This window comes from Camellia sinensis, chromosome 10, assembly GCF_055761805.1.
Source record: "Camellia sinensis isolate YWXY chromosome 10, ASM5576180v1, whole genome shotgun sequence".
In the NCBI taxonomy this organism is placed as follows: domain Eukaryota; kingdom Viridiplantae; phylum Streptophyta; class Magnoliopsida; order Ericales; family Theaceae; genus Camellia; species Camellia sinensis.
Genome location: NC_138970.1, coordinates 134,705,686 through 134,777,774, shown reverse-complemented (window position 1 = coordinate 134,777,774; position 72,089 = coordinate 134,705,686). Strand labels below are relative to the sequence as shown.

At 38.1% G+C, this 72,089-nt stretch overlaps 1 protein-coding gene and 1 long non-coding RNA gene across 5 annotated transcripts; both read left to right on the top strand.

The window, feature by feature from the left end:
- Positions 1-33,497: 33,497 nt before the first annotated feature.
- Positions 33,498-45,112, top strand: LOC114290895 (uncharacterized). 4 transcript variants are annotated; one of them, XR_014342640.1, is made up of 4 exons: positions 33,515-34,415; positions 34,976-35,930; positions 37,325-37,433; positions 44,771-45,112. XR_014342640.1 is itself a non-coding variant. In XM_028234904.2 (3 exons), exons 1-2 carry the CDS (start codon positions 33,829-33,831, stop codon positions 35,907-35,909), a joined length of 1,521 nt encoding a protein of 506 aa, XP_028090705.2. In that variant the 5' UTR covers positions 33,515-33,828; the 3' UTR covers positions 35,910-35,930; positions 37,325-37,629. The 4 variants fall into 4 exon arrangements, 2 of the variants coding, with proteins under 2 accessions (XP_028090697.2, XP_028090705.2); XR_014342641.1 differs by lacking the exon at positions 44,771-45,112 and adding an exon at positions 39,002-39,137; XM_028234904.2 differs by lacking the exon at positions 44,771-45,112 and having other exon boundaries at positions 37,325-37,629.
- Positions 45,113-61,733: 16,621 nt separating this feature from the next.
- Positions 61,734-62,422, top strand: LOC145801725 (uncharacterized). Its single transcript, XR_014343380.1, has 2 exons — positions 61,734-61,880; positions 61,998-62,422. It is a non-coding gene; the product is annotated as an uncharacterized LOC145801725 (long non-coding RNA).
- The last annotated feature ends 9,667 nt before the right edge of the window (positions 62,423-72,089 follow it).

Below are 72,089 nucleotides of genomic sequence, written 5' to 3'. Positions count from 1 at the left end.
AGTGCCAAACATGGACTGCTTTGCCAGATACAGAGTCGCCACCTAAATATTTTATTTTGGAAAATTCAGGAAACCCTGACTCGTTGTCTAAGGCCACGTGTCCGTCATCACCAAAGTTGCCTCGGTTCGGGAACTTGGGTACGATTGGGGAAGGTCACTTCGTGAGCACCCCCGCTCGCCCAATCAAAGATCGGCCTCTACTAACCATGATATCTAGTTTTGAAAACATTATACGTTCTTATTCCAGTTATTAGCCTAGATTTACTATGTGATGCGCACAGCATACAAGTATAGGCTGGATCGCCTGAATTGGAACAAAACATCTCATGTTTGTTTTGAAAATGGTTTGCTACTCGCAAGTAGGCTAAAACGTGGATTTGCCACTCTCGGGTGGGCTTGAAACAAGGTGATTTGCCACTCTCAAGTGGGCTTAAAACTCACAATTGATGAATTGTTCCAATCCAAATAATCCAACCTTCACCCACAGGCATTCAAGCAGTTATATCACGAAAGCAGATAGTCTCATGGTAAGCATGCTATCATGGTAGTCACTCACACGCATGCAAGGATGCTAAAGCATAAACGCTTACCAAGTACTCCAAGCCAAAACAAAAGCTATGTTAGAAATCCATGCATGATCCTAACTATATAGAAATGCCTAATGCAACACATGCAGGAATGCAACTACAATAGGCTCGGCTATTCTAAAGATGGCATGTGAAATGCTACAACTAACAAGTATTCAACTCGGAATTGAAATACAATGCAGTTAGTATGATGCGCCGAGCCCGGTGCAAGCAAAACAGATGAATGGATGCAAACATGCGAGCATAAGTATGCTAATTGAAACATGCCCTAATCTAACCATCATAAGGTGGTAAATAAAAAGGAGAAAGAAGTGGGTTAGAAGATATACATCGCACTCACGAACACTTATTACAACATTGCCCTCGCTCGGAGGGTCTGAATAAATAATACAGTCTGAATAAATAATTACAGTCCGAATAAATGATTAAATATTACAAAACCCTAATTAATTAACAAATTAACTAGGAAAACAAATAAACTAGCATGCAAATTCACGGACCGCCTCAGCTCTGTTCCGAATGATGAAAGATGAATGCTCGAGTCGCCTCATCGGGAAATTCCATCGCGATGCCTTGACTCGCCTTTGTTTGCAATTGAATCCAGAAACTTGCACAAAGCTCCGAGAGGCTGAAACTCCACTCTGGGAAGCTCTGGGAGGGCCACCGACCAGCTATTGCGCTTGGAGACCACCCACCGACCAGTTTATGTGGGAAAAACCAAAAGGGGTGGTCGGCTTGCCAGAAAAGCTGGTCGGCCGACCAGTTCCTGCCTCCAGTTTCTAGTTTTTCTGCAACAAAGGCAAGAGAAAGAGAAAGCAAGGTATTTGCAACACATGTGTGCACGACCACTCTTCCCATCATTGCACAAGCTCTAGGGAGTGTAGTCCTCGATCCTCGTGCCACCAATCACGTATCTCGATACATGATGGCCGAGGAATCGAATTACATGACTCGATGTGAAATGAATGCACATATGAACGCAACAAGGCCTAAACTCCATCATGGATAATCCGGAGTGTCGGCGACCAGGAATTGAGACACGTTTCGTCACTCGGAGTACGAAATGTCCCTTGTTTCCCGTGCTTGGGCTAACTCCTATCCCAAACACAATGCGAATGAGATGGCATACATAATGCGACTAACATACAACCTAGCATACGCAATGCTATGAAAAAGGATACACAATGCTCGATGTAACATGGCATACACAATGCTCTAACATGCAACCTAGCATACGTAAAGGCTATGGACTAAAATGGCATACACAATGCATGATGGACTTACACCAACATGAGTGGACCTCAGCCACACTCACATCAGTGGCCATTAGATGAAAATGAGACACCCGAAATGTGTGCACCCATGCACGAATACCAAGGACCGAACCTAAGGCATGGAATGCCACTATACCAAAGCATGGCAAGGATGAAACATGACATGGAATAGCATAAATTACAGCTCTAAAACAGCATGAAATATGGTCCCGAAACATGCAAATATGGCACACAATGCAAGCTAGGGGGCCCGGGTACCGAAACTAGTGAAGTGCGTTACATTAGAGGTACCCAAAGCAATGCACCAAAGGTAAAACCAACCCCAAAAAAACCCTAGGCAGGTCTAAAACAGTGGGAAATTGACCTAAAATGATGACTCGGAATACAACGAAATAGAGCTCATTCAATGGTCAGTAAATGATGTATACAAGCTCGACTCTCAAACGCATTTAAAGAGATGAAAACATGGCAACATGGCATTCAAACAAGCTCTGAAATGTGATGAATAATAGGCTCAAAACATGAACACACCTCAGTATATGCATGGAATGGATCTCAAAACTCAAAGCTAAGCATGGACCTTGAACTACAAGCATGCAAAACTAACATCATTCGACCACAAGACCCAAAAATAGAGCTAGGGAAGTTCAAAATAAGAACATTATCAGTTCAAGGCATAGCCAAAATATGCTAGAATCAATGGCCTATAAAGCATGCAAAGAAAGCTAGTGAATCATGAGTTGTTCTACAACTATATGAAGCATATGAGGGCTCACCCAACCAGCCAAAAACAGAAGTATGCCATGCCAAAATATGCCCAAATACTCACTGAAACTTAGTCCATGCATGCAAGAATGATGGGCTCCTTTGGAAAGCCATACAAGGGGTTGTTCTACACATACATGATGGACACACCAAATGGAAAAACTACCTCTGGAAAGAGGTTTTGAGGGTCCTAAAACCCACTAAAAAGATCCCGAAATGGGTCTAGGAAACATTCAAATAAAGGTCCCTTTGAAAGGCCTTGAATGGGGTTGTTCTACACATGCATCATAGACACAAAATATGGCCAAAGGGGCTCCGGAAAGAGTCAAGGAAGGCCTTAAAACTCATAAATAATGGTCTGAAACAAGACTTCAAAGCATGTAAAATGGAGCTCCTTTGGAAGGCCAATAAAGCTAGTAAACAGAACAAGGGGTGAGAGGGTCACCTCTCTCTGATTTTGAAGCTCAAAAATACATATTGGCCATTGGAAATCCATTAGATTTCAGTGGCCAAAAGGCCAAACCAAGGCCAATGCAAATGCTCTAATGCATAGCCCTAAACATGAGGAAATGAAGCATACAAGGGGGAAGATGACCCCAAAAGTTCTGAAACAAACATGTTTAGAAGATCAAAACAAGACTTTTTTCAGTTTATATTGAAGTCCAAAAATGCTTGCAAATAGGGCTAAAGAATGGAGCAAAATAATGTCAAAATGGGGGAAATGGAGACTTACCCTTGTAGCACAGCAATGTAGCAACTTCTGGACCAAGAAAGTGAGCTCTTAACCTCTAAAAATCAGTCCCAAGGTGGTTGAATGGATGGTGGACGCGATAGGCTAGGAGGTGTAGTGTAAATGGTGCAAGAACAAAAGGGTTTTGGAGCTTAGAAGAGAGAGATATGGAGGGGAGTGTATGTATGCTCTAACCAAAGGGTTCAACCCTAGCAATGGAAGAGGAGGTCTCCCTTTATAAAAAAGAGAGGCCAAAAATTCTCTAAGAAGCTTCAAACCAAGCTCAAAGATCCTCCATACACGTGTATGGAGGATCACTTTTGAGGCTTCCAGCTGACACAGCTGGCTTACACTCAAAGAGACCAAAAAGCAAGAAGCAGGCTGACAAATTAAGGTGGTCGACCGACCACTCCCTCTGGTCGGCCGACCAAGGGTCAAAAAGGTCAAGTTGAAAAGGTGGTCAGCCATACCAGATTGGTGGCCTCCCAAGTGAGTAGAATACAGCTGTATGGTGGGAGACCAGAAAATGTGACTCAACAGAGAGAAAAACTAGCTTTTTAGCAAGGTTCAAAAGGGTCAAGAAGAATTACTGGTCGGCCTACCCATATTGGTGGCCTCCCAGATGAGCACAATACAATGGTGGTATGAAAAACCAGAAATTGTGGCTCAAAAGTGAGAAAAATCAACTTTTTGTCAGAAAAACTGACTGGGGGAGAGAGAAAAAGAGAAAGCTAGTTTCCAAGGGAAAAAGGTGGCCTCCCACAATACTACCACCTCCCTAGCAATGAAAATAGGGTCCCTACCAAAAATGGACCAAGACGGATGCAAAACGAAGGTTCGGGGGCCAAAACACGCAGTTCGGGGCCCCAAAAACAAGCTGTTAGGTACCGGAAGTGGCGTACGACCACGAAGGTGGTCACTCGGGCCACAGTGTCCTTAAAAGAGAGAAAACAAGGTATGTGCCAAAAATCGGAGCAAACGGAGGTAGTTAAGCGGTCCCAAATCGAGGCGCACGGCCGACGTATCCGAAAACCAGAAACTGGTCTCCAAACGGGAAAAATGGCCTACGGCCACGAAACATAGCCTACGGCCACTGAGAGATGGTCTACGAGACCTCTCCCTCCCTTTGGGAAGAGAAAACAGAGAAAACAGAACCTGGTTTGCAAACCGAGGCAAAGCACAAAAGAGCCCCGAAGTCCGGAGGCAAGGCTTGCAGCCGAGACTCTGAAACCTCAGAACGAGCACAATATGCATCATCACCAAGCGCCCAATCGGTGACGTCTGAGCCTTAAGGTCGGTCAAAAATGGGGTGTCTACAGCAAGTACAGCCAGTGGTTCAATTTGACTCATTTTCTCCAGTGTTAGTGAATATGGTGCATATACTTTCACAGGAGTTTCAGGCTTAAGATTCAAACCAAGAAGGATAGGAGATTGACTCTATTCCATTTTCTAGTGAAGATTCAAAGGTTAGTATGGTTCGAGATGAATCCGAAGTGGCCACACCAATGGAAACTGAGGACGATAGTGAAGAAAAGGTGAGTATTAATCTCTCATATCCTTTTGAGTATCCTACAACATCCCTAACACAACATTTCAAGCCCTTGTATATCAAGGCTTTTTCGATGGGATACAGATGAATAGGGTATTGGTGGATAATGGAGTAGCGGTAAACCTGCTTCTGAAATCTTCTTTAAAGAAATTAGGGAAAATGAACCCCAGATTAATCCCAACCAGCACAACCATTGCTGGTTTGCTGGAGATAAACAGATGGCTCAGGGTATTTTGCCCATTAACCTGAGTGTAGGAACTAGAGATTGCATGATGACATTCTTTATTATTAACAGCAATGCTAAGTATAATGCTCTACTTGGTAGGGATTGGATTCACACCAACAAATGTGTGTTTTCCTCTCTACATCAGAAGATAATGATGGCCTTGTGCAATGGAGAGACAGAGGAGAGGAGATCAATGCAGACCCTCAACGCTTTGTCGCTTGTGCTAATTTTGCGGAGGCCAAGTTGTATATTGAAGGAGTAACACCACTCAGTATATTGAGAAAACCTGATGGTTCAGCCGAAATGACGACTGATGAGGAAGTAGCACACCTGAAGCACTTGGTACGTGAGAGTGCTAATGAAGAATTCGTCGTTAAAGATGATAATGATGCCTGGTTGTAGGCAAGAAGATGAAACCCAAGAAGCCAGACCTTTGGCTTTACTCAAATTCATAGCATTGGACTTAAAAACAATAGTCTAAAAGGTTCAGGAACAAGAGAAGGAAGCTATGGTAGTTGGCTGTAAGCATAAACAACAACAGGTTAGACCTTTGACCTTTGATAAATATTGTGCATTGGACATCGAAACAAAAGTCTAGGAAATATAGGAGGAAGAAGCCTTATGGACAGACTTTATCAATGAGGAGGAGGGCAAACATGTTGAATCAGAAAAAGTGGAAGCAAAACAAAGCAAAGAAATTGCTTCGAAGACAGAAGAAATCAAAAAAGAAGCATTAGTGAGTTCTCAGATACAAGACCCCTTGGAAGAGGTTAATTTAGGGGAAGGTTCTACACAGCAACCCATCTACATCAGTGCTTGGTTAAGTGCTCTTGTCAGGGACCAGTTGTTGATGGTCTTAAAGAGATATAAAGATTGTTTTGCATGGTCTTATAATGAACTGCCAGAATTGGCTAGATCATTAGTGGAACATAGGCTTCCTATGAAGCCTAATTTCAAGCCATACAAGCAAAAACCAAGAAGGATGAGTCCTGAAGTGATTCAGAATGTCAAAGAGGAAATTTTTAGGCTCCTTAAGGCAAACTTTATTAGAACAGACAGATATGTTGAATGGTTATCCAATATTGTGCCTGTAGTTAAGAAGAATGGTAAAATGAGGGTATGCATCGATCTTAGAAACCTGAATTTAGCAACTCCAAAAGATGAGCACCCGATACCCATAGTAGATTTATTGGTGGATAGTTCAACAGGGCACAAGATTTTATCAATGTTGGATGGGAACTCTGGTTATAACCAAATTTGCATTGTAGAAGAGGATATCCATAAAACAACATTCAGATGTCCTGGGAACATTGGCACATTCGAATGGGTTAAAATGCCATTTGGCTTAAAGAATGTTGGGGCTACATATCAAAGGGCTATGAACACTATCTTTCATGATTTCATTGGAGGATATTTAGAGTATTACATTGATGACATTGTAGTGAAGTCCTAATCCATGAAGGAACACTTGTTTCACTTGGAAGCAACTTTCGAAAGAATGAGAAAGTTCAAGTTGAAGCTTAATCTTCTCAAATGTGCTTTCGGTGTATCAGCTGGAAACTTCTTGGGCTATGTAGTATACAAGAAGGGAATACAGATTGATCAAAATAAAGTCAAAGCCATCATTGAAGCCAAGCCTCCATCAAGTAAGAAAGAAGTACAAAAATTCCTTGGACAAGTTAATTTTCTTCGAAGATTTATTTCTAATACTGCAGGGAAAACTAAAGTATTTTTTTCCTTATTAAGGTTGAAAGATGAAGAGGAGTTTGTGTGGACAGCAGAGCATCAAACTGCTTTTGAAGGAATCAAAGCCTACTTGGCCAAGCCTCTAGTGTTGATGCCACCAAAAAGTGATAAGCCCTTGAAGTTGTGCATTGCTGCAGTAGAAGATTCACTAGGAGTTTTCTTAGCCTAGAACAATGACGAAGGCAAAGAGCAAGCAGTTTATTACCTTAGTAGGTTTTTAAATTCTTGTGAATGTAAATATTCAGCTGTAGAAAAGTTGTGCCTTGCATTGTATTTTGTTGTTATGAAATTAAGATACTATCTTTTGCCTACAACTATCTTGGTAATTGCAACCACAGATTTGGTTAAGTATATGTTGTCTAGACCTATGTTAAGAGGAAGAATTGGCAAATGGATACTAGCATTATTAGAATTTCATCTAGAATATGTCCCCCAAAAAGCAATAAAAGGACAAGTTTTAGCTAATTTCTTGGCAGATCATCCATGTTAGACAGAAAGCCAAGAGATAATGAATCTTGGTATGGTTAATATTGAACCATGGCCAATGTGGTTTGATGGATCAAAATCCAACGGTCTAACTGGAATTGGTGTGGTGATTAAGTCACCACAACGGGTAGAAACCACACATGGTTTTAGAGTGGATGAAATTACTTGTTCTAATAATCAAGCTGAATATGAAGCTTTAATAATGGGACCGAAAATACTTATTGGATTATGTTAAAATTTATGTATTATTGATTGATATCTTATTGTTGTGTTATATTGATATATTTAGTACAAATGTGAGAGGCTCCTTATATAGGAGATATAGGTGTAGTAGGTGAAGTGGAGGTGGTAGTGGTGTAGGTGAAGTGGAGGTGGTAGTGGTGTAGTGGGTTAGGTTTAGTGGAGTAGGTGAGGTGGTAGTGGTAGTAGGTGAGGTGGTAGTGGTGTAGGTGAAGGTAAATTCTAACAGCCCCCCGCAAACTCAAGGAGGATAGAAACTAACCAACTTGAGTTTGAAGAGAGGAACAAAACAAGAAAATACATAAAAATAAAAAAGGATAGGAGACACTGTATGGTCGTGTCAGACCGTTGGTGAAGACACTGTATGGTAGTGTCATAACGTTGTAGAGGACACTGGATGGTGGTGTCATAACGTTGTAGAGGACACTGTATGAGGGTGTCATAACGGTGTAGAAGACAGTTTATGGGGTCATGTCGGACCGTTGTAGAAGACAGTTTATGGGGTCATGTCGGACCGTTGTAGCAGACAATGTTGTGACAGTTGTTGTGACAGTTTACGGAGTCTTGCTGGACCCTTGTAGAAACTAACCGGAATCAATGTCGGGACAGTTTACAGAGTCTTGTCGGACCCATAAAGGAGCTAACCGAAATTAATGTCGGGACAGTTTACAGAGTCTTGTCGGACCCATAAAGGAGCTAACCGGAATCAATGTCGGGACAGTTTACAAAGTCTTGTCGGACCCTTAAAAAGTCGCACCCTCAAAAGGTGTGCCCAATCTTTCAAAAGGCGTGCCATCAAAAAGCGTGCCAAATCCATAAAAAGGCGTGCCATAAAAAGGCGTGCCCAATTCATCAAAAGGCGTGCCGGGCATGATGGCGAGACACGTGGGCGCCTTGGCTTGCGTGCCCGTTTTGTCGGCTAGTGGCAAGAGGCGCGCGATGCGCGTGGCTGCCTCGGCTATTTAACGGAGGCTGAGGCCGAGGCATACCATTCTGAAACCTCTGAAACCAACCCTTCTCTGAAAAACTCTGCCTCTTCGGAGAGAGAAACTGTGGAACACTTTGTAGCCCAGAAAAATGGCTTCGTCTTCCCGCGGGCTGCTCACCCTCTTTCCCGACCTCAACGAGTCAACGAGAGAGAGAACTGGTGCGGTGGCACTGGAAACTCAACCAAGCGCCCCGGAGTTTGCTCCGTTGAACTTTCCGATGCGGTCTGTGGAGCAAAGAATGGCAGTGCAGTCGGATGTGGAGGCCAATCAGTATACTCTGAAGGCATGTGTGGAAAGCATGACGGCGGTCACAAACTTGTCGAACCGGCTGCAGAGTAGGACAAATGAGGTGCAGCATTTAAACGCCCAACTGGCTCTGCTCCAACGCATGTATAAGGATGCGCGAGCAGAGATAAGTGTGCTGAAAGCAGAAAATAAGGAACTGAAGCGGAAGGCCACCGTGATGTTCCGATTTGGAGGGCCGCCATATGCTGCAGTGGAAGAGTATGGGGGAGTGAACGTGCTCGGCGGCGTGGAAAACACGGAGGCAGCACCGTCAAGGACTGCCCAGGACGGAGGCAAAAAGAAGAGACCTGCAGTAGAGTAGAGGAGAAAAATTCTGCCTGTGGATGAGGTTGTTTGTTTTTTTGTTTTGTTTTTTTTTTTTTTTGTGTAAAATGGTGATCGGGGTGAGCCCCGATATAAATAAAATGAGTTTGGTGTGCAGTTCGTCTTCTGCCTTTTTTTTTTTTTTTTTTTTTTTTGGTGCAAAAAAAAAAAATAAATAAAAATAAATAAATAAATAAAAATATGAATGTTTCAAAATAAAGTTGGAAGTAGTGCCCCTGCAAAAGATATATTAGTTTAGAGTGGATATTTGAAAGTTTGGAAAAAATAAATTAAAAAAAAAAGGAATTAAAATTGTCAGTGCACGTAGAAGAGCATATGGGTTCCCATGGTTGTCTGCCATTTCTCTGATCATAAATATTGAGTCATGGGTGGTGTGCTAGTGCTCTTAATCATAATTTTTTTTTTTTTTTTTTTTTTAATGTATAAAATAAAATAAAAATAAAATAAAATAAATGATAGAAAGGGTTTGGTATAAAATAAAATAAAAATGGATAGTGAATGTGTGAAACCGTGTGAATGGTTCACATGGGGCTGTCTCCTTGTGTGATAAAATAAGAAAAAGAAAGTTGGGTGGTGTGGTGTGTAAAGCGTGAATTGAAAGATGAAATAAAATAATAAAAAGAAAGGTGGGTGGTGTGGGTTAGCAGCACACATGTTCTGCAATTGCTGAAGGATGTGTCGTGCAATGGCTCCACTCCTTTGAAAAGCACCAACACCAAGACCGCCTCTAAGGTGAATTTTGCACAGATTCTTCCCTCTTTGAAATGTGTCGCTGCTTTTGAGAAATGCTGGGGCTCGCTTGAACTTCATTCACAATTCGTTCAGTCCAACCAAAATGAGAAGTGAATGCAACTAACAACAAGAAGAAAACCAGCACAAACTGCCTTGGCATCCTTACAGATAGCTCTCACAGAACCAACTGAGGAACAAGAAATGAAAAAGTGAGGATAGAAATCAGATCGGAGCTCGCTGAGAGTGGCGAACACGAATCTTCTTCCGAAGATGAGAGGGAGATAGAGCGAGAGCTTGCGGATGTTACATTTGAGGATCTGCAGAAGGCACGCTCTAATGGGTCGCATACAGTGTACAAGAAGCCGAATTCTGAGAAAAAGGGAGGCCGGGCTAACAAGAACAGGCCAATGGAGGTCAGTGCCAAGAAGCCAGTTGGCAGATTTAGAGAGGTCATTCAAGTTCCTAAGAAGGTGGTACGTGATCCCCCCTTTGAATCATTATGCGACAATTTTGATGAGGATGGGTTCAAGAAGAGATATAATTTTCTGTAGGAGAATGAACTTCCTGCTGAACGAGAGGAACTGAAGAAATCGATGAATTAAAGAATCGCATTTCTTGGATAGACAAACAAATCAAGTCTACAGCAACAAAGCGTACCGATAAGGACATTCTGTCCGAGCACAAGAAAAAAGAAAGAGAGGCTACAAAAAAAAAAAAGGAGAGGGAGGTTTGAATTGGTTGAGATCCGGCGGGCGGTCAAGGCAAGGTTGCCGCCCGCCGGAAGGCGAAGAACACCAAGATCTTTAACCTATAGCTTTGATACCATGTTAAAATTTATGTATTATTGATTGATATCTTATTGTTGTGTTATATTGATATATTTAGTACAAATGTGAGAGGCTCCTTATATAGGAGATATAGGTGTAGTAGGTGAAGTGGAGGTGGTAGTGGTGTAGGTGAAGTGGAGGTGGTAGTGGTGTAGTGGGTTAGGTTTAGTGGAGTAGGTGAGGTGGTAGTGGTAGTAGGTGAGGTGGTAGTGGTGTAGGTGAAGGTAAATTCTAACAGATTACAAGCTTATGCAGTTGATATATTTGGAGATTCTCAATTGGTGGTTAACCAAGTGAAAGGAATTTTCAAATATCAAAGTACAAGCATGTTGCCATACTATGTTGTTGTATTACATTTGCTTTCTCAATTCCAGTTAGCAAATGTGACTTATGTCCCAAAATTCATGAATAACAAAGCCAATGATGTGGCTTAGAAAGATTTGAATTTTAGGAGAAGGGATAACACTCAAACGAACATAAGCCAAGCAACATATCAAAAAGTAATACCACCCTTAACTAAAAAAAATGTAGTGTTAGAAGTCAATCATAATGACTTACAAGAACAAGATTGAAGGTATCCAATAATACGGTACCTAACTGGTCCATCTTCGAAAGCCAGCAGAAAAATCAAATTACAATCTATGCAATACATAGTATATGGTAATGCTCTTTACAAAAGGGGAGCAGATGGGTTATTATTGGAATGTTTAGGGGCAAATAAGGCATTGACGGCCATGGCTGAGGTTCATGAAGGCATTTGTGGTGCTCATCAGCCTGGTATGAAGATGAGATGGCTGCTTCGAAAACATTCCTACTATTGGCCAACCATCCTTAAAGATTGTATAGAGTATGCTAGAGGTTTCCAGGCATGCCAAAAGCATAGCACGATAGGACATGTACCAATAACTGATTTGCATGCGGTTGTGAAGCCTTGGCCGTTTAGAGGATGGGCTATGGATATGATAGGAAAAATACATCCACCCTCTTCGAAACATCATTGTTTCATCTTAGTGGCCACAGATTACTTCACTAAGTGGGTCGAAGCTAAATCATATAAGGCTGTAGACCAGACTGAAGTTATTGGATTCATTAAAGATTTGATCCACAGATTTGGCATCCCACAGACCATAACTGTTGATAATGGGACTGTATTTGATAGGAAGATAGTAAAGCCTTTTGTAGTAGAGTTTGGAATTAGGCTTGTTAATTATCCAATAAATCTTTGAAAAAAGGAATACAGAGATTGGAAGACAATCCCAGGGATTGGCATAACTTACTGTTGGATGTATTATGGGCTTATAGGACTTCTCCAAGATCAAGTACAGGAGTTACTCCTTATACCTTAGTATATGGGCATGATGCAGTGTTACCTGTAGAAATTAACATCAAGACCTTGAGGGTGAGATGCCAGGATCAGTTAGTTCCTGAGCAGTACCATCAGAGTATGTGCTTGGAATTAGAGAATGTGGATGAAGCTAGAATTTTGACATCAAATAGCATTCTTTTCCAAAAGAAGAAAGCAGCTAAAAACTATAATAAGAAAGTCAAGCACATTAGCTTTGATGAAGGTGATTTAGTATGGAAGACAATACTTCCAATAGGGATTAAAAGCCATAAGTTTGGCTAATGGTTACCTAATTGGGAAGGACCATATCAAGTTCATAGAGTCTTGCCTTGGGGAGCATATCATTTGAGAAATTTGAATGGATATGTACACCCTAAGAAAATTAATGGCAAGTATTTGAAGCCTTATTATCCAACTGTGTGGGAAACAAAATGAGTATAGTAAGGGCTAAACAAAAGAAGCATGAAAACACTCAAATAATAAATAAAGATTTTATTTCATAAGGAGTTGAATACATGCAGCCATAGATTGGCCCAAAAGTCTGTACAATGTTTCAGTTGTTCCTTCACAATTGACTCTCTACTCTTAAGAGATGGGAACAACTAAATGGCTGTAGACACCCCATTTTTGACTGACCTTAAGACTCAGACGTCACTGATTGAGCGCTTGGTGATATTGCATATTGTGCTCGTTCAGAAGTTTCAGAGTCCCGACTGCAAGCCTTGCCTCCAGACTTCCAGACTCTTTTGTGCCTTGCCTCGATTTGCGAACTAGGCTCTGTTTTCTCTGTCTTCTTTTCCCGAAGGGAGGGAGAGGTCTCGTAGGTCATCTCTCAGTGGCCGTAGGCTATGTTTCGTGGTCGTAGACCATTTTTCTCATTTGGAGCCCGGTTTTCTGTTTTTCGGAGCCGACGGCCGTGTGCCTCGATTCGGGACCGTCTAACCACCTCTGTTTGCTCCAATTTTTGGCATACATCTTATTTACTCCCTTTTGGGGGACACTGTGGTCCAAGAGACTAACTTCGTGGTCGAACGCCACTTCCGGTGCCTAACAGCCTGTTTTTGGGGCCCCGAACTGCGTGTTGGCCCCCGAACCTTCGTTTTGCATCGGTTTGGGTTCATTTTTGGTGGAGACCTTGTTTTCATTGTTAGAAAGGTTGTAGGAGAGTGGGAGGCCAGCAATGTTTCTGAAAAACCAGCTTTTTTTGGTCAAAAGTGATTCAGCATGAATTTGGAAAGGAGAGAAAACACTGCGCGGCTTCACCGAAACGAGCATAACTCTTTGCATACTTGGATTTAAGATATGAGGTTACTACCATTGGAAAGCTTACTTCCGGGGCTTCATTTTTCACTCAAGAATATCCTAAGGACAAGTTCAGGTGGGGGAGATATGGTTGGTTAAAGTCCGTTTGGACCGAATCTGCGCGACTTCACCAAAACAGGCATAACGTTTTGCACAGAAGGAATTTTGATGCAAGGTTTACGGCATTGGAAAGTTAACTTCTAGGGCTTCATCCTAGGGGGTGGCCGGCCACCTTGACCCTTTTGACCTATTCGACCGGCCACCTGAACCTTTTGAACCTGGTCGGCCATTTTTGCCCTCCTGAGTGTGTTCCAGCTGTGCCAGCTATTCTGCATTTGACCCACTGTCTGAAGGTCTTCCCTTTTGGGGGGAAATTTGAATTAGTTTTCCCCCCCTTTTCTCCACCCCTCTCCCTCTATATAACCAGCCTCTCCCCTTCATTTCTAAGGGTTACAAAAATTTGTTTGGAGCTCTTGCATTAAATCTCCCTCTCTCTCTATTCCAACCCTCAAAATACCCTTGGTTCTTGGCCATTTCTACACCAATCCATAGCACCACCCCTCCACCTCCATTCCAGCAACTTGAAGGCTATGTCCAGAGGCTAGGAGCATCATTTCTTGGACCAAAAGCTGTTGAAGACCTAGGCTACAAGGGTGAGTCCCTTTTTCCCTCTTTCTTGCCTTGTTTTGCATGCTATCTAAGCCATACTTGAAAGCTTTTTTGGACTCCGACCCAAACTGTAAATAGTCTTATTTTGAGCCCCTTTTCATGTTTGATCAAGGACCTCCTGCTGTTTGAGGTCTCCTACTACCACTTGCCCATTTATCTCTCTTTTAGGCCATTTTTTTGCATAGTATTTTAGGTTTATTTGTGAGTTGTTTTGGACTTGGTCATAAACTGTAAGATAAGTTTTTTTGAGCCCCTATTCAACATTTTGAAGGGCTCTCCTCTGTTTGAGGTCTCCTACTATCACTTTCCTCTTTATCTCTCTTTTAGGCCAATTTTTGCATAGTATTTTAGGCTTATTTGTGAGCTGTTTTGGACTTTTACATAAACTGTGAAATATCTTGTTTTGAGCCCCTCTTCAACTTTGTTGAAGGTCTCTCCTCTGTTTGAGAACAGAAGCTACCACTTGTCTCTTTACCCCTTTTTTAAGCCTTTTCTTGCATGATAGTTTGGCCTTATTTGTGATTATTTTTATGGCTTGATGTAAACTGTAAAGTGCCTTGTTTTGAGCCCCTCTTAAACTTTTTTGAAGGGCTCTTTTCCATTTGGGGCCAGCTGCTGTCCCTTGTGTTTAATCTCTCTTTTAGGGCCATTTTTGCATGATAGATTAGCCCTATTTGTGTTCATTTTTGAGACTTGTTATAAACTGAAAATATGCATGTTTTGAGACTGTATTGCCTCTGTCTTCATGCTTCATGATCAAATAATGCATGCTTTGTATAGCTATAAGTCATTCCATGTGCCTAGTTTCGAGTTTCGGGTTTCATCTCATGCATCGGGTGCCATTTTTCCATGTTTCGGGGCTGTTTAGCATCATGTTTCAGTGCTGAAATTCACATGCTTGTATGCCATCTTGCATCCCTTGCCATGCCTTGTTAGAGTTGCATGTTGTGCCTTAGGATCGGTCCTCGGTTTGCGCGCATGTGTGCACGCATTTCGATAGTCCCATTTTCACCTAATGGCTACTGATGTGAGTGTGGCTGAGGTCCACTCATGTTAGTGTAAGTCCATCGTGCATTGTGTATGCCATTTCATTTCATAGCATTGTGTATGCTAGGTTGTGTGTTAGAGCATTGTGTATGCCTTATTACGTCGTGCATTGTGTATGCCACTTCATAGCATTGTGTATGCTAGGTTGCATGTTAGGGTTGCATTCATGCATATCATGCATATTGCATTGCGCTTGGGATAGGAGTTAGCCCAAGCACGGGAAACGAGGAACGTTTTGTACTCCGAGTGACGGAACGTGTCTCAATTCCCGGTCGCCGACACTCCGGATTATCCATGATGGAGTCTAGGCCTTGTTGTGTCCATATGTGCATTCATTTCATATTGAGTCATGCAATTCGACTTCTTGGCCATCATGCATCGAGATGCGTGATTGGTGGCACGAGGATCGAGGACTACACTCCCTGAAGAGTAGTCATGCATACATATGTGAAAATACTTTGCCATGCCCCTTTGTTACTCTCTGTTGCAGCAAATCAGAAATCAACAACCTTCCAGAGCTTGGCACGCATTCCAAGAACAATTGCAAACAGAGGCAAGCCGGAGCATCACAAGGGATTTTCCGACAAAGGCAACCGGAGCATGCATCATTCATCATTCGGAACAGAGCCGAGGCAACCCATAGCTTGCATACTAGTTTATCGCTTTCCTAGATTAATTTGTTAATTAATTAGGATTCTGTATTTATTCGGGACTGTATATTATTTATTTGGACCCTTCGAGCGAGGGCACAACTGTAATAAGTGTGCGTGCGTGTGATGTATGTCTTCCAACCCCACGTCTTTCTCCTTTTTATTTATCAGCTTATGATGGTTAGATTAGGGCATATTTCAATTAGCATACAGTATGATAGCATGTTTGCAGTCATTCATCTGTTTTGCATGCACCGGGCTCGGCGCATCATACTAACTGCATTCGTATTTCAATTCCAAGTTGAATACATGTTAGCTGTAGCATTCCATATGCCATGTTTAGAATAGTCGAGCCTATCATAGTTGCATTTTGCATGTGTTGCATTAGGCATTTCTGTATATTTAGGATCATGCATGGATTTCTAACATAGCTTCTGTTTTGGCTTGGAGTACTCGGTAAGTTTTTATGCTTTAGCATCCTTGCATGCGTGTGAGTGACTGCCATGATAACATGCTTACCATGAGGCTATATGCTTATGTGATATATTTGCCTGAATGCCTGTAGGTGAAGGTTGGGTTATTTGGATTGGAACAATTCATCAACTGTGAGTTTTAAGCCCACTAGATAGTGGCAAAATCATGTTTTCTTAAGCCCACTTGAGGGTGGCAAATCCACGTCTTAGCCTACTTGCGGGTAGCACCATCAAACCATTTTCAAAAATAAACATGACATGTTTTGTTCCAATTTAGACGATCTAGTCTATACTTGTATGTTGTGCGCATCACATAGTAAATCTAGGCTAATAACCGGAATAAGAACGCATAATGTTTTCAAAAACAGATATCATGGTTAGTAGAGGTCGATCTTTGATCGGGCGAGCAGGGGTGCTCACGAAGTGACCTTCCCCAATCGTACCCAAGTTCCCGAGCCGAGGCAACTTTGGTGATGACGGACACGTGGCCTTAGGCAAACGAGTCAGGGTTTCCTAAATTTTCCCAAAATAAAACATTTAGGTGGCGACTCTGTATCTGGCAAAGCAGTCCATGTTTGGCACTTCTTTCAAAAAATCTGTTTTCTCAAAACGATTTGCTGGATTTGAACTCTTTGGTTCAGATTGAGAACCGTGACAATTTGAGTCCGAACTGTAGTGAGCCCAAAATGAACAGAACGGGACTCATCCTCCCGGGGTTTTCGGGGACGTCTACAATGGCCATAGTCATCTCCTACTTCCAATCAGCCAGTCCTTGGTTGGTAATTTGCAGTTTGGTGGCAGTTCGATCCAAAGCCAAGTTGACTGCTGATAACTCTTTTTCTAGTTGAGCTTTTTTCTCCAAAAGTTAGGCTCAAAATTGGGAGACAGGGAATTGTTATTCTTTCAATTTAGACACTTCAGCATGTATCTGGGAAACAAATTTCTGGTCTCTCAACAATTTCTCCTTTGTAGCTTTGGCAACATGGCAGATGTTGATATAAAAGTCAATGGTAGCTGTTGCCCGAGATAAATGACTTGAAATAGCCATGTTGGATTGCTCAATAACCTTGCAGAACTAAAGGAAACCATTCTTGATAATAGGTCTTTACAAGGCTTCGAAGGGGATCCTCGAGAACAATGTCAGCAACTCCAAACAGTTATCCAAATCCAGTGAAGGCGAGGAAGTCCTACTGATGGTGGAAGAGCTCTCAAAAATTTCCAAGAGAGAATCAGCCAGAACCAATGGCTTAGTTTCATTGCTAACTGTTGGAATGGTAGAAGGCATGCCAAAAAGGCTAGCTAGTCTAGCTTTGAAAATATCCACCTCTTCTGTTGACATAGTTGGTGCAGAAAGGGCTCTGGTAGAAGGAAGAAAAGGCTGCAAAGGGATAGGAGAGGAAGATGAAGTATCCCTAGCAGTTTCCATAGTCCTGGCTGCTAGGGATGGCAATTTAAACCCCGCCCGACGGGGACCCGACCCCCCGTCCCCGATTACAATGGTTTTTCCCCGAAAAATACTCCCCGCGGGCCAGGGATGGTATTAAAAAATACATCCCCGATTAATTTCGGGCCGGGGACGGGGATAGCTTTCCCGGCCCCGTCCCCGAGCCCCGCCCCGTTTCCTCCCGGAAATAAAATTACCTTTATGCCCCCACTATCTATTTTTATATATATATTTAATATAACCCTTCAGGCCTGGATCACTCTCTCTCTCTCTCAGACCTCTCTCTCGGACCTCTGTCTCTGTCTCTCTCTCTCTCTCTCTCTCTCTCTCTCTCAGACCTCTCTCTCTCTCGAAGTTGATCACAGCTCCTCTCTCTCTCTCTCACCCGCTGCTCCACCCCACCACCGCCTCTGCCATTCCACCACTGCCTCTCGAAGTCGATCGCATCCCCCTCACTCACTCACGGACTCACGCAGACTCAGAACAGATCTGAAGAAACCGATCTGAACAGATCTGAAGCGAAGAAGCCCTCCGTCGATCCACCACCGCCACTCGAAGTCGATCGCATCTCTCTCTCTCTCTCACGATATATATAATATATATATATATATATATCTGTTATTGAACACTTTTTTTTTTCTTTTTTTTTTAAGTTGTTATATATATGTTGTTGATTGATGATTGTTGTGATCTGAAAAGTTGTTGTTGTGTGTGTGTGTTGAACTTGAACAGATCTGTTGTTCGTCCGTTATATAGATTTTTTTTTTTTTTTGTTGAACAGATCTGCCGGGGATGTTTCGGGGTCGGGGAAACCCAATCCTCGTTAGGGGACGGGTATGGGGGAGGTGATGGGTTCCCCGCCGGGGATCGGGGGCGGGGACGGGGATTTTTCTACCTTCGGGGATCGGGGACGGGGAGTGTCATCCTCGGCCCCGCCCCGGCCCGTTGCCATTCCTACTGGTTGCCAATAGGTCAAGAGAAGAGGGACTGGAGCCAGATAGGGATAGTGGACAAGGAACTGGTGAGCTACCAGTGTCTTCTTTAAGAGAATCAGCTATCACTAGAGATGAAGTAATAACTGGGATTTCCTCAGGAGGGAAAGAAGCAACAAGGTTTGAAGGGAAAATAAATTGGGTTGAGTTAAAGGATAGAAGAGGAAGGTATGGAGTTAAGCCAAAGGATAAGGATACATGAATGCTTTGCTTCAAAAAGAGTATGAAAAGTGTAGAACCAGGGAGTGGGAGTATTGCCTGAATGGGCTCTACACTTCAAGGCATTGCTTCTGATAGTTTTTCAACTTCAGATGAAACTGAAGAAGTTCTTATTAAAGAAGAATGCAGGGTAGTTGTTGCTGCAAAAGAAGAAATACAAATCAATGTTAAGTTTCAGTATCAAGAACTTGAGAAAGGAAATTGGAGTTAATATCAAGAACTTGAGAAAGGAAATTAGAGACACAAAAGGAAATTACTAGTTTCAGAAGTGGTAGCCATGGTTGGAGAGCTATGAAGGGTATACTGTTCAGCAGTTTGTTATTTCTTTATAGTTTCTTTTTGGAGTTCATTAGCAGCAGCAGCTTCATCCCTAGGCGTTTGTTGTTGTCTCTTCTTCTCAGGCCTCTGGAACACAATGATTTCTTTAGAGCTTTCCACTTCCATTGCTTTAATAGATGCTTCGTGAATGGGGTCCCCAGCGAAATTAAAGAGAGAGACTGTCATTTTCTTCTTTCTTTTTAATGGCGTCTCTTGCTCTTTTTTTTTCTTCCTCTTCCTCCACGTGAGCCTCAGGTACCTTTTCATCAGGATCAAGCAAGAGCTTTTTTTTCCTTTGTTGCTTCTGCTTGCTCTTAAGGAGATTTAAAGCTTGAGCTCTTTGAGGAGAGTCTCCCTGTGAGGCGCCTACGCCACCTGCACCAAAGAAGGAACTATAAGTAAAAGGCAAAAGTATCATAAAAATGAGAAAAGAAAAGAAGTAGTAGTGCATACTTTTCTTCGAAGCAGCTCGAGTAACTCTAGGAAGAGGTGAGGCGACAGAAGCAGACTTTGTAGTAGTAGGGGTAGGAACTGGGGTAGCATAAGCAGTGGAAGAAGTAACAACTCCAGTCCCTTTAGACTTGGTTTGAGGCACGTCTAGTTCCATTAATAGATCTTGGGGAGAAATGGCCAAGTGCACCTCTATATTGGCCATCCACCAGTTCTGATACCTTTTTAGTGTATTGCTTTGAGGTATGAAGAGTAGTACTCAAAATCAATTAGATCTTGGATAAATTTGAAAGTTGCTTCTTCTAATCTAGACCTTGGAACCTTCAAATTTCTGTTGGCAAGGTTTAAATTAGACTGATTGCAGAGAGGGATAGGGACCCCCTGTGAGAGTCCAAATTGCCTAGCAAATTGGGCAGTGCAATAGGGCTTAGAGATGCACTTATAAGCTCTGGGGCTCATAGTACCAATGAATAGTTCCCTTGGGATCAAAATAAAAGCCCACATGTTTTTGTGCTGAGGCCTAGAGCAAGACCTATCACTCAAAAAGGTCCTCAACCAGGCTGGGCCAATATTGATAGCTTCGAAGGGGTAGAAGGTGTGAGAAGAAGGGGAAGTTGGGAGTTGGTGAAAGAAAGAAAAGCAGAAGGCAAAGTTGGAAGGATAAAGTGAAACATTGGCTAACATCATACCATGAGTGGTAGGATTTGGCATTAAAAACTTTAAACATTTAGACTGCAAATCAGTGAAGAATGCAAAAAGCTAAAGTTGGAGTATCCAAAATGGGCCTCCTTGATTGGCATCCATAGGTTTTTCACAAAAGAGGGAACAAGCTTTATAGACATGACCCAAAACATATGGAGCTAACGCCACATTTTTATGCAAAACAGAGGCCTTGGCAGGAGGGGCAAACTGAGGCATGATCTTTTGAGAAAAAGTACAAAAGAGGAATTTACAAAGCCAATACAATAGAAAAGAAAAGAATTCTCTCTCAGTTACAGGGCCTTCTCTTTTGTTCTCAACCTTGACAAAGTCATTATAGGATGAGTTCAAAAGAGGGAGAAGAAAAGAGGTTTTGAGGTCAGGGTAGTTTGGACCAATGGGAGTGCCAATAGGGGATAATCCTAACAGATGGCAGATGTTAAGGACAGTAGGAGTCATCATCCCACATCTAAATTAGAAGAAATTGAAAGTAGAATTTCAAAAACAAATAGTAGCAGGTATTAAAAATGGGTCCTCTGAAATACTGAACCTGGACAATTGAAGGGCGTTGAAAAGGCAAAGCTCCTGAAAATCTAGTGTCCTAGCAGGGACGACCCGATCATACCATTTCTCCTCTTTTGGCCTTATCATGGGCCAGTAGCGATGGGGTCAGTTCATCCTCCAGCTTTCCCAATCAAGACCGCCTTCATAAAGGAGGCAATGATCCTCCAGATGCGGATACAGAGTTGGAAGCTCAGTGGGGACCTCTTTAAAAATAGGCCCAAGCACGTATTCTTGTTGTTCATGGCGACGGGGAATGAAGATGCCCATCGATAGCCCTCTCACCAGCCTTGTATTTCTCACACTCTTCAACAATGATCCTTTTTAAGGCTATGGATGGACTCGCATGCTCCACGACTGGTATTTTCAAGGAGGAAGAAGCCATTAACAAGAGTTTTTTAGAAGATGAAGTTGAGAAAAAGGGTAAGGGAAAGAAGAAGTCAATAGAGATGAAGGGTTTGTGTGTTGGGCGAACGAGTGAATTAGAAGCACGAAATAAAAGGGTTTTTAAACCTTTCTATCCCAAAAATACCCAATCGTTTTAAATGGGTAGAATTCATAAACAAGTACTGAAGGTAGGGATGCGAAAATTTTCTCTCAATGTCGATAATTTGGAAGGGAAACGTATCTCAAATGCTTATATTGGCTTCGAAATCAAATATTTTGCTTCGAAGCCAAGCTTTGGCTCCAAAATCAGGTGACAAACATTCAGCTAGAGCTTCGAAAGTAGGAAGTTGACTTCGAAGCACATTTCACACCTAAGAGTACAAGAGTGCTTAGGTATTTGTTTACTTCAAGAGGATTAAAGACCTGCTTTTAGGTTTCTTGTTGAAAGTAAAATCCTTCGAAGTAAAATTTGAAATACTCTGCAGTTAGAATTTGTTTGTTCTAGACTTTGAAGTGACATAAAACCAATATTTGGTTATGTAGTGAAGAACACAAAGGGAATCATCTTTTTTAGAATAAAATAGTGCAATCCTTAAGGGAAGTTTCCATATTTCGGAAAATGTAGACTGTTTGTTTGAAGGAAAAATAATTGATTTGAAACTATTGATTGTGTTAACCATACGATTGGAAAAAGAAAACCTTAGGAAAAGGTTGTCCATTACACTCCATAAGTTGGGAAAGTTCAAATTAGGTCTCCAGTATTCCATTGGATATGTTCAAATCAGGTTTCAAATGACAAAATTGGCGAATTCGAAGTTTTGATTTTGTTTGTTTTGGATAAATAGAATGAAATTAGACCATGCCGAATAAAGAAAGGAAAGCCTAGCTTTATTAAGATGAAAATAATTACATCAAAAAGCCTTTTGGGCTACATATTCAATTTCATAAAAATGAGGAATAGAGAAAATGATAAGGTCATGTAATTTGTTCCAACTGTGGTCAATGAATTTATGTTCCTTTTTTATTCTGTCTTCTATCTTCTCCAAGCTAGGTTCCTGAAGCTGATACGCTCTTATTTGATAAAAAGTTTTTCGGCTTTTATTTCGAACTCTGTTTCTTTCAATCCTTGTTCCATCTCATCCATATCCAAGTCATCCTAGTATGCAGAGTCTTTATTCTTGAAACCATTATATTTGTCAATAAGGTTCTCTGCTTCATACTGGGTATGAATTTGACGGGCTGAGATTTTGTCCAAAGATTGAGCGGTAGCTAAAGAAGTTTGGTGCCAATGAAGAAGTAGTGGGAGTTGATCCAAAAACATCTGAAGCTCTGCTTGGGCAATGGGGTTGAGGACATGATCCTGGGTTATAACGTCATATGCCCATCGAAAGTTCTTAAAAGGAACATCACCCTCAAGAACATTGAAGGGCATGTGAGAAAAGGCCGCGAGCAGAAGCTGAGCTTGATATCGCTCAAAGATAGCGGAAGGAGTTGGAGGTTCATAGGAAGGAAGAAACTGATTCTGAAATAGAGTAAGTCTCAGTTTTTCTATCTAGTGAGGGTTTTGCGAAAAAGGAGGTACATAAGGATCCATCTCAAAAGAAGAAAGGAACTGGGGTTTGTTTATGCAATCAAGCCAGTCAGGAGAGCAAAATTTTGCCCTTTGGACTAAGAATGACGGGCTATACCCTTGTGCTTTCTCTGGATGATGAGTGGCTTGCACTATCTTTGTAGGCATGGAGGATGTGTACCATGCTATAAGTAAGTTGTCTTCCAAACTGCGTCGGCGATCGATGGATACATATGGGTAAACCACCGAGCTTCGAGTGAAAGGAGGGAAAGATAGAGGATCAACGAATTTGACGAACTGATGATTAATTCACTCTCTTAGCTTGGATTCCTCAGGTTCTGGCCAGCTTCTCCAGCCAGAAACCTTAGAAAAAGAAGAAGCTGTAGCATCATCCTACGCAGAAGGTTTTGGGTTAGAAGAAAAGCTTCCAATATCCATGTTTGCAAAGTTTTGGGCTAAAGAATTATGAACAATAGGTTCGTAATCCAAAGGTCGATAGTTTGCAAAAGCTTTCATGACTTGAATATATGGAGATGGATAGGTGTGGCTAATAAATGCATGAAAATTCTTTCGAGGGCGAACATCATTATCTAACAACTCCTCGTATGCTCGATCTATGTCAAAGAAAGCTTGTTTGGCCATGCGAGCTGTATCAGTCTTTTTGAATGCTCAGATAGTGGAAAATGTTCAAGAATTTAATGCAGTCGGTTGTAGTTCTAAGAAGATGTGAAACCCATGCACGTCCTAGGATGTGGGTGAAGTGTTTTGATCCACTAATATCACCAAGTATTGGGTATATTAGTGCGGGGGTAATGTTGGCTGTATAAATTGTATAAGCCAATCACAATTTAATACGTGGAATGAGAAGGGCAATTTGGGAAGGTAATATAAATTGCTAACCATAGTCAAACATGTGTCAACCCATGCTAGTAATAATGGGTCTGCGTAGCACTGGAATGATCGAGAGATATAAGGTGACGTGGCCTAACGGTTACTCATAAGGTTCAAATTCAAAATCATGAGGGAAGCCTAACTGCAAACATGGCATAGTGCAGCTGACTGTGAGAGAGTATGATCAGTGATCATGGAGGGATATTTCGACGGTTAGGAGCCCATTTCAACGGTTATCATTGGGAAGTATAAAAAACAGAGAAAGCCCCAGAAAGGAGGACCCATACTCAGATCCAGAAACCAGTTTTTATCTACTTTATTTTCCTTCTAGTTTTTACAGTTCTTTACATTTCTGTACTTCAAATTCCTGTATTGCACTTCATTCATAGGAGTAGTTTCGAATAGCTTGTTGCTGTAAACCTTTACGAGGCTGGGTCAGATCATTGTAAGTTTTTCTTTTTTACTTATTGAAATGCTGCAATTATTCTTCATTTAATTGTTGTTTACTAAATTCTCCTAAACAAGCCACCAGTAAAAGTCCTCTTCATTGAAGCTAAAAAAATTAAAACACAATTGTCTGATAATTGGTTGGCAATTAATCTTCTGTAAGGGCTGATTGATCCTTGCTGGCACGCTTAAAATTACAATACTAACCTTCGAAAGCCAAAAAGCCAACACATATATATTTGTTTGACTCTTGAAAAAGCAAGATTGGATTAATATTGGGAGACTCACCTAAAGAGTATTTGGTTAGGGATACGAGTGAAGGGATTAAATATCTCTTTGAACTAGTAAGCCCCCCATAAGATAGGACTAACAAAGCTATGGAAGAATTGGAATTAAAAATTGAGTGAGGGGATTAATGTATTTTTAAATAATTTTTAAGTAAAAATTATATTTTTCGAACAAAAAAAAAAAGATTATAATATTAAAAAATATTAATTTTATATATTAATACTATTTATAGTATTATTAATCTGCTGGTGTATAAATAAACACTCTTTATCTTACATCTTTAATCTAATACCACCATATTAATAATTTGTTCACTCAATCACACCGTACTTTTAATCCCCTCCATCGTATGAAGCTAAACAAACTTGGCCTATATATTGTTGTCTCTATTTATTCTCGGGGTTTTTTTTTAGGGTCCCTGGTATTAAGACTTTATAGTATAAAGGACATCTAATATTTTCATAATATCTAAGGTCCTTCAATTTGATCCAGAGAAATTCTGGGAAAGAGAAATTCTCTCAAACCCAGAGAAATTCTCTGTTTCTCTCCAAAGAAATTTCGATTTTGTTGAAATGCCTTCAAAAGTACAAGGCTAAACATTAAGTTTCTGTTTCTATCAAAAAGACATTTTAATTCTACTAAAATTAATCATACTTTTCCCTCCAAGAGTACACAAGGAAGAATACCCATGAAAATGCCAATACAATGTCTCCAACAGCCTGTCTCAGCCAATCGTGGCCGAGTATTTCAAGCTTCCTCTCAAAGTAAACTCTCCAAATCGATGGCAATATTGAGAAGCACACACCCTTTAGCAAAGAAGATCTGAAACTCTATGTCCTTAACAAATGCCATCATGAACAGAGAAAATTCAAACTCTATGTCCTTACCAGAGAAATTCAAATCCTTTACCAGAGAAAATTCAAACCAGAGAAAAATCAAAGAAAATTGAAACCAGAGAAAATTCAAGGGTAATCCAGAGAAAATTCAAAGGTAATCCAGAGAAAATTGCCAAATCCAAAGAAAATTCAAGAGTAATCTAGAAAAAAATCAAGGGTAATCCAGAGAAAATTGACAAATTTAGATAAAATTCAATCCAGAGAAAATTGTCAAATTCAGAGAAAAATCAAGGGTAATCCAAAGAAAAGTGCCCAAATCTAGAGAAATTTAACACTATCAACACTGTCATAAAAAGAAATTATGATTTAACTCGAGTTGAATAGTTCTTCAAGCATAAAAAGAAAATGTATTCACAAATGAATTATGTGCTTTTTTTAGACAATGCATGCTACCATCGGCAGAACCGAGTATTCACAAATGAATTCTTTATTCAAAGCATGCTACCATCGGCAGAACCGTATGTCTGGTGGAGGTCCAATTTGGTGATGATCTCCCTTGCCTCTGCGATGATACAGTCGCCGGACTAATCTCAGACCAACGCCTCGACGATCGGTCTCTCTGGCTGTCTCTCTCATCCAGAGAGTCATTGAGATAGAAGAATTCGATTGCAAGATCGTCGAGGTTGATTTCGGGAAACGCTGAGCCTTGAGCTATATTGACGAATCTTCTTCTCGAAGCGTCGGCGAATTCAGGGGGTCCGGAAGAAGTCGAGAGAAGCGACTAAGACTCCTTGAGCGGCGGTGAGGTTTGGTGGAGGAACCGGATTTGGCGGCGGCGTTTGATGGAGAGCTGATCGGCGTTCTCTTCGTGGTTGATTTGAAGGCCGATGTCGCCATCCCTGATCAGGAAGAGAGAGATTAGGGTGCTCAAGAGTGCGGACGTGTTTGAGCAAGAACAAGGTCTGATAGCTCTGAGAAAGCTCACGAGGATGAAGGAAGAAGCTAGGGTTTGGAGTTGATGTAAGAGAGAGAGAGAGAGAGAGAGAGAGAGAGAGAGAGAGAAGAGAGAGACCAAACTCAGTTTTTGAAGCCCTTTCGTTTCTTCTTAAATTTCTCTGTGATATATGAGTTTGGGGTTGAAGAACTTTAGACATCATAAAATAATATTGTGGATCTTTTCTATTATTAAAAGTGAAAGAGGGTCCTTAGACTAATTTTTTCTTTATTCGCTTTGTTCTATTCTAATATTCTTTTAATGCGATCAAATAAAAACGTTATAATTATTTCAGCAAAGCGGTGTTAGCTAACAAGGGATGTGATTTCAAAAAGAATAAAAGTTTCAATAAGATTTGTAAAGAATATAAAGGTGACAGTATAATTTACCAAGGGAAGTCAATCAAACAAGAAATCTCAAGTGTCCTTTCGCAACGCAATTTTTAATTTAAAAGTTAAAAAATTATTAAAAATATTTAAAAAGTTCATAAATTATATAAAAAGTTTAAAAGTCTTTTTATTTTTTTTACACGTTTTTTTTAAGAAAAAATTAAAAAATCATTCTAAATTTTTTTTCACCTCATATTTTAATTAAAAAATTATTAAAATAATATATTACTAAGGCCTCAAAAAATATATATATAATAATAACAAAACAAAACAAAACAAAATAAAATCTCATTCCAAAGATTATGGAGAGTTAGTCTATACTTTGTGGTATTATTACACAAGTCCAGATCGTCTGCCGTAGTTTCCTGCCGTGATCCCTGTGGTGCCCCAAAACGACGTCGTTTTGGGGCCAAAAAAAAAAAAATCCCAGAAAAAGAAGAGATAGAGAAGGAAGGAAAGAAAGAAGAGACAGGAGAGCAACTCCATTGAGTGTAATGAATCCTCAATGGCAACTCCATCATCTTAGTTTCTTCATGGACTGTGAATTGGAAAATATATTTTGGATATGTTGAAGAACCCTCTTTTTTTTTCTTTCTATTTTCCCTTTCCTTTTCTTTTCCATCTTTCAATTTTTGACAAATTCAACATACAGACACAACCAGAAATTCTCAAGGGAGTTTAACTTCAAATGAAGCCCTGTTTGGAGTTCATCTCATTTGTGTAGGGAAGACAAAATGGAAGTAAAAAATAATTTTTTTTTTTTAAAAAAATCCAGAAATCCATTGACAAATCCAACATCTCTACACGGGCCAAGAATTCTCCTGAAGAACTTCAAATTACATCCAATAAATTGAAACTTATTATCCCAAAACAAAGAAAGCTCTGTTTGGAGTCCTTCCCATTTTCCTCTGCATAGAGTCCAACAACTTACATTCAGGAGGTTGACGATCCATTACATTCAATCTTGATGGAGTTGTCGTTGCCGTCGCCTCGCTACCGAAGTCACCTCGCCATCCGATTGCGGGTCTCTTCTTCGTCTTACTGTTCAGGAGGTGCTTAGGTTGTGGCTGTGGTCTTTCAAACTGAGGGGAAACAATACAGGAGGAAAGGGCAAAAAAAAACAATACAGGAGATTGGGTTTGGGGCCAAACTTTCCCCCACAAAAAAAAAAACCAGATGCAACCGAGAACAAGGATCAAATGAGAAGAAGAAGAAGGAATAAAGAACAAGTTCATTTACCTTCCTTCTTGCTTTTCTCTCTCCTCTTTGATTGTTTCTACAAACCCAAAAAAACCCATCTTTCATTATATTTTCTATGATCCTCAAGAACCAAAAAATGCTAAAGCTAACCAAACCTAGGATCAATTTTTTCCTTTTCTTTTCTATAATTGAAAAATTGAAGTTCGATTTTTGTTGTTTACTTTCCACGGAAATTGATTCAGATCTGAAGATGACAAATAGAGACGGGTCTGAAGATGACCATCTGTGAGCTTAAGTCTAAAGATCTGAGCTTTTTTTTCGTCGAATTCGAATTTTTCTTTGGATCGTTTTCTGGGTTTGAGTTCTTGGTGGTCGGAGGTGCCGGGTCTTCGGATCGCGGCCTTGAGGCCGCCGTTGGGAGCTACGGAGGGATTGACATCGTCGAGGTGGATGTAGGTGTGGAGGCCTTGGAGGAAGAGAATGGAGATCTTCAGGAAGGAGAGAGAGAGGGAGAGTGAGAAAGAGAGCGAGAGTTGATTCGAGTATGAGATTGTTTGTGAAGAGAAGGGTCAATGGTGACATGATCTTCATCTTCATGAAAAATTGGAAGAATCTCTCTCTCTCTCTCTCTCTCTCTGTCTAGATTGTTAAAAAAGAAAACAAATTAGATGAAGCACCAGCTCTTAAACTTTACCATAAAATAAGAAACGAGAGAAAAAAAAAAAAAAAAAAGATAAAAAACGACGTCGTTTTTTACCACGGCAGGGACCACCGCAGGAATGTATGGCAGAAGATCCGGACTCTTATTATACACCTAGAATCAACGGTCTTGTTTAGTTTGTCTCGTGGGAGATAGTTTTTGAGAAAAAATTTCAAAAGTTTGTTTGATGAAATTTTTTAAAACAAAAATTTTATATCACTTTTCTTTCTAATACATATTAATCAATCAAATTTTCTCTTTTCTCTCTCATTCTCTCACATTTTACATATCAATCAATCATTTTTTCTCTCATATCCATCTATTCAACTACAAAAAAAAAAAAAAAAAAAAATCTTTCCAAACTCCAAAAGTTCAAACCTATCTCTCAAATTGTCATATCAACTTGAGAGAGCATTTGGACCTCCATTTTAAGATTGATTTTCGTGATTCGAACAATTCATATTTTAGGACTTGTTGGGTAGATATTCATATAAAAAATCAAGATGGTTGGACAGCGGCAACTATATTTTTGAATCAAATTTGTTTTTAAAAAATGGATGATAAATATAATTTTAAGAATAATTATTCATTTTTTATAACACAAATTTGATTTAAACATATAATTATCGATATCTGACTATTTTGATTTGTTCGTATGAATTACTCAATGAGTACTAAAGAATGAACAGCTTAAATCACTAAAATCGATATCAAAATAGGCTTACAAAACCCAAACACTCTTTCAAGTTTGCAAAATAGGCTTATGAAATTCAAACATTTTCTCAAGTTGAAATGACCGATTTGAGGGGTGGTTTGTGATAATCTAAATAAGTGTATTTTTTGACTTTTTATGAAATATGGATTGGGTATGTGTTGAGTTTGAAGTGATGTGTTAGAGAGGTAATATGATTTTAATTAGATGATGTGACTTAAATAGGATAATGGCTTTTTGACTTTTTAGTTTTTTTAAATCATGCCAAACAAGGCCTAAGAGAAGTAAAATCATTTTCAAAATATAAAAACAAATAAAATTTTAAATTTTATAAAATATTTTTAAAAAGTTATTTTTTCTTCCTTTCGTCTTAAAATATTAATCCCTTATTTCATTTTTATTATTCTAAAATATCAGTCTCTTTCCAAAAATTAATAATTAAAATAATATAAATTTTTTATTTTACCATTCATTTAAATTTATTAATAACATAAAAAGTATAATCATAATAATTGAATTTTTTAAAAAAATATATTATTAACAAATAATTTTAAAATATAATTATTATACTATTAAAAAAAGTTAAATTATTCAAAAAGAACTATTATTTTAAGAAAAATATTTGAGAGCACTAGAAATAGAGTACTAGAAGGAACACTAATGATGTGACAGTGAACCCCGTCTACTTTCTATACCTTATTTCTTTTTTTCTTTTTCTTTTTTTATCATTCTTAATATATTAATACTATTAGTGGTATATTTTTTAGTGATTTAAACCATTATTTTTATTTTAAAATGGAAGGAGTAAAATTGTTTTACAAATACCAATCAAACCTGACGAACGACTAACGATAGGACTACGAAATACGACCCAACTAACAGGCCCTACTTTAATCACCGTCTATCAAGTGTGAGCCACAAGCTCCCGAAGAATGGTTTTTAGATCCTTCGACATGAGCAAGCTGTCTCGCAATTAAGGAGAGGAGGACACAAGTACGGTGTCAGTACCATGCACTGTATATTGAAAAATTATTCAGCCTATGTATGAGAAGTTGGGTTGGAGAATTTTTTTTTGGATAAGATAAAAACCATTACCTCGGGATGGGTGTCATTGTGCTTAAGATTTGAGATTTAAACCCCAAGTTCAATTCCTTTCTTGGGCTGATATTCTGGGCGAAACACAATTAGTTAGGATATTGGATCTTAAGTTATCTAATCAGTACTTGGTGTGGTTCAATGTTCCCTCGCTGTGCGAGTCTTGACTTAGACAGAACTTATCTTGGGAGGTCAGGGTAAGTTCTCAAGACACCTTGGTTGTCTAATCAGCACTTGGTGTGGGTTCAATACTACCCCGCTGTGCGAGTCTTGACTTAAGTGGAGCTTGTCTTGGGAGGTCGGGGTAAGTTCTTAAGTTATAGTCTTCTCGCTCGAAACGGTTAACAGGACACCCTGGTGATCTGTGCAAGGGGCGCTGCCTTAGACCTGCGGGAGAATAGGGAAGATTTTCCTGTAATAATAATAATAAAAAGATAAAAATCATATTTAATTCATAATCATTACAATCTTTTTTCATAAAAAAAATCTAAAAATTTAAAAGCCCTTCTCAAACTAGATTTTTTAAACCTGAACAAAAATAACTAAAAAATAAAAAATTCAAAAAGCCAATCCATTTTCCAAACGAAGCCTCCTTCGTGTTGAAATATTTTGTGACCATGTCACATGTTAATCACAAGTTTTTATGTTTATATTTCTCAATCACTTAGGGGTGATTTAGGATGATCTAAAGAAATGTATTTTTTAACTTTTTTATAAAAAGATATATAGAAAAATAAAGAAGCGATATAACTAAAAAAAAAGAAGATAAAAAGTATATATTTATTAATTTATGCCAAACCACCCTTAAATATAAATGTTTATTTTAATAATTAAATTAAAAACTAAGATAGTATTTGGTAGAATTTTAGAATTATAATTTGAGAATAGAGTTGTATTTTAAATTTGTGAGTTTTGAAATTATGATTTGAGTGTGAAAAATTTATTTAGTTATGACTTTTGAAAAGAGTTTTAAATTGAGTTTGAATTAAGTGATGTGACATATAATATTTAATACAAAAACTTATAATTCATAACTAAACACATAACCTAAAATTCTATTCAAAGCTTATAAAAATTTTTTTAAAAATTTCACAAATAATTTTTTTGTAATATAAAAATAACATGTACCAAAAAAAAAAAAAAAATCGAACGCTATTTCGGTCAATCGGGCTGGACGACCAGTTAGTCCAAATTTTCCTGCATTGGAAAGAGTTTTCAAAAGTGAGTGTGAAATTAATTTTTGAAAACACTAAGGGCCTGTTTGGTAACGTTTACGTTTTCAGTTTATATTTACAAAAATTTAATAAACTGATTTTTGTTTATTTTTAGAAAAACATAAACTATAAACGCGTTTAGTTTGGACAAAATGTTTAAAAAAATTTAAAAATATAAAAAAAAGGGTGAGAAATGGCAAGTGGTAGCGGGTGGTGGTGGTGATGGCGGGTGATGGCGGCAGGTGGGTGGTGGTGGCGGTTGGGTGGTAGGTGGTGGTGAGTGGTGGGTGGTAGTGGCGGATGGATGGCAGGTGGTGGTGGCAGGTGGGTGGTGGTGGAAGGTGGGTGGTGGGTGATGGTGGTGGTGGTAGTGGTGGCGGTGGTGGCCGGTGGGTGGTGGTGGCCGGTGGGTAGTGGTGGTGGTGGTGGTGGTGGTGGGTGGTGGTGGCGGGTGGGTGATGGTGGTGGCGGGGGGGTAGGTAATGGTGGTGAGTGGGTGGTGGTGGTGGCGGGAGGTGGGTGATGGTGGCGAACGGGTGACAGGTGGGTGGTGGTGGCAGGAGGTGGGTGATGGTGGCGAGTGGGTGGCAGGTGGGTGGTGGTGGTGGTGATGGGTGGGTGGTGAGTGGTGAGTGGTGGTGGCAGGTGGTGGTGGGAAGTGGGTGGTGGTGGTGGTAGTGGTGGAAGACGGTGGTGGCAGGGGATGGTGGGAAGTGGGTGGTGGTGGTGAAAGACGGTTGTGGAAAATGATGACGTGTGGTGGCTAGTGTTGGGTGGTAAAAAAAAAAAACTGAAAACTTAAAACGGAAACATATTTTTTGAGTTTATATTTTTTGGCCAAATTTAAAAACTGAAACCACTGATTTATAAATAAAAAATTTACCAAACAAGTTTTTATTTGAGTTTTTAAAATTTTTGTAAATATAAACTGAAAATTGAAAACGTAAATGTTATCAAACGACACCTAAATAAACACCACATTTAAAAGTAAGTGTAGAACTATATTTTAAAGGCTCCACCAAACAGTGCCTAATTTTTTAATTTTTGATTTTTTAAATCATATTATTTTTTTTTATTTTTTTATATATATTTAAAAAAAAACTAACTTCTAACTTATTTTTCAAAATAAGGCCTCGTTTGGAAACTTTCCATTTTAATCAAAAAGTCAAAAAGTTATCAAATTAACCAAAAAGCCAACAACCATACCAAAAAGTCAAAAATTTTCTTTTCTCTTTACTTTTTGCACATCTTTTCGTAAAAAGCTAAAAAGTCATCCCAAACATACTGGGCTTGTTTGGTTTGTATTTGAGAAATATGTTTTGAGATAAAAAGTATGAAAATTTGTTTGGTTTGGTTTTTTTTCAAAAAGATGTTTTGAAAAATTATTTTGAAAGAGAGTTTTGAAAAAAGTGATTGATTTGATGTGTATGAGAGAGAGATTTGTTTGGAAAACTTGTAAACCAAACAAGTTTTTGAAAAATTTGTTTCGTTTGATTACTTTTGAAAACTTATTTGTAGAGAATTTTTCTCAAAATTTTTTTGAGAAACACAAACCAAACAAGGCCACTAGTTTTTTTTAGCTTATATTTTAGTCAAATAATCAAAAAGTTACTAAATTAGCCTGTTCCCAAACGAAGCCTAAGTCAAAATATAAAGTCTGAGGGGATGTTTAGAATGATTTAAATAAATTTATTTTTTAATTTTTATAAAATATGAATTAAATTTAAAATAATGTAATAGAGGAATGATATGACTTAAATAAAATAATGACTTTTTAAATCTTTAATAAAAATGTCAAACCTAACCTCAGTTTTTCATCAATCACATAGCGCAGAGTGCTTCGTGCCACTGCTACGAACCACCTAATAACTTCTTCCGTATATTATTCACACTTCCCAATGCTAAGAGTGCACCGCCGAAGTCAGGCTCGCTTCATTTTTTTCTCTTTCCACTCTCCGGTCAGTGCCCACTACTATCTCTCTCTTCTCAAGGAAGCTTTCTCTCTCTCTCTCTCTAGAAAAGTAAAGCAGCATAGATTGAAAAACTGGAGGACAGAACAGTGTGTGTAGTGTCTACTTTCTCTCTAGCAAGTTTGTTTGTGAAGTTTCAGAATGCAATGTGAGTAATTTCGCCTCCGGAGGAGAGAGGTTCGACGATGGCTAAGTGTCCCCGGAACTCCGTCGGAGCGATGATGCTTGACCACGCCGCCGGCAGCGGCGGAAACTCCCGCCTCTGGACTTCGTTTTCTGGTGCCTCCTTCCGCCGTATGATCATCGACACCATGCGCTGCGGGGGGTCGAGCTTCCGTCACGACGGCGGAGCAACCACCAAACCGCCTCCGGAGAAGCCGAAGCATCAGAATGAGAATCAGAATCAGAGATCCGAATACGGAGCCGAATCGAAGCAGAAGAAGAAGAATGCGGGATCGGAGAAGTTATCGGAGTTACTGAGACTGTCGGAGTCGTCGGAAGCTGGATTGGACCGTGAGACGGCGGAGGAGGTGAAGAGAAAGGTGGAGGCGTTGGAGGAACTGAAGCGAGTGGTGAAGAGGTTACAAGGCGACGATGTTTTGGGGGCCGCGATTGACGTGAGGAGGCTGACGAAGGAGAATTCGGAGGCTAGAACCACTCTCGCATTGCTCGGAGCAATTCCGCCTCTTGTCTCGTTGCTTGGTTCGGAAGATCTCGATTCTCAGATCGCCTCTCTCTATGCTCTTCTCAACCTCGGCATTGGCAATGACGCGTGAGTGCTTCTAATTTTTGTTTTGATTTTTCACTTCCATTTCGTTTTGTTTTTCCACATCTGGTTGGTTGGCAAGAAAGCGAAGGAAAAGACGAGTTAGAAAATTAAAATTTCAATTTTTAAGCTATCCTATTAAACAGGGCATGTATCCGTATTGTTTGTCTTCTTAAATTAAATATTTTCGTTAATCATAATTTTCCTTTTTTGTTCATATTTTTGGGAAAGTATTGCTGTGGTCCTGTGGAGTGTTGTGTTAAATTGCCTATAATTTCTGGCCTTTATGAAATCCCAAAATCCTTTAATTCACCCCTCTTTATTTTTCCCACAACGGTTAAAAAACAAAAACAAAAAAAATTATTCATTTGGAAACTAATTGGAATTTAAAACAACTCGTTTTCTATATATCCTGGTGTTTTCTTTGAAAATTTCATATTTGTTGGTTTTGTCTGTTTTTCTCAAATGTGCTTTTGCAGCTTCCTTTTATAATGCAATAACAATCAAATTAATTTTTTTGTTTAGTTCATATAATCATCATCAGATTATTGTTAACCCTTTTGCAGAAACAAAGGAGCCATTGTTAAAGCAGGAGCTGTTCACGATATGCTAAAGCTCATTGAATCTCCAAATGGGTTTCCCAACCCAGCTGTTGCCGAAGCAATAGTTGCAAATTTTCTTGGCTTGAGTGCGTTAGACTCTAATAAACCAATTATTGGTTCTTCCGGCGCAATCCCATTTTTGGTGAAAACTGTAAAAGATTTGGATAAAACAAGTAGTACTCAAGCCAAGGAAGACTCTCTGCGGGCACTATATAATCTTTCCATTTTGCCTTTGAATATATCACTGATTTTAGAGGCTGATTTGGTACCATTTCTCTTTAGTGCATTGGGAGACATGGAAGTAAGTGAAAGAATCCTCTCGATTTTGAGCAATGTTGTATCGACAGCAGAAGGTCGTAAAGGGGTTAGTGTCGTGTCGGATGCTCTGCCAATTCTAATTGATGTGTTGAATTGGACTGATTCACCGGGGTGTCAAGAGAAGGCGGCATATATTTTAATGGTGATGGCACACAAATCATATGGAGATAGACAAGCCATGATTGAGGCTGGACTTGTTTCATCATTGCTTGAGTTAACGCTTTTGGGCAGCACATTAGCACAGAAAAGGGCTTCAAGGATCTTAGAATGTTTGAGAGTTGACAAAGGGAAGCAAGTTTCGAGAAGATTTGGAGGTGGAATGGGCGCTACTGTGTCTGCTCCTATATGTGGATCTTCGTCATCGTCTGCAAACCCAAATCTTCAATTGAAGGAGTATTCGGAGGAGGAAGAAGGCATGATGAGCGAAGAGAGAAAAGCAGTTAAGCAATTAGTCCAACAGAGCTTGCAGAACAACATGAGCAGGATTGTGAAGAGGGCCAATTTGCCGCAAGATTTCGTTCCATCGGATCATTTGAAGTCCCTCACATCAAGTTCAACTTCTAAGAGCTTACCATTTTGAGAAGATCAAATGAACTCAGCAGTTAGTCTCCTCTTCATCACCTTGAGCCCCCTATGTTCCTTGTGGATTGTTGTAGAACCCGTATAGTATTATTTGTGAAAAATTAAATAATTATCATTCAAATATCTTGGGAATTTTGTTATTTTCATGAGACCCGTTTTTGGTTAATTTGGTGTTGAGTGGTTCAAATGTTGATTTTTTTTTTATATTATTTTTTTTTAAAAAAAAAATTTGTGGGTAAATTACACTAATCTCTTGTGAGGTTTGGAAAAAATATAGTCAACCCTACAAGTTTGACATAATTACATTTTTATTAAAAATTCATTAGTCATGTGAATGAAAAAAATAATGTTTTCAACTCTTTTATATTAAAATACATATTTTACTTAGTGTATCTTTGTGTTCATACCATTTATATTAATTTTGATCTCTTTACTCTTGCCAATGGTTATTAAAATCGCGATCCGGATACGATTCTACATTGCTAAAATGATCCAGATCATTGTAGGATCGATATTATAATAGGATTGCAAGTAGGACCGTATAGGATCGTAGTTAGGTTCACAAATTTTGTGATTCTTCAACTTATTTTTAATATGTATTATTTTAATTTGTATTTTTATCTTTTTTAATAGAAAATAAGATCTTACCATTTTCTATCCGATCTTATGATTCGATCCACAAGACCCTATCACCGATCCTACATAGGATCCTGATTTTAACAACTTTAGAATGTCAGTGTAGTTATATCAAAATTGCGAATTTTTTGTGTTTTCTCTTAACTTATAAACTTCAAGGGATGTCAAAAGTTATTTACTTTTTTTTTTTTTTGGGGGTGGTTGTTGAAATCGTTTATTGCTAAACATGTTTATAAACAGTGTGAAAAGCTCACTACGTCAATACACAAGCCATTTTTGTGAAGTCCAGACAAAACCCCGTTTACATTTTCTGAGGATGCCTCCAATTCAGTGGTGTGATATGGAAAATTTGGAAATTCTGAGGACATCCCTTTAATGAGGGGGTCACTTTCAGCCTATAGTACATTTTTTTATCTACCCCTTTGGCTCTATTCAGACAATAGTTTTATTATATTCTTGATATTGGTGGAAGGGTGTGGGTCATTTTCTTTTGCACAAATATAGGGATGGGGACTATTCAATGCAATTTTCATCAGGGAATCTTTCCATCCCCTGTTGGTTTCATTTCTTGATCTCTGGGTTTCAAGGGAATCGTTGGACTTACAATGCTCAATTTATTATTTTTATACAGGGTGAGAACATGATGCACTGTTGAATTGTAAACTTCTGCTTTTGTTGATTAGTTTAACTAAAAGCAGCATTAATTAACCGTTGTTTGTCTAATATTTTGAGCCTTTGACCTAGCTTACTGAACAATTCTTAATTGCCTAATTACAGATGAAGGAAGATGCAAGGCAAGTATTAGTGACACAATATGGATACAAAGGAGTTGAATCTCCACTCTTCACATGCTTATTAAATTCATGTGCCATTGTCTCTCAACAAGGTATAAGCATTATATTTACATATCTTGTGATATACTAATGGTTATCGTGAGGAAGAGTTGTTTTGGCCTATTCAGTTTTTGTTTGCCCTGTTCCTTCTTGTACTTTGACTGAGTTTTGTTCCTGTTTGGATGTAAATATTTTGTGGTAAATATTAATTTATCCCTGGGCTGTATTGTTTACATCCTTTTCATGCCATCCTCAAAACCTCACTTTTGTTTTGATAATGCAGTGAGCCAGAGGTCCTGTATTCACTCCACACACACACACACACACACACACACACACTTTGGGGTTGACCTTTTTTCTTTCTAGAAAAACCAGCTAGAATTTCGAGAGCAGACAGCCGACCATCCAATATTTTTTCTGAATATTTTTTTTTTGAGCAGAGTACCTACTTAAGAGAATTAATACAAGTTACTAGATGCATATCAATGATGTGGTTCATGTATTGGGTTGTGATTAAAGAGTACACAATTATCATAGTATTTGAAATTGATGTCATATTTTACCCTCAAAATTGTTATATACTAGAAAAGTAAAATGTCAAGAATTTGAATTATGGTATATAGTTAAACTTTGTATCGTGTTGGTCATACTTAAGATGAATATGATTTATACATTTCAAATTCGGAGTTGTTGAGTAATTTTTATTGGTATGTAGCATTTCTATTTTACTACGTAACTTATGTTTCACAGTGAAATTTCACTGCATATTTATTGAGTTGCACCTATCAAGGTTTATCTGTTGTCCCTTGAGGTGACAATTAGAGTTATGTCTATCACCCAGCCTCTTGATGTAGAAAGAAAGTGTGGGCCGTAGAAGCATTATAAGCCTAATTATTAGAGATGGGTGGATCCATTCCCATCTTTCCTTGACACAGACAATATGGTGACACGTGAACCTCTTTTTCTCCCTTGATTTGCTCTTCATTTTCTTCATTCGACATCGCTTTACTTCCATTCATTGCACTTGCTCATTCTTGTTATTACTCAACCACCAGGCTTGCATATAGGGGGGTTGGTGTTATGCCAGAGCAAGTCTGTAAACTCTTAAACTACATTTCTTTAGTCAATAGGCAGAAAAGTTAGCGAGGGACCATCTAGGAAACCAATTCAACCCTAGTTTTGTGGCCAGTAACCTTATAGAGATTGAACAATGAAATTGGAAACCTTAGAATTTTGGGGCAGTGGGCAGACATAATAGAGGACTGTTTACCATCAACAGCTTTGGCAATCTAGTCCTATATGACGTATGTATGTAACATGGACTTGGGTATGGATGTCTGATGCAAGTGCATATTCAGCGGTCAGACACATCAAACTTCAACTTTAAGGGTACGTGAACTCAGCAAAAAATTATCATGTTGTTATATTGTTAATCTATTATGTGGGATAAACTGGTATTATATATAACATGCAGGGTCAAAAAGACATTTAACTCATAGTAATTATTCAACAATATATATATATATATATAAGAAGTGTTTGATGTAAAGTATTGGACACATATCTCATACCCTTGTCGAACTTTCGTGTGTTTGACATAAATATTTGATTTATTTTGAAGGGCCCATGTAATATAGTGGATGGCAGGAACGGAACTAGGAGAAGATGATGGGGGGCCATGGCCCTCCTGTTTCTGTGAACATTATTGTTTGTCATAAAACTTTAAATATATATATATATATATATCATTTTATATATAAAATGGCCTCCAGTATATAAAATATACATGTCATTTTTCTTCCATCTTGAATTCTCTTTCTATTTTACATTAAAAAAAACTTATTCATCCTATTAGAAATTGCTTCCACCTTGTTTTTTTTTTTTTTTTTTTTTTTTTTTTTTTTTTTTTTTTTGTATGTATAGATAATTTATATATCATATATATGTACATGTGTGTTTTGTGTATATGGTGAAAAAAAATTATTTTTCTTTTGACCCCTTAGATAATGAAATCCTAGTTCTGTCCCTGGTGGATGGCATACACACGAGCTTGTCAAGGCTACACAAATCCTGATCAAGTAAACTCTTTGGTGAATTTAATCAATCACCTTCAATTATGCAAAAACATGTGTCTGTGGGAGTAATAGAATGATAATTTTGCACCCATCTGTTTACCATGATTGGTCGCCATGGCCCATGACTCTAGCAGTACTAGGAGAGTTGATTGAAGTTAGTGGGTCAGGATTTCTTTATCTGCTCTCCACCAGGGAAAATTTGAGAGGAGAAAAAAAGCTTTTCTGCATCATCACCAGTCATTTTTCTAAGAGGAGACCCACATAGTCTGGGCCAAGTGGAGAACTTGCTTTTCCTTTTTTTCTGAGTACTCAGTAATTTGATACATCTATGATGTGTGTGGGGACAACAATTGAGACTGGCTATAGCCTAAAAATTGCATTATGAGGTTCTGGTGGTTAATATTAATAATTAGGCAGCTTAAGCCTCGGATGCCACCACACAGCTCAACAATTTACAGATCTTTGTATGTTGACAAGGAATGGAACCAAGTGCTAGTAAATGTGTAATTGTGCACAAAGTAACTGTATGTACTGGGATTAGTTTTGATGCAGCCTTTGATCAAATGAGATCTATGCCTTTCATGTCACTTGGAATTTCATAAAATTGTTAGCTATTATTCTTGTCTTTTTATTTTTTTTATTTTATTTTTTTACCCAAAAAAATAAAAAAAGAATTAAGAGTGGTCTTTGATACTCGTTTTGTTTGATATATTGTGTGTTCCTTAGACTAGTAGGATAGTTTTTTTGCTCTTAAAAAGCTCTTGTAGCGAAGGCGAAAGAAAGTTTGGACTTTGTTTGGTTTGATTTTTTAAAAATTATTTTTAGATATATTTTCATTTGGTTTTAGTAAACTTGTTTTTTTTTATGTTTTTAAAATTTTTTTGTAAGTCATATTTTTTTTCCCCGACTTTTTAATACATCAAGATTAGGACGGACACAAGATTCTAATGTCGGGGGGCGAGTGTATATGCAATCAAAAAATTTGTAATGAGCATGTGATATACAATATCAATTTCTATCCAAATATCACAAAAATATATAATTAGATGTTTCTATTCATCGTATATAATTACAAAATATTATCAAAATACAATTGGATATGTTCTAGTAAATTTATATTAATTTTCAAAAAAGCAACCATTTGTTCTATATATCTACTTAGGCATCTAAAGTTTGTGCTCGACGTTCTTTCATAATATTAAAAACATTTATGATGTAATCTACATCAAAATCTCGAGCAATGTCTTTCTCAGTATATGTTAAGAAATAGGTTGAAAGAAAACCATCATCAATCTTGTTGCGCAATCTAGTCTTTACAATTTTCATGGTCGAAAATGCACTTTTTGTTGTCGCCATAGAGATTGGTAAAGTTAGAACAAGATGAATTAACTATTGACAATGACAAATTGTTGACTTCCTTGTTTTATCAACATTTGGCATAAGTCAGAAATTGTTAACAACTGTTGAAACTTAGGATGTTTAATGATGTCAATCTTGTAGTTTTGCAGTTGGAATTTCAGATATATTTTTTCTTGCTCTCTAAAGTCATTAGGATAAAATTGATTTACAAGTTTGCATATATTTTCAATTTTGAACGAAGTATAATCATCCCTATGATCTAAAGCAGAGCTAAGAATAAGCAATTCCATCACATCTTCTTTAAATCTGTTGTTCAATTCTTGCAATTGAGAATCACATATAATTGTAAAAATATCAACCCGAAAATGATGCTCAATAGTAATGTGATCTCTTTGGTGACAGGCACAACCTCTACCAGATGTGTAACGAGCACTCATATCAAAAATATCTATGTCATATTTTTCACAAAATAGTTAAACATTCTCCAACAAAGGAATGCATCAATCTTCTCTGTATTTCTGAACAAGTGCTTTTGTAGTTGGCACTTGTATTTTCCACAAAGAGATCTATGGTGTTATTTGCCCATTTTTCGTGCTTTACTTAAAGAGATCTATGGTGTTATTTACCCGTGGAAAAATGGGCAAATTATGCAAATGGTCCTTATAGTTTACATGATTTGTCAATTTGGTAGTTGTTGTTTCAATTTGCTCGATTTTACCCCTTAATTTAACGGATTGTGTCATTTTAGTGTAATAAAGAATAGTTGTTAAGTTTGATGGACGGAAAGTCTACACAATGCATCAATTTGGTCCCTATAGTTTACAGGGACCAAATTGACACATTGTGTAAACTACAGAGACCAAATTGACACATAGTTTGACTTTCCGTCCATCAAACTTAACAACTGTTATTTATTGGACTAAAATGACACAATCTGTTAAATTAAGGGGAAAAATCGAGCAAATTGAAACAAGGACCAAATTGACACATCGTATAAACTACAGAGATTATTTGTATAATTTACCCTAGAAAAATTATACAAACAATCTCAGAATTTGACCCTTATAACAAAATAAACTCTGATTTTTTTATTTTGTCAATTTAAATCTAAATTTTGATTTATTTTCAATTTAAATCATGTGCTTATTTTTCTTTAAGTAAACTGATGGGGAAAAAAAAATTATATCATTAAACTTAAACAAAATGAATTTTTTTGTAGTTTATGTATAACTACATTGAGTTTAATAACTAAAATATATTTTCTTTCTATCAATTTTAATTAATGAAAATAAACTGATGAATTAAATTGAAAACAAATTGAAAGGTCAAGATTTAAATTAACAAAATTAAAAATTTAGAATTTATTTTGTTATCATGATCAAATTTTGATATTAAATACCAATTAAAGCATAATTGGAATAATAACCATAATAAGTCATAGCCAACAGACATCAAAATAAGTCTAACCAGCGAGAAGAAGGCGAGCCTCTTGGGTGTGGACTAGTATTATTCATAGGAGTATTTTGCTTGAAGGAGTTAGATGGCAAGTGAACAATGGGGGTTCAGTTTCATTTTGGGACGACAAGTGGATTCCTTCTATTCCTGGGTTTAAACTTTGTTCTCCACGACCAAGTAATTGTGAAGTATCTAGAGTGGTAGATGTGATTGATCTGGTACACAAGAGTTGGAAAGTTGATTCCCTTAACAGCATAGTTTCGGCAAAGGAAGGTGAAACTATTTTTAATATTCCAATTTTGGAAGAGGATATGGAGGATTCTTTGGTTTGGCAGTTTGAGTCTAAGGGCTCTTATTCAGTGAAGTCGAGTTATCATGTTGCTTTAAAAGAGAAAGAAATGGAGCTAATTCAAAGACCGTATTCCTCTTTCCAGCTTCCTAAGAACTTTTGTGTAACAATCTCGACCTGTGATTAACTAATAATTCATGCTTAAGAATGTCTAATGAGTAATTAATATGTATTGCATTATTTGAGTTTATAGATGTCTGTCGTAGAAAGATCTGTCCACGTTTCTGTTTTGTTATGCGAATTGAAGGCCTTATCGGCATTTGATCACGAAACTGACTTGGTTTATGTGTTATTTGGAATTTCTAGAACATTATGGTAGGTTCAATTAAAATTTGATTTGAAACCAAATAATTAGAATAAAATAAGAATAATTGTTTACTAAAGCAATGATTTATTTAATCCCACTAATGGCACATATATAAGCCCAATGTTGACTCATACCAGCAATATACACACCCTTCACCATCTTTATGCCATAAAATGTGTGTGTGTGTGTGTGTGTGTGTGTGTGAGAGAGAGAGAGAGAGAGAGAGAGAGAGAATTGAATTCAAGGAAAGAAAGAAGACTTGTGGAGAATTGAAGGTTGTGAAGTTAGAGAATCAAGAGCCTAGGTAAGAATTCAACCCTTAGACTATATAATTATGATATCTAGGACATAAATTCTAGAGAATTAAGTTGAGTAATGCAAGAATTGAGCTAATGTAAAAGAAAGGAAGATCATAACTTGCATTCATGCATTTTCATCACATTCTGAATTTGAATTTCAACCAAATCTCACATGCAAGCGTCTATCTTGGTTTTGTTTTAAGGCTTAATCAAGTTTCTCATCATCTTACCTTATTTGATCTTGTTTTGGATGGTTGAGTTCATGTCAAGTCATGCATGTATTATACTTTGAATTTCAAGTTTGACTTTGAACAATTCACTTGCTTTTGGGCCTTGGTTTTGCAAAATGATCTTTAATTCTTGATGTTTGACAAGTTTAGACTTGTTTTCCCAAGTTTTAAGCTCAAATAATGTGATTTAAAGCTTTCAAATTGAGTTTTGCATCTTGAACCCCAATCTAGAAATTCTAGAATTTTGCATCACTGCTCGAGCGACAGATTTTGCGCTCGAGCGACCACTCTTGATTTTGCACTTTTGCTTGAGCTACCAAAAGTTGGCTCGAGTGTAAAATTCATGCTTCTAGTACTTTTATAGACATGGCTTTCCGCTCGAGCGACACAAGTTGCGCTCAAGCATAAACCTTTTTCTTCTAAGTCCAGAGTCGAGCGAAGAAAGCCACGCTCGAACGTAAATTGAGAGCTCCCATAAGTTTTACAGAGTTTTGCAGTCCGCTCGAGCAACCAAAGGGGCTCTTGAGCAAAGACCCTATTTCTAGAAATTCGACTAAGTGTTACAACATATATTTTGGTATCTTCATTGCATCCTAGGCATTTTTAAGTTTTAATTAAGACATGATAATGGACACCAGGATTAGAAACACACCAAGATAGAGAAGAATTAAGTTCAGTGCTTTTCGAATGTGTGTTCCAACATGCATCTGCTATGTGTTTGTGTAGGTCACGCGCCATAGACTATCCGACTTGTCCGTCTTATTTGTTTTGCCATCAGAGCTATCTGTGAGTAATAACTCTATAAAGTTATGTTTGACTTTAATTATTTTCTGATGATGCGAAATGATCAGTTTTTTGAAATGCTGTATTTTACATGAATTAATGATTGTCCAAGTTTATGAAATGTATTCATCGCATCCTTAGCATCATATGATATGCATCCCTTTATGGGTCGTCAAAATGCTTTTATGGTCGTCACTTTATGGGTCATCAGAATACCTTTATGGCCGTCTTTTTATGGGTCATCGGAATGCCTTTATGGTCGTCTCTTTATGGGTGATCGAAAATGTCTCTGTGCATATGAGTCATCGGAATGCCTTTATGGCGGTCCCTTTATGGGTCATCAGATTTGTTAACGCTAATGGCTGTACCACGTATGATCATGTAAAATGTATGAACTTTGAACATGAATATGAATATGTATTTGTTCCGGAATATGAATCTGAATTCTGAATGTGTTATGACATCATTCGTTAAAACCTTTAGTCTGTTATTATTCACTAGGCTCTAGCTCATCGTATTATTTATGTATGTAGGTGATCCAATGCGTAACCAGGTCTAAGCTGTTGCTTGGCAGTCAGTTTTGTCCAGCCAACCACAGTCCCTCCCATGGAGGTTCTGAAACCTGCTTATGGTCAATGTTTTATGATCCAGAATTCCATTTAAGTTTTTTTGTCTTTGGTTATACTTGTATGTTGGGCCAAGTCCCATTTTGGTTATCTGTAAGTAAAGTGATACAAGACTGTGGCTTTTATGACGTCATGTTTATGTATGTAAAGTTTTAAATTTTTGTCTCATGTATGTTTACACAACTCTATGGATGTTATATGTTTGTATTTGCTTCCGCTGGCCCCTGTATTTTGTTCAATTTGTTCAAAGGCTTTTGGTAATCTCAGGATTACTGGCCGATTATGACGCTAAACATAAAGGGCGGGTTTAGGTCGTGACAGAGTAATATCAGAGCACGTGTTCTATTGCACACACGAGTCTATATGAGCTTTAGGGTGTTCTAGAAAGAATTAGGGACGTTATATCTACATGTGTGAGTGTGTGTGAAGTATATGAAAATACCTGAACCACTATACATTGACACGGAAATGGAATGAATTGAAATTGAATATTGTGAAAGGAATTATTAGCCTATTTTTATTAGTGCTCTGTTTACCTATACCAAATGGAAAATATAAGAAGTGATGGTACAACTAAATCTTTTGAGACTCAGATGAAGAGAATGGAATGAATGCTTGAAGCTTTGACAAAAGCAATAATGCAATAACAAAGCAGAACTAGTAAACAATAATATCATCAGTTTGACTCAGAAATTCAATAAGATGAAGCCACCGATTTTCTTGGGTGGAATTGAACCTTTGAAGGCTGAAATGTGGATGTTAGAAACTGAAAGTTATTTGAAGTCTTTTCATGTACCAAGACTCAGAAAGTTTTATTAGCTAGCTACACTTTAAAGGATGAAGCCGCGTTGGTGAATGCTTATCTGTGATAGCAGTGGGACTTTGACTTGGGATCAATTCAGAGAAATCTTTTATGAGAAATACTTCTCTTAGTGTTTCCGGGATAGGAAAGTGTCTAAATTTCAAGAACTCAAGTAAGGCAAAATGTCAATAGCAGAGTACGAGGCCAAGGTCAATGAATTAGCCGGTTTTGCCCCACACATGGTAGACACAGATTATAAAAAAGCTCAAAAATTTGAAGGAGGACTAGATCTAGAAGTGCTTGATTGGGTCGGTGTGCTGAAACTACCCAAATATGTGAATGTGCTTAACAGAGCCGTCATGGCTGAAACCAACTTAGCCGCAATGAAACAGACTAAGGCCCCAACAACCGAATGGAGAGGCAAGAGGACCAGATTCAATTTCAAGAAGGGTCGGTCATTTGCAAAGAAGCAAAACACAGGATCCTCTAGTAGCTCAAGCCAAAGTAGTGGCTTTACACCAACTTGCTCAGAATGTGGTAGGAAACACAACGGTGTTTGTTATCGAGCAATAGGTGCCTGTTTTCGATGTGGTAAAACTGGCCACATGATGAGAGATTGTCTTGTCGGGGTCCGACAATGCCAACCGCAAAATAACAAATTCAGCTGGATCAGCTTCTGCATTAAGAATGAATACAAGGGCTAACATTGGGAGAGAAACTGTAAGGTAGGGACGAGTATTTGCACTCGGTGATATGCAGAACACCGAAGCTGTGGTGTTAGGTATAATTCCCATTTGTGCTAAGAATGTGTATGTGTTGATAGATTCTGGCTCTACACATTCTTTTGTATCGCATGCATTTTCTCAAAAACTGGCTAGACCATTAGAACCTATGAATTATTTACTGTCTATATCTACGCCATCTAGAGGTTCTATGATGTGTGCTTATGTTTATCTGGCATATGATGTGGTGAGTGGTGATATGACATTGTATGTTGATTTGTTGCCACTAGATATTGATCATTTTAACTGTACACTTGGTGTGGATTGGTTGATGAAGTATTGTGCAACTATTGATTGTATGGATAAAACTGTTATGTTTCGACCACCTGGTATACTTGAGTTTGTATTTGTTGGGATAGGATAATTCCTTCACCGTCTTTGATTTCAGCCAGAAATTTGTTGAGAAAAGGGTGCTGGGGTTACTTGTGTTGCATTTTAAATGTGACTTCTGATAGCCCTAATGTGGAAACTATTCCAGTAGTTAATGAATTTCCTGATTTGAGTTTACAATTGCTGTAGTACTTGGAACACAACCTATTTCTAAAACCCCTTATAGAATGTTAACCTCAGAATTGAAAGAATTGAAAATCCAACTTCAAGAACTGCTAGACAATAAATTTATCCGTTCGAATACTTCACCTTGGGGTGCTCCAGTCTTGTTCGTTAAGAAGAAATGTAGGTCATTAAGGTTATGTATTGACTACCTTGAATTGAATAAAGTAACCGTAAAGAATAAATATCCATTACCTTGAATAGATGATTTATTTGACCAACTCCAAGGAACTTAGGTGTTCTCCAAAATAGATCTTAGATCTGGGTATTACCAACTAAAAGTTAAGGCAAAAGACGTAGAGAAAACCACATTCCGGACTAGATATTGGCACTATGAGTTTTTAGTAATGTCATTTAGGGTAACTAATGCACCTGCAGCATTTATGGACCTAATGGCTAGGGTTTTCAAACAATTCCTTGATGAATTTATAGTTTTATTTATTGATGATATTCCAATTTACTCCAAAAGCAGGAAAGAACACGAGAATCGTCTGAGAGCTGCCTTACAGATCTTGAGAGAGAAGAAGCTGTATGCAAAACTTTGCAAATGTGAATTTTGGCTTGACAATGTAGCATTTTTGGGACATGTAATCAACAAAGATGGCATATCAATTGACCTGCAAAAAAATTGAGGCTGTTGTGAATTGGCTGAGACCAACTATTGTGTCCGCAGTTAGAAGTTTTCTGGGACTTGCTAGCTTCTACTGCAGATTTGTAAGAGACTTCTCTAAACTTGCCATGCCATTGACACAGTTGACTCAGAAAAATATACTATTTGATTAGACCGATCAACGAGAATCAACCTTTTAAGAATTGAAGACTAGACTGGTAACTGCACCAATTCTGACTTTGCCTAATGGTATTGATGGGTTTCAGATCTACAGTGACACTTCATACAAAGGCTTGCGGTGTGTGTTAATACATAATGAGAAAGTGATTGCCAAATAATTATCTAACTCATGACCTTGAACTAGTAGTGGTGGTGTTCGCATTGAAAATTTGGCGACACTATCTCTATGGTGTGACTTGTGAAGTATATATTGATCATAAAAGCCTCAAGTATTTCTTTACTCAAAAGGAGCTGAACATGAGACAGAGACGATGGCTTGAGTTGATAAAGGACTATGACTTGCAAATTCTGTATCATTCGGGAAAAGCCAATACCGTTGCAAATGCTTTGAGCTGAAAATCTGTTGGGAATTTGTCATGTTTACTCACCGGTTAGAAAAAACTATTATGTGACTTAGAGAGAAACGAGATTGAAATTGTGTTACGCGAACATAGTGGAATTCTAGACACCATCTCTGTCTAACCTGTAATTATTGAAGAAATTAAAGAAAAGCAACTGCAAAATGAATTTTTGAAGAAGATTGTTGATGAAAATGAATCAAAACTGAGGCCGGGGTTTGTGTATGAAAACAATGTGTTGACTTTATGTACCTGGCCATTTTGAACTGAGAAAACATATTATGACTGAAGCTCACAACTCAAAATTTGCTATGCATCCAAGGAATACAAAGATGCACCATGATTTGAAACAAAATTTCTGGTGGCCTAGAATGAAGAAAGGTATTGCTAATTTTGTGGCTAGGCGTTTGCATTGCTAACAGGTAAAAAACGAACATCAACGACATGCTGGACTACTACAGCCGCTTCCGATACCAGAATGGAAATGGAAGCATATTAAGATGGACTTCATTGTTGGGTTGCCTCACGCTTCTCCAGGTATGGACTCTATCCGAGTAATTGTTGATCATTTGACTAAATCTGGAAATTTCTTACCTGTCAAAACTTTTTATAATGCGGATAAATTGGCTAACATGTATGTGAATGAGATTGTGAGATTACAAGGTGTGATAGTATCTATTTATCTGACAGAGATCCTAAGTTCACTTTAAGATTTTGGCAAAGTTTATAGCAAGCTTTGGGAACTGGGTTAAGACTGAGCAGTGCTTATCATCCACAGACAAATGGCCAATTTGAACGACCCATTCAAATCTTGGAAGATATGCTCAGAATGTGTGTGTTAGATTTCCAAGAAAATTGAGAGACCTACTTACCATTAGTTGAATTTGTGTATAACAACAATTATCATTCAAGTATCGGTATGGCTCCTTATGAAGCTTTGTACGGTAGGAAATGTCATTTTCTGATCTGTTGGGCTGAGGTAGGTGATAGACTTTTGTTAGGATCGGAACTTGTGCAAGAAATGACCGACAATGTGAAATTGATTCAACAGAGACTGAAAATTGCACAAAGTCGTCAAAGAGTTATGCGGATGTCCGAATAAGAGATCGAGAATATAAAGTCAGGGATCATGTATTTATTAAAGTAACTCCTATGAAAGGAAAACACGATTTGGAGTGAAAGGCAAATTGGCACCGAGATATGTTGGACAATATGAAATCCTTGAGAAAATCATTTCGGTGATGTATCGAGTAGCCTTGCCGCCAGTCATGGAGCATAGGCATAATGTTTTTCAAGTATCCATGCTTCGGGATTACCTACGAGATCCGTTACATGTTTTGAAGAATGACTATCAATATGAAGAGACACCAATTCAAATTGTAAATTGCCGAATCAAAAGATTGAGGAACAAAGAAATTCCATTGGTGAAAGTGGATTGGCAAAATCATGGAAGGACATATGCAACATGGGAAACAGAAGAAGATATGACGAAGAGAAACCCTGATTTGTTCCCTTTGGACCCAATATTCTTCAAAAACGAAGAAAATTCAAGTTTGGAGGACCAAACTCTTTAAGGGGGAAGATTGTAGCAACCCCGACCTGTGATTAGCTTATAATTCATGCTTAAGAATTCTTAATGAGTAATTGAGATGAAATCTTGAATTAACTACATGTGTATTGCATTATTTGAGTTTATATCTGTCTGTCGTAGAAAGATCTGTCCACGTTTCTATTTTGTTCTACAAATTGAAGGCCTTATCAGTATTTGATCATGAAACTGACTTAGTTTACGTGTTATTTGGAATTTCTAGAACATTATGCTAGGTTCGATTAAAATTTGATTTGGAACCAAATAATTAGAATAAAATAAGAATAATTGTTTACTGAGCAAGGATTTATTTAATCTTACTAATGGCACCTATATAAGCCCAATGTTGCCTCATACCACCAATATACACACCCTTCACCATCTTTATGCCATAAAATGTGTGTGTGTGTGTGTGTGTGTGTGTGTGAGAGAGAGAGAGAGAGAGAGAGAGAGAGAGAGAGAAGAGGGAAACCTATGAAGAGTTGAATTCAAGGAAAGAAAGAAGACTTGTAGAGAATTGAAGGTTGTGAAGTTAGAGACTTATGGGATTAAGCCTTTAGAGCTAAATTTGGAAAGCCTAGGTAAGAATTCAACCCTTACACTATATAATTATGATATCTAGGACATGAATTCTAGAGCATTAAGCTGAGTAATGTAAGAATTGAGCTAATGTAAAAGAAAGGAAGATCATAACTTGCATGCATGCATTTTCATCACATTTTGAGTTTGAATTTCAATCAAATCTCACATGCATGTGTCTATCTTGGCTTTGTTTTAAGGATTTATCAAGTTTCTCATCTCTTACCTCATTTGATCTTGTTTTGGATGGTTGAGTTCATGTCAAGTCATGTATGTATTTTACTTTGAATTTCAAGTTTGACTTTGAACAATTCACTTGCTTTTGGGCGTTAATTTTGCGAAATGATCTTTAATTCTTGATGTTTGACAAGTTTAGACATATTTTCCCAAGTTTTGAGCTCAAATGATGTGATTTAAAGTTTTGAAATTGAGTTTTGCATCTTGAACACCAATCTAGAAATTCTAGAATCCTGCATCACTGCTCGAGCGATCGCTCTTGATTTTGCCCTTTTGCTCGAGCAACCAAAAGTTGGCTCGAGTGTAAATTCATGCTTCTAGTACTTTTGTAGACATGGCTTTCCACTCGAGCGACACAAGTTGTGCTCGAGCATAAACCTTTTTCTTCTAAGTACAGGCTCAAGCAAAAAAAGCCACGCTCAAGCATAAATTGAGAGCTCCCAAAAGTTTTACAGAGTTTTGCAATCCGCTCGAGCGACCAAAGGTGCGCTCAAGCGAAGACCCTATTTCTAGAAATTTGACTAAGTGTTACAACACATATTTTGGCATCCTCATTGCATCTTAGGCATTTTTAAGCTTTAATTAAGACATGATAATGGGGGCCATGATTAAAAACACACCAAGATAGAGAAGAATTAAGTTCGGTGCTTTCTGAATGTGTGTTTCAACATGTATCTGCTATGTGTTTGTGTAGGTCACGCGCCATAGACTATCCGACTTGTCCGCTTATCTGTTTTGCTATCAGAGCTATCTGTGAGTAATAACTCTATAAAGTTATGTTTGACTTTAATTATTTTTTGATGATATGAAATGATCAGTTTTCTGAAATGTTATGTTTTGTATGAATGAATGATTGTCCAAGTTTTTGAAATGTATTCATGGCATCCTTAGCATCATATGATATGCGTCCCTTTATGGGTCATCAGAATGCCTTTATGGCCATCCTTTTATGGGTCATCGGATTTGTTAACGCTAATCGATGTACCACGTATGATCATGTAAAATGTATGAACTTTGAACATGAATATGAATATGTATCTGTTCCTAAATATGACTCTGAATTTTGAATGTGTTACGGACATCATTCATTAAAACCTTTACCCTGTTATTTTTCACTGGGCTCCAACTCACCGTATTATTTATGTATGTAAGTGATCCGGCGTGCGACCAGGCCTAAGCTGCTGCCTGGAGGTCAGTTTTGTCTAGCCAACCACAGTGCCTCCTGTGGAGGTTCTAAAACCTGCTTATGGTCAATGTTTTGTGATCCAGAATTCCGTTTAAGTTCTTTTATCTTTGGTTATACTTGTATGCTGGGCCAAGTCCCATTTTGGTTATCTACAAGTGAAGTGACGCAAGACTGTGGCTTTTATGATGTCACGTTTATGTATGTAAAGTTTTGAATTTCTATCCCATGTATGTCTACACAGCTCTATGGACGTTATATGTTTATATTTGCTTCCGCTGGTATTTTGTTTAATTCCTTCAAAGGCCTTTGGTAATCCTAAGATTACTGGTCCGTTACAACGCTAAACCTAAAGGGGCAGGTTTGGGTCGTGAGATTTTGGAAATTCATTTGGTCTCTTAATGTCCCTCTGAAAATCCTGTATTTCTGGTGGAGAGTGTGTAAGAATGTGCTAGCTACAAAGGAAAATTGTTCAAACGGAAATGTGCTGAGTCAAGTTCTTGCCCTATTTGCAACATGTAGCTGGAATCTATAGAGCATCTTTTATTTTAGTGTGACTGGGTTAGACTGGTGTGGTTCGGGTGTGAGTTCGGTTATAAAGTTTCGTGGTCAGAGACTCAATCAATTTTGAAGTGGTCTTGCAAGATGATGGAGTATTTCAATGATAGCAAGGGATGTAATATATTCTTCAGCCCAATTGCCTGGATCGGTTGGTTTGTTTGGAAAGAATGCAATGAATTTGTTTTCTCTTAAAATCCAGTTGATCCGAATTCCACGTTGCATCGAACAGGAATGGCAAAAAGGAATTTGATACGAGGAGCAACTTGCATTGGGCTAATCAAAGTCACAGATTTAGAACCAACCATCAAAGGGAAGACAATTAGAGACGTCTCCCTGTTGGAAAGTTTAAGATAAATTGTGATGTGGCTCTCCAAAAAGGCTCAGATCGTGCTTCAATTGCTGTCAGTCTTCGGATTCAAATGGTTTCCTTATACCTTTAAATTTCGTATTTTTAATAGAATTTTTCTTTGTGGATCAAAAAAAACTGAATTGGGTCTATAAGATGATTGGAGGTAGATGGGTTGCTTGGTATAAATTTTTTATAATTTATTTTATTTTGAAAAATTATGTCAAAATGTTTGCTGTGTTTTGGATTTGTAACTTATGTAATAAATAATTTAAATTAATTAATTATTGAAAAGTGAACAAACAAAGATATAATTTTAACTTTCAATTCGAATTACCAACATTCAATTTGTAAAACGTTACGCCAAACATTGCCAAATTCTTGCACTGATTTGTTGACCTCGATTTCTGTGATTTGACATTTTGAGGGTTCAAAATAATAATTACAAAGGTGGGAAATTATTCTCCTCGCACCAAATAAAACACCATGTTTCTTTTTTTGAGGATAAACACCATGTTTCTTCCTTACATCTCTCTCTCTCTCTCTCTCTCTCTCTCTCTCTTTTATTACTTTCTCTCTCTCTCTTCTTTTTTCTTTTTATTTTATTTTCATTTATTTTTTTAAAAACAACATGTAGTATAACTTTTAATATATAAATTTAATTTTTATAAAATTAATAATGTTGAAAAGATATTAATGATATCTTTAAAATGAGACTAATATTAAATATATATAATTTTAAAATTTAAAATAAATAAAAAATACACTACTTTTAAAAATTACATAACTAAAATATAATTAAAGTTGGTATGAATAATAAAGTTATCTAAAATTACTTAAATAAAAATATTATTTAAGTCTCTAAGCAAAAATCTAAAATTTAAAGGAATACAATTATGCCAAGTGCAACTCATAAAAAAATAAAATAAAAATTTCACACTCTATTTTCAAAATATAGAGTGTGATACTATGGGATCTAGCTCTCTAGCGGTTCACACTATATGCACCTTATCATAAAATGTGTAATTTTATCACAAGATTTTGTAGCATCAATCACAAAATGCATAATTTTGCCACAAATTCGTGTAACAAAATATCTAAAATTTTGTGGCTGTTACAAAATTTTGTAGCTTGGTTACGACCTTTTTTGTTGTATCATTTGTGATGAGATTACGTATTTTGTAATTAATGTTATAAAATTTTGAAATAAAATTATACATTTTAAGGTAGGAGTGAACATCGCCCCCTAAAGGATGACACCATAGGAGAACCCTATAAAAATATAAGTAAATTTCGAAAAAAATAAATATAAAAAATATCAACTAAAATTATACAAATAAAAATAAAAATAAAAATATTCAAACATACAAATATTTAAAAATTTTATTTTTGTTCAAAAAAGATAGAATCATATCAAAATGAAAATGATTTTTTTACCAAACTATTTTTAATTTATTTAGAAAAAAATAGAAGAAATTTTTTTAAATTCAACTAGATATTTTATATTTCAACTCTAAAAATAGTTACAAAAATTAGTACAAAAAAATAAATCTCACGGTATATTTCAATTCAATCTCTATGGGGTATGAATCTAGTTTGTGTGCGTTAAAAATCCATTTTGTGTGGGATGCAAGTCGAGTCTGTATATGGTGCAAGTGTAGTCTGTGTAGGGTCCAAAACAAAGTTTGTTATTTTTAATTTTTGTTTTTTATCATTTGCACTCAGCATAACTGTATTGTTTTAATTTTTACATTTTTACTTAGAGCTTGTGTCTTTTCAAGGGGTCTTGGGAGAGGCACCTATCGTTGATTGAGTTTGTCTACAACAATAGTTATTAGGCGAGTATTAGGATGGCACCATTTGAGGCTTTGCATAGCCGACCTTGTAGATCATCGGTTTGTTGGGCCAAGATAGGTGATGCATCGATGTTGTGCTCGGAGCTAGTTTGAGACACGATAGAAAAAGTTGTTCTCATTTGGAAGAGGTTAGCTATGGTTGAAAGCCGACAAAAGAATTATGCTTATAAGAGGAGACAACCTCTATCCTTCAAGGTTAGTGATCATGTGTTTCTTAAAATCTCATCGAGTCAGGGTTTGATGAGATTTGGGAAGAGTGAAAAATTGTCTCCAAGGTTTATTGGACCCTCTGAGATTCTAGAACAGATTAGGAAGTGACATACCATTTGGCCTTACCGCCATAACTTTCTAAGGTTCATAACATGTTCCATGTCTCTATGCTTAGAAAGTATGAACCTGACCCTTTGCATGTTCTTGATTGGGTTAACTTAGAGACAGATGAGAATGTCTCATACAAAGAATGACTAATTCAAATTTTAGATACCCAAGAACAAGTGCTGAGGGACAAGATCATAACTTTGGTGGTGTTGTGAAGGCACCACACGATTGAGGAAGTGACCTGGGAATGGGAGGCGGAAATCCTCTCCAAGTACCCAGATGTATTTATAAATACTTAGTTGGGTTGAAATGTTAATACTCTCTACTGTTGTTTTGGGAGTTGAGTGTTATTATTCTTAATTACGTATTATTAAAATTGATGTGATTTTGAACATGAAAGTTGTTGAAAATATCGGAATTAATACTAAATTTTGTGTCGATAATCATTGTTGCGGTTATTGTTAAGATAGTTGCTATAACCCTAATGAGATTATGATCTATTGAATTAGAATTGAATTGTCATTTAGAGTTTAATCTCGTGGTTGTGTGTTGTTATGGTTGTTAGGTTTTGGGAATTATTTCATGGTGAGAGGAGTAGTTTAATTTTGGAGACGAAATTTCTTAAAGTGGGGAGGTTGTGATGTCCCGAGCCTTTTTAATGAAATTTGAGTATATTAATTCGAAATTTCTTTTCTTTTAGGGTCCTTGTTGCTATTGAACTTTACGAGTCATGTATTGTCACCTATTGTTCTCCTTGTGATTATTCATTCTTGTCCTAATGTATTTTCCGAGGTGCTGAATTGAGTCTTTGGGTGTTGAAGCGAGTCTGGGAATGGGGGGAATGCTCTAAGGTTTGCCTCACTTGTAAATTGAGTCTGATCGAGTGGTAAACCCGTTCTTCTAATTCTTTGTTCAGAAGTTTGAAATACTGGGAGTGTGCTTTCATCGCTTAAGCAATCAGTTTACAGAAGAGAGAGAGAGATTCTAGAAGTTTGAATTCATCGTTCGAGCTCAGGATTCATTGCTCGAGTGGTCTCTTTGGAGTTAGTTATGAGAAATATGTCCAATCACTTAAAAGTTGAGCTATAAACCCTTTCACCTCTCTTATTCCTCTCATCACTCTCTAGAAATCATCCATCCGCCCTCACAAATTTCTTGATATCTTCAAATCTATTAAATACTTGACCCTAGTCTCTTCCTTAAATTTAAAGAGCTCATCGAAGGCTATGACATGTGCGATGGAGATCGAATTCCATCACCGTTGATTTTTGGGACTTTTTCTCATCTTTCCCTCCAAGCTTGAGGTAGGAAGTTTCTTTAAGTTATATATATATATGATTTTTCTTATTTATTTTGATGTGATTATCGAGTTCGGGGTTTGATATTTGAAGTGTTGAGTTTTAAAAATGTTGAAAAGTGATTTTTTTTTTATGATATTATTCAAATTAATTTCTTTTATGAACTTATGAGCCTCTTAGGAGTGCATTGAGGTGATGAATTTTTCGAAAAAAAACATTGCACGGGATTTCAAAAAAATAGAACTTATGATTTTGGAGCACGGCATGGTATTGCATCCATATATAAGACTGCTAAAACATATATACTTTATTAAGATTTTTTTACTGGATTCTGTGCTCACCCCTAGTGAATTTGTGCAGGAAATGATGTGATAATCTCGTCTAGCTAAGGGTGTGGGAAGTGTTTTGAGTGTATGAGACTCTTTTTCTTTTGTTGTTTATTTTGACAAGCCTAGGACTTTACATATATGAGTTTGATAATATTTTCGTGTAACTGGGTCTAAACCTTGGAGATTGTAGTCCTTGAGGCATTCTTTTGTGTTGTTTTTGTTTATTTCTTTCGTCTCACATGCTATAGATTTATACTTTGAGGAGGTTGAAAATGTAATGCATGCAGTGGCAGAGTGTAGACGTCCCCGAACGTTCCGGGAGGAAATCCCGTTTTGTTCATTTAGGGCTCACTACAGATCGGACTCAATGTCACGGTTCTTAATCTGGTCTCGCAAAGTGCAATGCAAGATTGATAAATCACCAAAGAGTCCAAGTCCGGCAAATCGTTTTGGAAAACAGATTTTTAGAAAGAAGTGCCAAACATGGACTGCTTTGCCAGATACAGAATCGCCACCTAAATATTTTGTTTTGGGAAAATTTAGGAAACCCTGACTCGTTGCCTAAGGCCATGTGTCCGTCATCACCAAAGTTGCCTTGGCTCGGGAACTTGGGTACGATTGGGGAAGGTCAGCTATGAGCACCCCTGCTCGCCCGATCCGAAGATCGGCCTGTACTAAGCATGATATTTTGTTTTGAAAACATATGTGTTCTTATTCCGGTTAATTAGCTAGAATTTACTATGTGATGCGCACAACACACAAGTATAGACTAGATCGCCTAATTTGGAACAAAGCATCGCATATCCGTCTTGTTTTGGAAAATGGTTTGAAATTTGCTACTCACAAGTAGGCTAAAACACAGGTTTCAACGAATTATTCCAATTCAAGCAACCCAACCTTCACCCACAGGCATTCAGACAGTTATATTACATAAGCAAATAGCCTCATGGTAAGCATGTTGTCGTGTTAACACTCACATACATGCAAGATGCTAAAGCACAAATACTCACAGTGTACTCCGAGCTAAAACAATGAACATGTTAGTAATCAAATGTATGATCTAAGTCCATGTTAAAAATGGCTAATGCATCGCAGGCAAAATGCAACTAGAATAGGCTCGGCTAATCTAAAGTGGCATATGAGATGCGACAATTCGATACATGTATTCAAGTTAGAATTTAAATACAATGTAGTTAGTATGATGCGCCGAGCCCGGTGCATGCAATACAGATGAATGATGCAAACATTCATAGCATAAGGATGCTAATTGAAACGTGCCCTAGAACTAACCATCGTAAGCAGTTAAGTGAAAAAGAGAAAGAAGTGGAGGTTGGAAGACATGCATCACACACACGCACGCTTATTACACAATTGCGCCCTCTCGAGGGACCGAAAGAGTAGTACAAACCAAATAAATAATTAACTACTCTAACTAATTAATTATTACAGACCACTTAACTAGTTAAGCAAGTTAACTAAGCTAATAAAGCGGTAAAGCAGCCTCGGGAAGAGGGATAAATGCACGCATGCTCGGCTCCGCCCAGAAATCCATCGCCATGCTCATGCTACCTCTGTTTGCACTGTTTTCCTCTTCTGAAGACTGCACAAGTTTCCAAATTGCTTCTGAAATACTCCCTGAGAGTTGTGGGAGGCCACCGACCAAGAGGGAACACCACCGGCCATGGAATTATGGTCATTGACCAAAAATTATATCACCGGCTGGGTATTGATAGTCGGTCGGCACTAAAAGTTGCCGACCGACCATTTTTTCCTGCAGAATACTAGTTTGCTGCAACAGAGGACAGACAAGACATGGCAATGCATTTCAAAGCAATGTTTGCACCACCACCCTCCTCATCATGTTTGAGATTCAAAGGAGTATGGTTCTCGACCCTCGGGCCACCAATCACGCATTTCAATACATGATGGCCCAAGGTGCCAAGTGTGCAACTCAATATCAAATGAAATGCACAAAACACATAAAGGGCCCCAACCTCTATCATGATTGATCAAGAGACAAGGGATGCACACACAATGCAATGCAACCTAGGGAAGCAAGCAAGCAAGCAAATAACTCAAGTGCGCAACAAATCTAATGCAACATGAACATGTTAACATGCAATATGCAATAGGCATACAACCTAAACATGTGGACATGTATAGCATGCAACAACATACAAAATGAAACAAGCATGCAACAACATGGTGAGATGGACTTACACTAACATGGGTAGCTCTCAAGCATGCCAAAATCAGTGGCCAATATGATGCAACAAAAGCATGGAATAGATATGCAAACATGCATGCACAAAGGCCTATCATCTAAGGCATAAAAGAGGCAACTCTTAAACACATTTAAAAGAGACTAATATGGACAAATGACAAGCATGCTAAGCTCTAAAATCATATTAAGAGTGGTGCCAAACCAATCAAACTACCCCAGCAAAGCATGCAAGGGAGTCCCAAAACTTGAGGCTAGCCGAGAGGTTAAAGCCATGACCATATCAACCAAGCCCCAACGGGCCAAGAGGACTTAAAACAGTCCAAGGCAGACCAAAACAAGGTTAGAGCATGCATGGAACAAGGCCAAAACATGCTAAGAAACGGGCCCAAAACAAAGGGTATTCAAAGCTACAAAAGGGAGCATTACTCTACACCTATCACAACCAAACATGGCATGGATTATTCAATGCAAAACAGAATCATATCATGCCAAAATAAGCCCCAAAACCCACTTAGATGACATCTAAATAGCCTACACATGATGGCATACACGATGGTCCAAACATGGAGCATAAAATAGTAACTTTTTAAGGCATCAAAGGAGCATCAAATGTAAGTGAGCGAGCATGCCATATAGACTGAAATGACATGGTGAGTGACTCCAAATCACTGAAATGAGCCAAGTAATGCATGCTAGGGGGTTCAAAACTCAAAGCCTACAAGCTAGATTGCATGGTAGCTATACAAAGCAAGTTATGGATGACCAAGACAACCAAAATCAGAACTCAAGCATACCAAAACATGGATAAAATCTTCTTGAAGCTAAGCCAAAATCATGCTAGAAAGACATGTTACAACATGATGCATGTTAGGCCAAAACATAGGATTACAAGACAAGTGTATGGAGCATACATGGCATGTCTAAACTAACTTAAAACAATGCTATATCATGGCAAAATAACACCTAATACATACTGAAATGGAGCTAAAGCAAGCTAGGCAAACATGCTACAACACAAGCCATTTATTCAAGCATTAAAGACAACATGGAGAGGGGATGACCCTCTCCCATTTGGGACCTCAAAACCACCTTTCCACCACTGAAAATCCTCTAGATTTCAGTGGTAAAGAGGTCATGCAAAGACCAAAACAATGGCCAAAATAGATGGCCCAAAACAAGGCCTTGGAGGAGGGAGACAACCCCAAACCTCAAAGTGACCTTAAACAAAGTTCTAAAACACACAAAATCAGAACTTTTATTAGTTTATAGCTAAGCCTAAAACAATAAGCAAGATAGGTCAAAAGCTTGTGCAAAAATGGGGAATAAAGAGGTAAGTTTCTTATCCTTGAAGAACCTCTTCAAGAACACCACCCCAGCAATTTTCTGAGTTCAAATCAAACCAAGAACCCCAAAATCAGCCTCAAGGGACCTCAGTTCCAAGGTATAGTGTAACACTAGGTGTCTTAGTGCAAAACTAAGAACAAAAACACATTTTGAGCACAAGATACACACACAAATCAAAAGAGAGGGAGATATAGAGATAGATAGATATAAAACTTCCAACCCTAATCCTTTGAACTTGGAGGAGGGAGGAGGGACTCCCTCTTTATAGAGGTTCAAATCCTCAAGCTTCCAAGAGAAGCTAAACAAGAGGCAAATCCCTCCATACACGTGTATGGAGGGGGTGTAAAGTGGATGTCAGCTGTGACAGCTGGTATAAAATATTTGCCAAAAGCATATGGAAATGGGTCGGCTGGAAAATATGGCCAATTGACCAACAAAAATGGCCGGCCGACCAAAAACAATGCCGACTGACCAAAATATTTGGCCGGTAGCAAGAAAAGAGGGCCGGTGGCCTCAAGCCAAGGCCGGTGAGGTGTGGGGATGGCCAACAAGCCATTCCCTTCCATCAGAAGCAAAAACACAAGTGTTTGGTGTACAACTAAGTACAAAACAAACAAGTCGAGAGGTCTTGAGGCAAGGCGCGAGACCGAAACCTCCGAGAACTCAAGACGAACACGAACATGGATGATCACCTAGTGTTCAAACGGTGACGTCCAAGTCTTGAGGACGGTCAAAAATGGGGTGTCTACACAGAGCCACAAAGGGACGAGGGAGGTCACGTGCCCCTTTGGGTTTTGAATTTTTTTATTTTTTTGAAAAATATGAAGAAAATATTTTAAATAAAAAAAATTATAAAATATTATTTAGAGTGAAATATCAATGACATTTTTAAAATTATGAGAATAATATGTTTTTTATTGCAAATAAAGATATTACGATAAGTCATATTATTATTTATGAAAATTTCAATACAATGATAATGTCTATTATTATTGACATGCAATTATAATTAATCCCAATGAAGATATGGAATTTATTGAATTTTTAGTTATATTTGACATGGAAGGTTCATTCTTTATGTGTTTATTTATTATTGGTTAGTGATATCATATGTCAATAATGATGTGGTATTACTATTATATTGATTTTTTTTACTGAAATTTTATATAAAAAGTTACTTTATCATTATATAATTTATTTTAAAACTTATATCCATAATTTTTTTTTTTATATTATCCATGGTATACTGGTTATAAATAATATATATATGTATCTTTTTTGAAGTCAATAGTAAAAATTTATGTGAAATATTTATATAAAAAATTTTAATATTGTAATTAATAAGTGCCACTAAATGCATGTGGACATCTTTTGTATCTCTCGTATATCAATGAATACAACCACAGAGATTTAATTTACTTAATGTTGACGGGAGTTCACAATTAATCACAAGTATAGAATTATCTCCCAAGTATTATATGTTAATTAATTTGATGGGGTTACAATTTTCTTGGAAAAGACTTGTAGTTCACATGTTTTCCACCTTCACGAAGTCCCCGGTTTAAAATGACTTGGTCACTCCGTTCAGACTGAAATTCAGCAGCTCCTACTATCACGAAATTACTTAGAAGAATCATTGCCAAAGTGTTATGTATATATAAATAGATAGGTGGTTTAAACAAAATTCTTATTGTAATTAATAAATAGCAAAGATGGTGAAGAACAACAAAGCCTGTGCTGTCATCACTTGCTGCTTCGTCTTGATTTGGTTTCTCATCTTCATTTCAGGTGGTTCTGCTGCTTCAAGAAAACTAGCCCCTCCCGTAGCAGGTTTGTACCCTCTCTCTCTCTCTCTCTCTCTCTCTCATCAGTACATAATTAATGTTCATTGATCGTAGTAGTTATGTTTACACTTTATTCTATTTTATTCTTGTATTGTTGTTGTAGGACGCCTAGCAAAATCTCTTATTGCCGTTGATCCAAGTGTATCACAGAGAGCCCCCCATGTCCACAACCTCTAAAAAGAGAAAAGAGAAGTGAAGAACACATGTTACATTAAGGTCTTGTTTGGAAATAAGTTATTTTAATAACCTTTTAGTTTTTTATAAAAAAAAATATGTAAAAAAATAAAAAGAGTGATGCGATAATTTATAGTAATTTTTTAATTTTTTTTTACTAAAACAGAAGGTTATCAAAGGATGCCTAAGTTCTTATTATAAGGAAGAGTCACTGTGTGGTTTCACATATGTCTTCGTTGGCAAAATTATATTGCCCCTTCTGCTTTTGTCTGTGTATTTGGATTCAATTTCGAGTCAGTATTTCAAAATAAATACAAATTAATATTCCAAAATTAAAATGATATTTTTGGTACTATGTTGTAGGGCGAATTATATCAACAGTCCCTTATAATTTGAAATTTATGTCATTTTAACACTTTATTTTTTAATTGTGACACATTTGATCCTGAATTTTAAATCTTGTTCTAAACAAAGGCCTCGTTTGGGAAGTAGCTATTTTAGTAGGCTATTTGGCTTTTTGACTATTTTAGTAGGCTATTTTAGTTTTGTGTTTGGGAAGTTAGGTTAAATTTTATTTTGAGTTGGTGTATTAAAAAATGTGTTGAAAAGATGTTTGTAATTAAAATGACCATTTTGTCCCTACAATTATAATTTTCTAATTTCCGGCTAAGGGGTAAAATGGTAATTGAGCTGTTGATGTAACAATTGCCGGCTGTGACAGTGTAGGCTGTGCCTACACTGTCCAGCGCTCAGCCCTATTTTTTTTTTTTTTTTTGAAAAAGTTGGCAACAGTGTTGCTTTTGGGCTATTTTCTGAAAATAGGCTACAATAGCCTCAGTTGAGGCTTCCCAAACAGCGCCAAAGACAATCAAAGATGTTTCCTTTGCAAACGGTTCATTTCAAGGATAAAGTCATCATATAACTTACTTTATGTTAGTTAACTTGTATGTAATGATTTATTTATTTATTTATTTAATGAATAATTTCAATTTAAAAGGTTATATTTTAAAGTTTTGAAAATCAAAATAAATGTCAAATCATCATGTTCTTTTATAAATAATCATAAATGATGAACAATCATTACTTGAAGGGCAAGTCTAACTATTAAAATTTAATAGGACTTGAAGGTCTAAAAAATCTTAGTTTGGACTTAAAGTTTTGAAAATCAAAATTAATGTCAAATCATCATGTTCTTTCATAAATAATCATAGATGATAAATAATCATTATTTGAAGGATAATTCTGACTATTAAAAATTCAATGAGACTTGAATGGCTAAAAATTCTTAGTTAACATTTAATGGAGTATAAGTTCATTAATTAAGAATTGTGTTTAAATATCTTTTTATAATTTTGTTGTCAATGGACCCCCTTACGGTAGGGTGAAAAAAAAAAAATTGTAGATGGGGAGGTCAAATAGATAAATTTAAAATATGGACAGTTATCACAAATTACATGCGTCAATTAATTCCGGACACAAAACCATAACAAATCAAATTAAAAATGTCTACATTCCAAAACAAATTCTTTATTGCTGAATTTTATGCACGACTTGCCAAGTCTTAGGAAGTTAGGCTGGCACGCAATTGTTTTGTTGATGATGATAAAGCATTATTTGGTTAAATTAATCAAGAATTGCTTGTCCTTTTTCTACTCGAACTAAGAGAAGTACTTTCAAAATGTTTACACTCAATCACACACAAAGACTATAAATAAAATAGAAAATGTTAAGTAGACTCTGAATAAGATAGGTTCTCAATTCAAATTCAATAGAAAATATTAACTACAAATTGTCATGTTTTAGAATAAATAAAAAGACACAATTGCCAATGTATTGCCATTTATTTTCTCGAGTATTATCACATCTCTACCAAACAGTGGTTTTCGTGGATTAGGTTTGGTTGGGTGACTTTCCATTCATCATCGATTTGAACTTAGGTTGATTGAGAAAAATGCATCTGCATCCGTCTACTCGAACTGTCGAAATCCCCATTCTTTGGCGGACCGGTTTGGGCCTGTACAAGCATGAAAAATTTGTCACACGCATACTCCTTTTAATCAAAGTTGAAGCCTCTATGTCGTTTATCCTGCAAAACAACTCCAATGAGTTTACTGGCGGGTATGTGTCGGAAAACTCCTTTGATGCTCAAGTCAGGACTTAAGATGTAGCAACCCTCACTTTACTCTAGTCATGCTTTCATGTATTTACATGATCTTGTCTTGTTAAGTTGCATTGCAAATCTTGATTTGTTTCGCATAAGTGTTGCTTGCATGCCTTGTTCCTTACTTGGTGTGAGTTTAGCTGAGGCCATTTTAAGCCTAGGTTACACCTTTGAACTTCTTACACCTAGGACCATCTTGGAACCACTTTGGTTGACCTCCACCCTCACCCTGACATGTTAGCCGAGATGTCATTTTCTAGGCCGAGGTGTTTATCACCAAGGCCGAGATGTATATTATCTAGGCCGAGATGTTATGCCAAAGTGATCTTGTTCTTGGACTGGTACGACCTAGACCGAGGCCCAGTGTTGTCCTTCCTAGCCGAGACCATTGAGACCCTACTTGCTGAAGCTTTGTCCTAGCCAAGATCATTACCCGCCGAAGTGCCCTTGTCACCTTACTTGTTGCTTACACTTTGTCATGCTCTTGTCTTATCAATCTATCACCTTTTTGAGGAGATCCAATCAGCCGTTGCCACGTGTCCCAGCAGAGGGTTAAGTCAGCCGACAGAGTTAGAAATATATCATTTTGTGTCATATCTCTTGCATGGTAGAGAGAGAAGCTCTAGGAAGATGAGAGGAAGTTAGAGTGAGAGAGCTAGATTCCAAGCTTGATCTTTAGAGTTTGAGCCGTTTAATCCGTGTTTTGAGGTTAGAATCTTGATTTACTCTTGTTATTCTTTATGTTGATCCGATTGCATTGCATGATCTAGCATGATTCATGAACCATGCATTGATTTAAAGCTTGCTTTAGGAAGAGAAAATGATGTTCTTATGTTCTTGAGATAAAACAATGTTTTGATCTGAAAGTTTGTAACAAGCTCCATGTTTTTGCGTTTGTTTTCTTAAAATCTTCAAGTATGGGTACCCAGGTCCATGTTTTCAAACTCATCTCATGAAAACTCAGATTTCGAATAAAGAAGTTATGAATTTAGCATTCATGCTTTTCATGTTCTTCAAGAGGGAAACCCAGATTTTCCAGGCTTCATTTCCTTGAATGTGGTCATCGGGAACACACCTCGGCCAAGAGGTGTGGGATCTCGGCCTAGACCTGGTTAGTACCCAGCATGTTTTCCCGAGATGAAAAGGCAGTGTTGTAACTCCTAGCATGTTTTGCTTTGTTTTGACTTGATTTTGAAAGAAATGCCGAGATCCTTTCCTGTCATGTAAAGCTTGTTTTAAGGATGCATTTCATATCCATCTTTAAGCATTTCACCTTGTCTTATTGAAACGCATTCAATGGGATTTATTATGTACTTGTAGGCCTTGGATCCTTGCTTGTAATTCCTACACCCGAAGAACTATGTGAGTGATATTTTTGATAAAGCCATGTTATAAAGTTTTGATAAAGCTTTGCTTTGTTTTAGAAGAGTATTTGATCAAGCATGAATGATTATCCCTAGCTTTTGTATCAAATATTATATTTGTTTTGATGACATTCTGGAAAAGTCCTTAGTGTTAGGGGACTATAATGCAACTGCATCCTTGTTTTGAAAGTCCTTAGTGCCAGGGGACTATAATGCAACTGCACCCTTGTTTTGAAAGTCTTTAGTGCCAGGGGACTATAATCCAACTGCACCCTTGTTTTGCCACTGACGGTTTTTCGGGTGGGTTTGTTTGTCCGGAATGTCATCCCTTGTATTATATTGATGCTAGTAAGCATCCCTTAAAGATTTGAAAGACTTGATTGATGGACTTGGTTCATCCCTTGATTTTGTATAAGTTATGCTATGTATTGTTTAGAAAAGAGATCTTGAATATCATTCATGCAAAACTTTTATTACTGGTATCATTCACTGAGTATCCAAGCTCACCCTCTCTATATATATATGTAGGTGACAAGCAGGAAGGCGGTGACGCCTAGATGATTGTTGCAAGATGTTTTTGGATTCATGTTTTGTAGCATCTTGAAGATTATGCTTCTTGGCTTGTAGTTATTTTTTTTTTTGTATATGTCTGCTTGAGAAGCCTTTTGATAAAGATGTAATATGTACTTATTTTACTTGTATTCAAGTTGTAAACCACGTTATGTATGACATTTCATTTGATCTATGCACAGCTCTTGTGGACTAAATAGATTTAAATTTATTGCTTCCGCACATGTAGGCCCCATATGTATACTCTGATTGTGTGTGAATCTTTGTAAGTTGGCCTTTGGTAATCTCGAATTACTAGCCATCACGGCACCATTCTACTAGGGGCGGAATGGGTTCGTGACAGATTGGTATCAGAGCACCGGTTCTTTATAGTACGTTATTCACACACTTTGAGTCCTAAAGAGCATAGGATGTCCCTTAGAATGATATTTGGATTGCATCATATTGCTTGCTACTTGACAAGGTGTGCATCATCTCGGCATAACTATTTGTTACTTGCATACATGCTTATTTGTTCATTTTGTTTTAAAGTCACATTTTGCATATCCCTAGCATCATGAGAAGGGGTAGACCTCCCGTTGGCCGAGATCATTGTGAGGACAGATTGGACAGATTGGAAAGGTTGGTCGAAGGTTTGGTCCTTGAGTTGAGACAACCTAGGCCTCAAGACACTAGTACTACCTCTACCCAGGCCGAGCAGACAAACGGCCGACATGTAGCTCCGCCTCCACCTCTATCTCCACCTCCTCCAGTGCCGCAAGTGCCTCCACAGCAAGCTGTGTATGGGGACGGTACGATAACCTTGATCAAAGAGTTCAAGAAGATGAACCCGCCGAGGTTCCAAGGGGGTATAGAGCCGATGAAAGCCGAAGCATGGGTTTTGGAAATGGAGAAGTTATTCGAGATTTTTCCCAGCACCGACGCCCAGAAGGTGTCATTAGCAGCATTCACGTTGGATGACGACGCTCGAAGATGGTGGATGATGATTCGAGAAGGTAACCCAGGGTTGACTTGGGCTAGATTTTTGGAATTGTTCTACAACAAGCATTTTCCCCTTAGTGTCCGAGATCGCAAGACCACAGAATTCCAGACTCTGACACAAGACAACAAGATAGTGGCAGAATACGACCGTGCTTTTACCGAGTTGGCAAGATATGCGCCTCACATGGTTGACGACGAATACCGAAAGGCTAGGAAGTTCGAAAGTGGGTTGCGTGGACCGATACAGGACCGAGTGAATATGCTCAACATGCCGACGTACGCGAGAGTGTTAGACAAGGCCATCCTGGCAGAAGCTAACTTGAACCGATACCAAAGTTCCTGAGAAAGCTAGAGGAAGATGCAGAATTATGATAATCACCGAGTTTCGTTTAATGCCAAGAAGAAGACAAATGTGGGCAGCTCCAGCAACTCGAATCAAGAGGGTGATACTAAACCAATGTGCTCAAGTTGTGGGAAGCCACATTTCGGGGTTTGTCGTTGGGCGTCAGGGGCTTGCTTCGAATGTGGCGAGATGGGTCACCGAGTGAAAGACTGTCCGAAGGCAAAGGCTGACGATGGTAAGAAGAATGAGAACACCTCGGGTTTGGTGTAGAAAGGCAACGTCGGGAAAGGACAGATGAGACAGGGCAGAGTTTTTGCATTGATGCCAGGAGACACTCAAGGTGCCGAGACAGTGGTGTCAGGTATACTTCCCATTTGCTCTCAAGATGCATATATATTGATTGATTTTGGTTCTACTCATTCATTTGCATCTACTAAGTTTGCCGAGAAGTTGAATAGGGAATTAGAACCCCTTGATTATGTGTTATCTGTGTTTACTCTGTCTAGAAGAACTATGACTATTGCATCCATTTATAGAGCATGTGTTGTTATGGTTGAGGCTGTTGAATTATTAGTTGATTTGATGCCGTTGGACATAACTTACTTTGAAGTCATATTGGGAATGGATTGGTTAGTAGAAAATAATGCATCCATTAACTGTGTGTCCAAGAGTGTCATATTAAGACCCCCAAACAAAGCCGAGGTTACATTTCAGGGAAAAGGGGTAGTATCTCCACCTTACTTGATCTCATCCATGAGAGCTTATAAGTTGATCAAAAAAGGGTGTCAAGGTTATCTGTGTAGTATATGAAATGATTCAAATGGAAGCGTTGAGTTAGTCGACATCCCAATTGTTAGAGAGTTCCCCAACGTCTTTCCAAATGATTTTCCTGGTCACTTGGTCGATAGAGAAATAGAGTTTACTGTTGACGTCATGTCGGGAACCCAGCCTATCTCCAAAACACCTTATAGAATGGCCCTAGCCGAGCTTAAGGAGTTGAAGCTGCAATTGCAAGAGTTGTTATATAAGGGCTTCGTCAGGCCGAGCACTTCACCTTGGAGAGCACCAGTTCTATTTGCTAAGAAAAAGGATGGTACACTTCGTCTTTGCATTGATTACAGAGAACTGAACAAGGTAACCATTAAGAACAAGTACCCATTGCCGAGGATCGATGATTTACTTGATCAACTACAGGGAGCACGAGTCTTTTCTAAGATCGATCTCAGGTTGGGCTACCACCAGCTCAAGGTTAAGGCCGAGGATATTGAGAAAACTGCTTTTCGGATAAGGTATGGCCACTACGAGTTTTTGGTTATGCCTTTCGGAGTAACTAATGCCCCTGCAACATTCATGGATCTGATGAATAGGGTCTTCAAGCCGTACCTAGACGAGTTCGTGGTTGTTTTCATCGACGATATATTGATCTATTCCAAGAGTGAAACTGAGCATGAGAAGCACCTGAGGCTTGCCCTACAGATTCTGAGAGATAGAAGATTATATGCCAAGCTTAGCAAGTGTGAGTTTTGGCTTTCCAGCATTTCATTTTTGGGGCATGTGATTAATGAAGAGGGTATTTCTGTTGATCCAAGTAAGATTGAAGCCGTCGTGAGTTGGCCGACACCGACCAATGTGTCCGAGATTCGTAGTTTTCTGGGTTTGGCCGGTTATTACAAGAAGTTTGTGAAGGACTTTTCAAAGATTGCACTACCTTTGACACAACTAACTCAGAAAGGAGTGGCGTATGAATAGACCGAGGATAGGGAATCAACCTTCCAGGAGCTAAAGACGAGGTTAGTCACCGCACCAGTTCTTGTACTGCTGACAGGTAATGAGGAATTCCAGATTTATAGTGATGCTTCTTATAAGGGTTTGGGATGTGTGTTAATGCAAGGGGGTAAAGTTATAGCATATGCATCGCGCCAATTGAAACCTCATGAAAAGAATTATCCTACCCATGATTTAGAACTAGCAGCCGTAGTGTTTGCTTTGAAGATTTGGCGTCATTACTTATATGGAGCCTCTTGCCAAGTTTTTACAGACCACAAGAGTTTGAAGTACTTGTTCACCCAGAAGGAATTAAATATGAGGCAGAGAAGATGGCTTGAATTATTGAAAGATTACGACATGCAGATTCAATATCATGCAGGTAAAGCAAACTCAGAGGCCGACGCGTTGAACAGGAAGTTAGTTGGGAATTCAACTTATTTGTCAATGATTTTAGTGGAGCAGACTATTATTGAGGAAGTGAAGACCATACAGATGGAAGACAGATTCTTAAAAGGGGTGATTGATGAATTTGTCACCATGCCGAGGTCAGGGTACACCATTGAGAATCAGGTACTTAAGTTTGAAGGAAGATTGTGTGTGGCCGACATCCCGGAGTTAAAAAGAAGAATTTTACAGGAAGCTCATGGTTCCAAATTTGTCGTTCATCCAGGAAACACGAAGATGTACCAAGATGTGAAGCAAACTTTTTGGTGGCCAAATATGAAAAAAGAAATAGCCGGGTTCGTATGCCAGCGCCTGTATTGTTAACAAGTGAAAGTAGAGCACCAGAGGCCAGCAGGACTTCTTCAACCTTTGTCGATTCCCGAGGGGAAATGGGAGCACATCTCCATGGATTTTGTGGTTGGGTTGCCGAGGACACAGAAGGGTATGGATTCAATTTGGGTTGTAGTCAATAGATTAACTAAGTCAGCACACTTCTTGCCTGTTAAGACTACCTTTAATGCCGACCAACTCGCTTTGTTGTATATGAATGAAATCATTAGACTTCATAGAGTGCCGACGTCTATTGTGTCAGACCGAGATCCAAAGTTTGTTTCTAGATTTTGACAGAGTCTACAAGGAGCTTTGGGAACCGAGTAGTGATTTAGCACGGCTTTTCATCCCCAAACCGATGGACAAACAAAGAGAACAATTTAGACACTTGAAGATATGCTCAGACTATGTGTATTGGACTTCAAGGGAAGTTGGGAAGTGCATTTGCCATTGGTGGAATTCGCCTACAACAACAGTTATCAAGCTAGCATTAGCATGGCGCCGTATGAAGCTCTGTATGAAAGGAAGTGCAGATCGCCGATATGTTGGACCGAAGTAGGGGACAAAGCTTTAATCGGTCCCGAACTGATTCAAGTGACAACTGAGAAGATTAAACTTATCCGACAAAGAATTAGGACTGCTCAAAGTCGACAGAAGAGTTATGCCGACCAGAGGAGAAGAGAGTTAGAATTTGAAGTTGGAGATCATGTATTCTTGAAGATTTCGCCAATGAAAAGAGTTTCAAGATTTGGGAAGAAAGGTAAGTTGGCACCTCGTTACATTGGACCGTTTGAAATTCATGAAAGAGTTAACCCAGTTACCTACAGACTTTCTTTGCCACCAGAATTAAGCCAAGTCCACAATGTGTTTCATGTTTCCTTGTTAAGGAAGTATATTCGGGATCCATTGCATGTGATTGATCATTCTGGGATCGTGGTTAATGAAGATTTAGGCTACAAGGAGAAACCGATGAGAATTATCGATAGACAAGTGAAACAATTGAGAAACAAGTCGATACCGATGGTGAAGGTTGAATGGAAAGAGCATTATGGCAAGGATGCTGCATGGAAAATGGAAGAAGAAATGAAAATCTGACATCCGGAGTTGTTTGTGGGGCAAGGTAACTCAAGTTTGGGGACCAAACTCCTTTAAGGGGGGGAGGATGTAGCAACCCTCACTTTACTCTAGTCATGCTTGCATGTATTTACATGATCTTGTCTTGTTAAGTTGCATTGCAAACCTTGATTTGTTTCGTATAAGTGTTGCTTGCATGCCTTGTTCCTTGCTTGGTGTGAGTTTAGCCGAGGCCATCTTAAGCCTAGGTTACACCTTTGAACTTCTTACACCTAGGACCATCTTGGAACCACTTTGGTTGACCTCCACCCTCACCCTGACATGTTGGCCGAGATGTCATTTTCTAGGCCGAGGTGTTCATCACCAAGGCCGAGATGTGTATTATCTAGGCCGAGATGTTATGCCAAAGTGATCTTGTCCCTGGACTGGTATGACCTAGACCGAGATGTGGCACATCTAGGCCAAGGTGTGGCGCAACTACGCCAAGTGTTGTCCTTCCTAGCCGAGATCATTACCCGCCGAAGTGCCCTTGTCATCTTACTTGTTGCTTACACTTTGTCATGCTCTTGTCTTATCAATCTATCACATTTTTGAGGAGATCTAATCAGCCGTTGCCACGTGTCCCAGCAGAGGGTTAAGTCAGCCGGCAGAGTTAAAAATATATCATTTTGTGTCATATCTCTTGCGTGGTAGAGAGAGAAGCTCTAGGAAGATGAGAGGAAGTTGGAGTGAGAGAGCTAGATTCCAAGCTTGATCTTTAGAGTTTGAGCCGTTTAATCCGTGTTTTGAGGTTAGAATCTTGATTTACTCTTGTTATTCTTTATGTTGATCCGATTGCATTGCATGATCTAGCTTCATGAACCATGCATTGATTTAAAGCTTGCTTTAGGAAGAGAAAATGATGTTCTTATGTTCTTGAGATAAAACCATATTTTGATCCGAAAGTTTGTAACAAGCTCCATGTTTTTGTGTTTGTTTTCTTAAAAT

What these genes read in the sequence shown, in the direction of transcription:
- LOC114290895 (XM_028234904.2), top strand. Translation starts at nt 33,829, where the DNA reads ATGGCTAAGTGTCCCCGGAACTCCGTCGGAGCGATGATGCTTGACCAC. An exon ending in CTCGGCATTGGCAATGACGC is followed by an intron (nt 34,416 to 34,975) that starts GTGAGTGCTTCT and finishes ACCCTTTTGCAG; the next exon opens with AAACAAAGGAGCCATTGTTA.